Genomic DNA, 71,996 nt, shown 5'->3' with positions numbered 1-71,996 from the left:
ATAAATTAGGAGCTTGGGATTAACAGATACACACTACTATACATAAAATAGATAAACAACAAGGTTCTACTATATAGCACATGGAACTCTATTCAGTATCTTGAAATAACCTATAATAGTAAAGAATCTGAAAAAGAATATACATATGTATGTGTATGCATATGTGTGTGTGCATATATATATATATATATATGTAAAACTGAATCACTTTGCTGTATACCAGAAACTAACACAACATTGTATATCAACTGTACATCAATCAATCAATAAATAAGAGGCAGTGCAGAATAGCGGTTAAGAACACATGTCCTAGGGGACTTCCCTGGTGGCACAGTGGTTAAGAATCTATCTGCCTGCTGGATTTCCCTGGTGGCGCAGTGGTTAAGAAGCCGCCTGCCAACGCAGGGGACACAGGTTCGAGCCCTGGTCCAGGAAGATCCCACATGCTGCGGACCAACTAAGCCTGTGCGCTGCAACTGCTGAGCCTGCGCTCTAAAGCCTGCATGCCACAACTACTGAAGCCCACATGCCTAGAGCCCATGCTCTGCAACGAGAAGCTACCGCAGCGAGAAGCCCACGCACAGCAATGAAGAGTAGCCCCTGCTCACTGTACTAGAGAAAGCCTGTGCGCAGCAACGAAGACCTGACACAGCCCAAAATAAATAAATTAATTTTAAAAATTAAAAAAAGAATCTGCCTGCCAATGCAGGGGACACAGGTTTGAGCCCTGGTCAGGGAAGTCCCACATGCCATGGAGCAACTAAGCCTGTGTGCCACAACTACTGAGCCTGCGCTCTAGAGCCCATGAGCCACAACCACTGAAGCCTGCACGCCCTAGAGCCCACACTCCGTAACAAGAGAAGCCATTGCAATGAGAAGCCCACATACCTCAACAAAGAGTAGCCCCCATTCACCACAACTAGAGAAAGCCTGCACACAGCAATGAAGACCCAGTGCAGCCAAAAAAAATAAATTAAAAAAAATTACTAAAAAAAAAAAAGAACACATGTCCCAGACTGCCTTGGTTAGTTAATATCCTGGCTCCAGCACTTTCCAACTGTGTGACCTTTGTTAAATTACTCAAGCTCTCATTTCCTTCATTTCAGCATTTATAAATTGAAGGTAGTAGCACCTACTTCATTAGTTATTATGATGATTAAATAGGTTAATATTTGTAAGAGCTTAAACTTGCCCACAATGCTGTAAGTGTTAGCTAATATTATTTGAGCAAAGTCCCCAACTTGAAAGTCAGAGAACAAAACAAACTGTAAACACAACTCAAAGGAAATAGAGACCAAACAAATGGAACACAAGAAAACTTCCCCCAAAACTGCATTTTACATTCTCAGAAAAATAAGATACTGCACTCATTAAACAGGAGGAGACTACAACAACAGGACCAATTTAGAGTAAAATATTAAGATAACTAACATTTTAAATTCATATACGAAAGATAAAGTTGAGAAAATTACCCCAGAAAGTAGAACAAAAAGCAGAGATGGAAAATAGAAGAGAGAATGAAATAAAATTAGACGTGCATTAGGTCCCACAGCTGAACAACAGAAGATCCAATTCAGGAGAGAGGAGGAAAACAATGGAAGAGAAGAAATTATCAAAGATCTAATACAAAAAAACTTTCTCAGACCTAAAAGGCTTAGTTTCCTGTAGGGGGCAATTCTGTGCTCAACACGCTGAGAGGGAAAAAAAGGAGAAAAAAAAAAAAACTCACATAAGAGCAGATCACAGTAAAATTTCAAAATTTCAGAGAAAGAAAGAGATCTTAGAGCACTTAGCACACTTTCTTGTTTATTATTTTGTCTGTTTTATGTGAGGGCAGGGACTATGCCCACCCTCCTCACTGAAATATCCAGAGCCAAATGCAGTGCCCGGAGAAGAGTAGGTACGTAATATTCATTGAATCAATCTTGCATAATTTTTAAAAATACACCAATCTCTCCACTCACCCTCGGAAACCCCTCGTTACTGATGGCAGGCATTTCAGGGCTGGGAAAGTCACTCATTGATTAGACTGCTGAATCCCAAAAGGAACACCCAACATTTTTTTTAGATTGTCATTATGCTTGAAAGGAAAGGCCTCAGGGTTTGGGGTCTAAAAGCGCTAAAGCCGAACGCGGCTCTTACAAGCTTGTGTGAACTGGGATTACTCAACCCGTTCAACAAAAACTTACTGACCACCAGCCATGGGGCCGGGGTGCATGTGGGGAAGGGGTACTTTGGTGATAAGTACAAGAGTCCTATCCCTCCAAGAGTTCGTGGTTGAATAGGGAGACCAACAAGGAGAAAAAAAATTACCACAGCCTCCCGATGCGTCGTTCCCCACCCTCTCGAGCCCATTTTCCACAGAGCTTCAAAGTATCGTTTCAAAATGAACACCGGCTTAAATCACTTGCCTGCTTAGAGTGCTTCCATGGCGCTTTTGTGAACTCAGGATATAAAGTCACCGAGTTCTGTAATGCCTCAGTCAACCCTGCCGCGCACATCTCACGTGGCTCCTCTTCACCATGGCGGCCTCTCAGATCTATCGGCGTCTGCAACTAGTCAGGTCGCCCAGCCGGGATCTGATTGGTGAGCGTGGAGGAAGGACTGAGCATGCGCGACCTAGCCCCTCCTCCCACCCCTCATTTCAGAGCCTGGGGGTTGCAGAAAGCTGGCTTTTTTGCAACCGCTCACTCCCCATCCTGCAGAGGTTTAATTGACATTCAATAAACTGCAAGTGGGCAATCTGATGAGGTGGTTTTTTTTTGCGATACGCGGGCCTCTCACTGTTGTGGCCTCTCCCGCCGCGGAGCACAGGCTCCGGACACGCAGGCTCAGCGGCCATGGCTCACGGGCCCAGTCACTCCGCGGCACGTGGGATCCTCGCGGACCGGGGCACGAACCCGCGCCGCCTGCATCAGCAGGCGGACTCTCAACCACTGCACCACCAGGGAAGCCCATGATGGGTTTTGACGTAAGTATACACGTTACCCCATCACTACAGTCAAGACAATGAACATATCCATCACCCTCAAAAGTTTCCTCCTGCCTCTCGGTAATCCTACCTCTTGTCTCTCCTTGCCTTCCCCTCCTGCAACCACTGACCTTTCTGTCATCAAAGATTAGTTTTCATTTTCTCGTATTTTATATAACTGGAATAAATTCTTTTTTTTTTTTTGGCTGCTTCTTTCACCATAATTATTTTCAGATTCACCCATGTAGTTGTGTGTATCAAGAGTTCATTGCAGGCTTCCCTGGTGAGGCAGTGGTTAGGAATCCGCCTGCCAATGCAGGGGACACGGGTTCGAGCCCTGGTCCAGGAGGATCCCACATGCCGCGGAGCAACTGAGCCCGTGCGCCACAACCGCTGAGCCTGCACGCCACACCTACTGAAGCCTGCAAGCCTAGAGCCCGCGCTCCGCAGCAGGAGAGGCCACGGCAGTGAGAAGCCCGCGCACCGCAACGAAGTGTAGCCCCTGCTCACTGCAACTGGAGAGGGCCCATGCACAGGAACGAGGACCCAATGCAGCCAAAAATAAATAAATAGTTAGATAAATAAATAAAATTTTTTAAAAAAGAGTTCATTGCTTTTCAATGCTGTATAGTATTCCATTATGTGGATATATGACCATTTGTTTATTCATTCTCATGTTGGTGGGCATTTGCGTTGTTTTCAGTTTGAGACCATTACAAATAAAACTGCTACAAACATTTGTCTACAAGTCTTTGGGACAGTTGCTTGGGTAAACACCTAGGAGTCAAATGACTGGGATTTAGGGTAGGTGCATAACTTTAAAAGAACTTAAAGAACTTTTTAAAAAGTAGCCAACCTGCTTTCCAAAGTGACTGCCTCACTTTACATTCTCAAACGTGTTATGAGAATTCCAGTTGCTCCACATCCTCTTGAACAGTTGGTACCCACAGTCTTTTTAATTTTAGTCGTTCCAGTGGGAGTACGGTGGTATCTCATTGTGGTTTCAATTTACACTTTCCTAATGACAAATAATGTTTATTTGTCATTTGCATATTTTCTTTTCTTTTTTAAAAAAAATTATTTATTTATTTGGCTGCGCCGGGTCTTAGTTGCGGCACAGCATTTGGGATCTAGTTCCCTGACCAGGGATCGAACCCAGGGCCCCTGCACTGGGAGCGCTGAGTCTTAACCGCTGGACCACCAGGGAGATCCTCATTTGTATATTTTCTTAGGTGAAGTGTCTGTTCAAATCTGTCAATCATTTTTAATTGGGTTATTTGTCTTCTTAAGTTGTAGGAATTCTTCATATATTCTAGATAAAGTCCTTTATCAGATATACATTTTGCAAATATTTTCTTTTAGGTTATGGCTTGCCTGTTCATTTTCATATGAAGAGCAAGATGTTCAATTTTCATGAAATCCAATTTATTAATTTTTTTTTGTAGTTGATGCTTTTTGTGTTATGTTTTAAAAATCTGGGTCACTGAGATTTTCTTCCATGTTTTCTTCTAGAAATTTTACAGTTTTAGCTTTTACGTTTAGTTCTATCATCCTTTTTGAGCTACTTTTTATATATGGTGAAAGGTAAAGGTCAGGTTCATCGGTTCATCTTTTTTTTGCACAAGTCTATCCAGGTGTTGAAAAGATTCCTCCAGTTAACGTGCCCTGGAACTTGTGTTGAAAATCAATTATCCATTTATGCACGGGTCTATTTCTGGACACTTTATTCTGTTCCATACATCTATCTTGATGCCAACTGTCTTGATTATTGTAGCTTTATAATAGGTCTTGAATCAGGTAGTGTATTCGTTACCTATTGCTGCATAACAAATTATCACAAATTTGGAGGCTTAAAACAATATACGTTTATTATCTCACAGTTGCTGTGGGTTAAGGATCCAGGCATGTCTTAGATCATCTGCTTAGCATCTCACAGGCTATAGTCAAAATGTGGGCTGGGCTGGGTTCTCATCTGGAGGCTTGACTAGGAAAAAAAATCCACTTTCCAGCTCCTGTGTTTGTCATTTGGTTCACTGCAACTGTATAACCAAGAGCTTTTGTTTTTGTTGACTGGTGGCTGGAGGCCAACCTCAGGTCCTAGAGGCCGCTCACATCACAACTCCTTGCCACATTGGCATCCCCAGCACAGCCAAAAGGGAGAGAGAGAGAGAGACGGGGTGGGGGGTGGTGGGGGGGAGGACTTTCTAGTGAGTCTGCTAGCAAACAGAATCGTATATAAATTAAGGTAATCACAAAAATCACATCCCATCACGTTTGCCGTATTTTATTGGTTACAAGCAAGTCACAGGCCCTGTCCACACTCAAGAGGGGATGGATTATACAAGTGCCTTAACACCAGGATGTGAGGACCATAGGGCCGTCTTAGACTACATCCTCCACAGATAAGTTCCAAATATGTTTTTCTTTTCAAAGTTGTTTTTGGCTACTCTAGGTCCTTTGAATTTCCAAATAAATTTTAGAATTAGCAATAAATTTCTACCAAAAAAGCTTGCTGAAGTTTTTATTGGAATTTATTTATAGATCAATTTGGGTACAAATAACACCATAACACTATCAAGTCTTCTGATCCATGATCATATTGCATCTCTTCATTTATGTAGGTCTTTAATTTCTATCAGCAATGTTTTCTAGTTTTCAATGTACAGATCTTGCACATTTTTTTCAAATTGGTTCCTAAACACTTTTTATTTTTGATGCTATTTAAATGGGATTTAATTTTTTTTCCATTTTATTCTAAATTGCTTAATCAGTAAATTTGGAAAAGTAGACTCTTCCCTTTGTGGAAAACCAAGGTTTTCCTGTGCTTACTATGACTAGGAAGGCAAGAATGTTAAGTAAAGGGGAATGTTACACTCCCATTTGCCCTCACTTCTAAGCAAGTCCTCTTATCTAAGTCTTATCAGCAATAAAACTGACATCTCGCTCTTCGTCCAACTATCTGATATCTATGGCTATTTTTCAGTTGGTTCTGAACTGTTGTAGGGAAGGGGGTATGATTTATTAATCCCCTAAAACCTCAACATCTCCTCAGTCAGACTGGTGAGGTTCCTTGCTTCCTGTGTTCATGACAACTTCCTGACATTCCCTCCCATGTGTACCTGCTTGCACTTCCTGTGATGCATGTGGCAATACTTAGCTGCTCTCCTTTGTTGATATAGCCTTTTCCATCCTCCTCCTCCTCCTCCCTCTAAATATGCAAAAGTCTCAAAAGCATGAAGAAAAACCCATACTTATCTTTAGCCCCAATGCTTAACATAATGTTAAGCAGGCAAAAGGTATTCAATAAATGCTTGCCTAATGAATTATGACCACAAAATGACATGACTTCAGTCTTGAAAAAGGGTAACTGTTTGTTATGTAATAGTTAATGAAATAACAGAACACAAAATCCTGTACGCATTAAGATTACAACAATATAAAACTATGTGCATTGAAAGGTGATATGTAAAATAAATTGCCATGGTGTTTGGTATCTTTTTAACAAGAATTTTCTTAACTTTTCACTATTGCTGATGTCTGAATTGCCTCCCCCGACACACACACATGTGGGTTTGGGGTGGGGGTTAATGTCACATGGGACACCGAAACTCTGAGGGCAACCAAGTGAAGGAAGTTAGAGAAAGCAGGATTAAACACGAGAGAAACCAAGTCCAAATGCCAACCAAGTCCAGGGGCCGGGAGCAGGGTCAAAGAAAGAGATCACAGAGACTGGAGTTCAGAATTAGAAGACACAGGATCACTGGTGAGCAAAGTTTAGGGTGGAGGGGAGTTCAAGCATGACTTCCTTAAATATCTGTGGGAGTCTATGGATTTCATTTGTTTCACTTATGATTTTTAAAATTTTTGCTATTTTAATATTTTCTTTTAATTTAAGTTGTTCCTATTGTTATAGTCTCCTCTTGTTTAATGAATGCAGTATCTTCTTTTATCTTTCCGAGAATATAAAATACAATTTGGGGGACTTCTCATGGCGCAGTGGTTAAGACTCTGAGCTCCCAATGCAGGGGGCGCAGATTCGATGCCTGGCCAGGGAACTAGATCCCACATGCATGCCGCAACTAAGAGTTCACATGCCACAACTAAGGAGCTGGCGAGCCACAACTATGGAGCCCACAAGCCACAACTAAGACCTGGAGCAACCAAATAAGTAAATAAATAAAATAAATATTAAGGGACTTCCCTGGTGGTGCAGTGGATAAGAATCTGCCTGCCAATGCAGGGGACACGGGTTCGAGTCCTGGTCTGGGAAGATCCCCCGTGCTGCGGAGCAACTAAGCCCGTGCGCCACAACTACTGAGCCTGCGCTCCAGAGTCCATGTGCCACAACTACTGAGCCTGCATGCCGCAACTACTGAAGCCCACGTACCTAGAACCCGTGCTCCGCAACAAGAGAAGCCACTACAAGGAGAAGCCCACACACTGCAACAATCGCTGCAACTAGAGAAAGCCTGCGCACAGCAACGGAGACCCAATGCAGCCAAATGAATAAATAACTAAAATTTAAAATCTTAAAATAAATAAATATTTTTTAAAAGACCCAATACAGCCAAATAAATTTTAAAAATTAGAAAAAAAGGGCTTCCCTGGTAGCTCAGTGGTTGAGAGTCCACCTGCCGATGCAGGGGACATGGGTTCGTGCCCTGCTCTGGGAGGATCCCACATGCCGTGGAGCAGCTAGGACCGTGAGCCATGGCTGCTGAGCCTGCACGTCCGGAGCCTGTGCTCCACAATGGGAGAGGCCCGCGTATCGCAAAAAAAAAAAAAAAAAAAAAATTGGGGGAGGACGTTTTCTTGTGCTCCCTTTGCATGGTCTCTATTTTCTTTGAGTTATGTTTACTGTTTGTTTTGTTCTCTGACTTTTGTGTTGGGGAATTTCCTCAAATAATGATATTAGCTAACATTTATTGAGCATCTACTATATGCCAGACACTGCGTGCTGGTTTCACAAAGATGAATAAGACAAAGTTCTAAGCCGGATAAATACAAAGATTCCTAGGCCTATTAAAGTGTTGAAAATCAAAAACAAAGAGAAGATAGTAAGAGCAGCCTGTACTGGTCAGGGTTCCCCAGAGAAACAGAACGAATAGGATATAGACGTAGCTATAGTTAGATATATAGATATATATACTGATGGCTTCCAAATCCCTTTCTCCAGTCCATATATACCACCCTCAAATTAAATCCATCCAAAATTGAACTCACCACATCCTTACTTCCCACAAATCACAAATCTGCTTCTTCTGTGTTCATTTTCTCAGTGGCACTATTACCTACCCAGCTACCCAAGCCAGAAACCTGAGAGCCCTCCTAATGAGTCTACTTCCTTCCCGGTACTTTCTATATCCACTTTCCCCAAGTTCTGGTTCTTCTAAATTCTGAATATCTCGTGTTCATTTGTTCTCTCCAATTGCACTCTCACTGCTCAAGTTCAAGCCTCATCATCTTTAGCTTGAGCTACCACAGTAAAACTCTCAGAACTTCAGCTTCAAACTACCCACAACACTACTGACAGCCTAAGTAACACAAATCAGACTGTGCTATTGTACCTGTGGACAAACTCTAAACTCCTTAGAATGCCATGCAAGTCCTGTCCTGTCAGGAACTGGTGCTTGCCTCTGTGGTCCAGCCTTATCATTTTCACTTCCCTTATAATCCAAGAGTACTGAAATTACTTGTAATTCATCCCAACAAGTCATGATCTTTGTTTTCCCCTCCATGCCTTTGCCCATGAAAAGAATCCTTAGAATGCTTCTTCCACCTTGTTCATTTATAAAACTCTTATTTATTCTTTATAAGACATCCAGTCATTTCTTCTAAGAAGCCTTCCTTGATCTCCCCAAGCTGGGTTAGCGCCTCTCTAAGTGGTCCCATGGTTATGTGTATATATTTCTCATAATACTTAACCCTTAAAGCTACCTTGCTACATATGTGGCCCCCAAGTTTACAAGTGAACCTTTCAATGACCAGAACTAGTGTCTTTTATCTTTATATTTCTTAGCACATAATAGGAGCTCCAAAAATGTTTGTTAGACTAAAATAATTTCTTTCCTTCTCCAGTCAATTTGTAATATAGTTGCTAGTTTCCCCATCTGATTTTTTCCCTCTTCTCCTTAATGATTTGCCAATAGCTTCTGGAGAATAAAGTCAACATAGAGGAAATCAGAGCCAAGAGATAAAGAGACAGAAGAGGAACATGCCTTGTCTGTGACTTGCCTACTTGCTAGCCGCTCCCTGACAGAGGAGTCATTATGTGACACATCCCCCAGGGACTGATTCATGGATGGACATGAACAGGACACAAATGGAGGGGGAAGAAGTGGGAGGAAGGCCATTTGGACTCACTTGAAACACACAAAATAATGGGGTTCCCATAAGAAAGAGGGATTCTATCACCCAAAGAAGTAATAAAGGAAAGAATTGGAGTAGATAAAAATTATAGCTAATCTACTGTAAGGGAACAGTGTGTCTAGAATCCCCTTGTTCCCCACTTATCCACCTGGCAAAGTCTGACTCATGCTTCATGATCTATCCCAAAATTCATGACTCTGTAGTCTTTCCTGACTCCCCATGACAAAAGTTGTTGTTTCCCTTTTTAAGTTCCTATAATTTCATGCTCAGTAGCAGGTATAATGAAGTTAGATAGGCCTGGCTTCAATTCTAACTTTGACTCCTCATCTTTAAAACAGGGATACCACCATCAACCTCAAAGGACTGTGGCTGTGATTAAAGATGTCAGTATAAAGTGACTGCATATATTAGGCACTCAGATGTTAATCTTGCTCCCTCCTCCTCCCCACCTTATGCCGCATTAGAATGAATTCTTTGGAGAATTAATTTTTTACTCTTCTATATTCCCAGCACCTAGGCAGAGCTTGGCATATATTGGGTTCATGATAAATGTTTGATAATAGACAAATATGGAGAGGGGGATACTGTACTGATGGAAAAAACAATTACCTGTAGTAAAGTTGGCTGTATGTAGGACTTGCTCCTCTGGTAAACTATAAATTCCCTGAGTATAAGGGCCACATTGAGCAAATCTCTGCATTATCCTTGCCATGACTTAACAAAAGGGCTTTGCTGATAAGAATCAAAAGACTTGAGATTGGATAGCCCCAGGATGGGTGAATTTGGGCGGCTCTTTCTCTGAAGAAGTCAGTCTTATAAAGTACGTAGCTATACTGCCCTCTGAAGACTACAGATTTTTCTCAGAACATCACTGAAATAGATCTCCCTATTAAGAGTTATACCCAGAACTCTGCTGAAGCTTTAAGTTTTCACATGTGAAATGTTGCAAGAAGCTCTTCTAAATTTCCCGAATAACAATTTCTAAAAATAGGGAGACCCAGGAGTTAAAAACACAAAGTTTTCTCATTGTTCTTCTTTCTCAAATTTCTTATACTGAGGAAACTGTTTTTAAAAAGTAAGCATGGGGAATTCCCCGGCGGTCCAGTGGTTAGGACTCTGTGCTTTCACTGCCGAAGGTGTGGGTTCAATTCCTGGTTGAGAAACAAAGATCCCACAAGCTGCGCGGTGTGGCCAAAAAAAAAAAAAGTAACCATGTGTATTGCTATTACAGTATACGCTATATTTATTAGACAATTGACAAGGAAAACAATGTTTGGCACAAGAATGCCAATTTATTCTTTTATGGACACATGAACACAAAATATCCCTGCAGGCCAAAAAAAATTGCAAAATTTAAACAACCATCATCTTATCTCAACTCGGGAATACCACCCCTCCCTTAAAAGTTTAGAAAGTACCTCGTATTGCTAGAGACATACATCCAGTCCAAATTTAATAAAATACATTTTAGAACATCACAGGCCTAACAATATAGAAAGAAAAATGACACCATTAGTCAAATGAACAAATGCAAACATTTTTCAGCTACTAGACATAGAAAGAGCATGAATATGTCAATAGCAAGGGGTAAGAAAATGGTTAATCGATAACAAGATCTTCCCTTTAATTTTTTTTTTTTTTTTTTTTTTGTGGTACGCGGGCCTCCCACCGCTGCGGCCCCTCCCGTAGCAGAGCACAGGCTCCGGACGCACAGGCCCAGCCTCTCCGCAGCATGCAGGATCCCCCCGGACTGGGGCACGAACCTGCGTCCCCTGCATCGGCAGGCGGACCCTCAACCACTGCGCCACCAGGGAAGCCCTTCCCTTTAATTTTACAAGGAAAAATCCTTGGAGTTGAAGCAGTATTGATACAATGCCCTCAGCCTCCACTTTCTTAAAATGAAAGCAGAGCTACCACCTTGCTATTGAGCAAGAAAATCTTACAGCACATCCACAAAGGGTTGCTAGGGCAGGGCGGAGAGGGTGAGCCTGGTTAAACAGTGGATTACCCTTTCCCACAGGAAGGGTAGGTAGCTGAGCCAGGTAGGTAAGCTCTGATATAGGCTGGGCACCAGATCCTAAAATACAGACCATATAGAATATGTCTGCTTGTAAATCATCACCTTTGGAAGCAGCAAATAGAATTTACAGTAAGAATGAATATGTTCTGCCTGCCCAGACTGCTGGGCAGCTAGTTCACTCTACAGCTAACAACAACAACAAAACATAATTGGTTCAACATTTGGATCTTCACCACTCTTTTAATGTCCCCGTGCCTTATCCCAAAACTGTTAACTCTTTAGCATTGCTACATTTAAATCTTTCACACCACATGACAGTGCCTGAACAGGCTGCATTAAAAAAAAACCAAACAGCCTACACCTACTTCTAGAGAATGCACACCTCCCATTGATTGACACATGCATAATGATTCCATCAGTCCCAAGGGGTTAACGTGTTCAAATTGTCAAGCCAAATTAAAACTATGCATTCAGACCTGCTTGCAATAAGTATTGCTGCAACTCGGATTCTGCAGTAATTATCTCTTAAAGATCCACCACTCAGCAAGTTTTTTCCAACAATCCTAATTCTTCTATATTTCTTTCCTTTTGTCCAAAACGGCAGCATTACACCCTCAAAGGTACTGTTTTCCTACAAAAATAGGCCTCCCGGCTTTTCCTCCACCACTACACTGATTTGCCCCAGTGTACTAGGACTGACTGACGTCTTACAAACTACAGTTCAAGGTCGAGTGTATAGCCCATCTGCAAGCACGTCAGGGCTTCCTGGCACTCCGCCTTGCTCCCTGCTCCATACATGCCAGGAGATGGTGAGAAGTGACGCTTCTTCTGTGCATTATTAACAAGCAAGTCCGAGGCACTCAAGTGCAGATGGGGTGCCCACTGGCCAGCCAGCCAGCCACCAAGAGTTCTTCACATCCTGGACTCCAGCAAGTCATCCTTTTCCTAGAGAAAACTTCCGTTTTTCCTCCTCTTGTATCCAGGGTGGCCAAGCTGAAGGGTATTTTCTGTGCTCTCCCTGAACAAGTGTGAATAAAAAGCAGCAGCCAGACCCTCACCAACGTGTCCTGATTTGTAGTGTCCAAGTGAGGTATTTGCAAAAAAGGAAAATCTTAAGAAATTAACATCTGCCGTCTTCTTCACTCCTGCCTATGCTGTGCCTCAATTACAGAGCTTGCTTTCATCCCACTCTGTGAAGAGAACAAGGACGTCTGCACTTGTATCTTAATGAGCTTTAGGACTCCATATACATTATAAAACTCTCAGAGACCAGTCTCAGCAAACACTGGTGGCGCTGCTGATCAACAGCACATGGAAATGTAAACTTTAATGTATTTACAAGCTTGTTTAAAAGACTGAAGAAAAACAGTGCTTTATATTGCTGGGATTTTGAGAAGGCTAGTTTAAGAGATTTGGACCAGCTAATGAGTTCAAGCAACATCCTTCACCGTTAGATCCAGTGTTTCCCCCACCAGCAGTTTCCAGACAGAGGTGGCAAAACCGTTTTACCACACTGCATCTCTCTCTTCCCCCAGCACCTTCCTCAGCCATATGGAGTGGATCTGGGCCTTTTATCCCTCCTTTCAGCTCTCACTCCTGAGGTTCCAGGACAGAGAATTCCAAGTCAGTAAAATTTGGGCTGGGAAACACTGGCTGGAACTATCAATACTCTATGTAACTGTTGTCCATTCACAAAGTATTATCTACACTAAATACAAAATACCTTTTCCCCCACATTTTAACTGATGCTTGCTTTAGATCAACTCCCTTTGTTTAGACAAGAAAGGAATCCTGTCTCCCTGTGAACGGAATCCAGAATCTATTAAGAAAAATCAACCTTTTCTATGCAGTTTTAGTTTAATAAAAGGAAGGAAACCCCACCAAGTACATTTCAGGTTGAAAGAGAAGCAAAAAATTTGCACTACAAGTAATTGTGTGAGTAACCTTGATTCCCAGGGAATAAAGTTTTAAATGCTGGTACATTTTTGCAAGTTGCAGCATCACTCAAGGTACCTTAAGGACTGGCAAAGCCTATTCAATAAGGAAGCATCCTGGTTCTAGCTTATTTTAAAACAAAGTGACAGGACACCAACTGTGACTATAAAACAGATAAAAAGAATTCTTTAAAAAGGCATGGAAATATATGTCTTTTCTGACCAGTTTCAGAAATTGCCAGATTATGATCTATAAGAAATAGCTGATAAAAATCATACCGAAATCTCATCTAAAAAACTACACTGTCAGGGGGAGGAAGAGGAGGGACTTTAAAAAATGTTTATTGCCAAAGTTAACTTGCTATGAGAAAAGTTTAAAAATCATTTAGATCTAACAGACCACACAGCAGCATAAAATGGGCACTTTTGAAAACTCTGAAAAATACTAAAAGCTAATTTTTTTCAAAGAGGGGGAAACATGAGTACTTTTATCATGGCAGTGTTATCTGTCACCATGACATGCATTACATGTGTTACACATTCACAAAAGTCAACCAAATAAGAGAACTGCCTGTCTGAATCTGCAGCCAAATATAGTGCAATTGCCTGGCAGCCTGTACTTGCACCAGCACAAGTCTGTAGAGATCAATAGATAAAGTAGTAAAACTAATAAAACTCTGTAAAACTTTCAAAAATTAATGCTCGTTAAAGGCATTTACAGTGGCGAAGTCAGAAATCTCCATTAAAAAGCCTATGGACCCACACAATTAAATAGTTACACTGAACTGAAGTAGATTGTTTGGTTTTTCTCTCCCATTTATGCATATACCCCACTCGACGAATACAGAAAAAAGGAATAAGCTTCTCTTGTAAGACTAGAGGGATGCGGTGAACACCACAGCTAGCAAAATAGCCCATAGAAACCTTTCTCATAAAGTCCTTTAGAAAGTTCAGGCTGAGTAGCCTTTGCATGATGAGGTAAAAATTCAGTCCAGTGCATCAGAAAAGATAATCAGTGAGTATCTATTACTTTTAAAAAATGGCTCAATTTTGTTGATGCATCAGACAGTGCTGCGAAGTATAGATTCAGTGCAACTATTCTGAGTTGCTGGTAGAAGACCACCTGAAGTCAACTTGGCTCTCTCTAGAGGCAGTAGGCGTTTGAAACATTTTGAGCCTGCATGGGGTGCCAAACCAGTTGAGTTCTTTTTCTGAGACTCTCAGGCAAAATACATCGTGTGCTGGGTATCATGGTGGATCTGCACAGCTTTAGCCAAGGCCTGAGGATCTCGGCCATTGCTCTGTCCTGACACATGACTGCCTTCCGCACTGTAAAGAAAAGAAAGCAAAAAAACCAAGAGTAACAAAAGACCACTTCAAACTCCACATGTTTCAAATAGCATGAATAGTACTAGATTCAAGATCTTGGGCTCAAGGTGTGGCTCCTTAAATAATTTGTAACATCTCTCTAAACATCAGTTTGCTCAACTGAAAATGCAATACAACTTATTTAATGGCTGTTGCAATTAATTAGAATAATGTCTGCAAAGACCCAAATCTTCAGCAGTGCCTACACAAGGACTTCCATTGTCTGTTATGTCCGGTTAATGCCTACTTGTCCTTTAGGCTTCAGTGAAATGTCATTTCCCCCAAAGAAATCTTCCCTGATTCTGAAGTTCAGGTCAGAGCCACCTGGAATATACTTGCACAGAATCCTCTACTTTTATTTTATTTGAAAGATTATTATTTGGATAATTATGTATTTCCCTACTGGGATGTAACCTCCAAGAAAGCAGCAACTTTGTCTGTCTTACTCATCACTAAATCCTTAGTGCCTGCCACATAGCATTGCCTCAATAACCATTTGTTGAATGGATGAATGAATGAATAAATGAATGTGCTTAGCACAGTGCTGGAACGTAACAGATACTCAGCAAATGTTACTATGCCACCAGCCTTTCTTGTCTTCCCCTCACTAGCTATACGACCCCGGACAAGTAACAACTCCTCTGAACTTGATCTTTTAGGATAACAGTAACAACTTCTGAACATACCTTTTAAGGACACCATGTGATAAAAGGCTTAGTAAATGGGAAATCACCATCCCTCTTCTGACTTCTCTACTTAAATTATTATTACCCTTATCATCTAGGTTCAAAATCTTAGTCATTTTTTACTTCATCCTCTTCTCTGTCACTCACATCCAATTAACTGTTGAGTAATATCTATTTTATCCCAGGATTAGCCTTTTATGTTAAACAAAGGTAATCTTGCTCTAACATATTCTTCCAGCTTCATGCCTGCTATTCCCCTTTCAAATGCTCCAACCAAAGAAAACTTGCTATTGTTCAAACATGTCACTTGTCTTCTCTTCTTTGTGTCCATTATTCCCTCTGCCTGGAAAATTCTTTTCTCTTCTTTGTAGAGCCAAATCCTAGCCATCCAGCTATGAAATCTCTAACAGACTTTCCTCTGATGTCCAATTGCACTTTCATCTATACTGCTATGGGCTAATTGTCAGTTTTATGTTTGCCTGTATTGTATCCCATACTGAAGCATAAAATCCCAGGAAACATGTCTTCCTCAACTTACAGTTTTTAGTACCTAGTACAGTGTTGGGCACACAGGCAATACCTAGTAAATGTGTTGAATGAATATGTATATTACAGAATGGAAGGTACAAAGCCACAGCTGGGCATTTTCCATAATAGCGTACTTTCAACCCGTACAGAAATAGACTTGCAGTGGAATGTCTACTATTTAGCAGCTGAATTCGGACTTGGGGAAGAGCCCAGAAACCGCTACACTTCACAGATGGTCATTTGGGGAAAAAAAATTAATGCAGAAAGCTTGTTTAGTTATTTAATAGTAGCTCAATATCAGGTCAATATGTCTGATTCTCCTGAGATCATTATTTGGGGGTGAGAATGGGCTGGTACCCCACCTGTTCCCGACACAAACCCAGGTTCCCTCTGATACATTCTCCAAGACTGTTCTGAAAGTAAAGTGAACTGGTCAGGACTTCCCCCTTGCATGAAGTAGAATCCACAGGCCTGTGACTGCTCTGACTGGAGCCAGGGCACTGGGCTGGACACCTTTTGAGGCTGCTTAGGACCTGAGCAGAACTGAAATGCATTTGGCTCTATAGGAAATCCACAGGCAGTTTCAAATGAGACTGCTTTTTGGGGCAGACTTTAGACACATCATACAAGTATGAACAAGCCTGGGCAATTTTTGGACCAAAAGTCACATTATCAGCTCTTAAAGGCACATGTAATTTTATTTGCTCCTTGAAATGTAAACCCTAAAAGGAAGTTTAACTCTTCCTAAAAGTTTTCTATAGTAGCTCATTTTTTTTAATATGCTAACACAGACAGAAAGATTTTATTTGCCTGAGAAACTTGCCTGTCATGATCTTTATCCACCAGATGATACCTTGCCCTGAATGCTACAAGGCGGGCATAATAGGCAGGGGCTGGAATAGAGACTGAGCGTGTGCACCGCACGTAGGTATGACATAGCTGGTAAGTTAGTAGCTGGAGCTCATCTGCGGTGAAGCAGTTGTCATCCCACAAGACCTGGTAATGTGAAGGACGGCTGGTTCCCTGGAGAAAGAGTTTTATGATTAATGTCTCTGACATGGGTTGACTACCTGAGAGAATTGAAACCTACTTAAATTCAGAAATATTCCTGCCTAGCACACCTACAAGCAGATACCTAGACCAAAAGATAACAGTTCTAGGATACAAGCATTAACAAAGTTATGTACAGTGTTTAACAACAAGTCTACTCAAGCTAGTTGCTGAATTTGCAAACACCTCCCTGTCAAATCAAAGACCTGGACTAGCTTCCAAATTACCTGAATTCCTGCATGACTACAGAGGTAAAAGTCAAACTCAGATGGATGTGTGATGGTGCTATCCACGGTAGTGCCTGCTGGTACATTGCCACTTTTCCCCACCTAAAAAAAAAAAAAAAAAAAAAAAGTATAATTAGTCATCAAAGTGCTAAATTGAGCTCAAGCCATTAGTAACAAGTTAGTATACTGCTCTTAAGTGAACTCTTGAAAATCAGTTTAATTCAAGATGTTGAATTTTCTGTAACTTTCCATTAGCCCAACTATTTCAACCTTAGATATTTTCTCAAATATACTCCACTGTTTCTCTAAGGGAATCCAGACAAAGAATTATTTTACCTGTGGCTTTGGGCTACATTATTGTCATCTATTTTACAGATGACACTTTGGTGTGTTCACAGAGGGGGAAAAAAGACATTTAAGATGGATAAGCTTCCTGAGGGAAAAAAAAATCAGTTTTATTCCTTATTTGGAGTAAAAAAAAAAAAAAACCTACAACTTTCAGTAAAAGTTAAGATGAAGGAATCTGTGAACTGGTTCACCAGGTTCAACAAAATTAATACTTTTACAGGATCAATAAAAGAATTCACTGGCACATGCATTATCAGGAAGAGTGCATTGAAATGAGAATTAGGAAAACCACAGTTTCAGTTCTAAGCCCAGCCTTGCAACTACATACCTTGAACAAAGCATAATATCTTTGGGCCTCAATCTAATCACCCATAAAATTAGGTGATGATCTCTGATACTTTTAAAATTCTAAAATTCTTCTATAGCCAAATTCTAAAATCAAACTTTTAGAAAAGCAGAGAGGAGAACTTCAAGAAAAGGAATTAAATCTTGCGATTTGGTCAGTTTTCATCCACTTCTGCTGTACACATGGGTTCCACACGAGGTAGTACATTTAGCATATTGGCACAAATTTGATGGGAATTTATTTGGCTCCATTCTAACTATTGTTAACTTCAGCTGAAGATCATGCACCAATGCATATAATAATAACATACATGAGTATAGAAAAGTCTCATTCCATGAAATTCATATGTGACCTTGGGGACCTAGCTGGACAAGAGGAAATGTAACTGAGCTACAATCATTCTAGTATTGTTTCCCAAAGTGTATGCTTTAGAGATATTAGTTCTGCAGGATGTGTTTAGGTGTTTTATGGTCAAATAAATTTGAGTGATACAGGGTTAAACCACAGTTGAAAGGCTTTTCTTTTGTATGACTTCTCAGAACTTTTATCTAGTAATGTATAATCTTTAAGAGGGAGATGGAGTATACAGCATTTCCCAAACTTATTTGACCATAGAATCCCTTTTTAAAAATCTCTTGGGGGCTTCCCTGGTGGCGCACTGGTTGAGAGTCCGCCTGCCAACGCAGGGGACATGGGTTTGTGCCCTGGTCCGGGAGGATCCCACATGCCACGGAGCGGCTGGGCCCGTGAGCCATGGCCGCTGAGCCTGCACGTCTGGAGGCTGTGCTCCGTAACGGGAGAGGCCACAACAGTGAGAGGCCCGCGTACTGAAAAAAAAAAAAAAATCTCTTGGAATCTACAGATGAGAACCTAAAGAGGTGCTGCCCTGGGGAAAAGGGGGTCCAGGCATGTTCATTTCAATAATTATTGCTTGAGCACCATGTGCAAGGCTCTGCAACAGACGCTGGGGATGAGAGACAGAGTCACAGAGAGAACTAAAGAACCTGCCCTCCTGCTCTTCATGAAAGTCACAGGCAATGAACTGCAATGCAATGTAATAAGGGCCTTATGGAAAGCACTGGGAAAAGCTGGTGGGAGGAAATGGTTGAGCCATGCCTTATAGGATAAGTACAGGTTGGATGGAGGGGATAGAATGAAAATGGAAACATTCCAATACCCCTTACAGTCAGGAATGGATAAACAAACTGTGGTTCATCTATATCACAAAATACTACTCAGCAATAAAAAAGGAACAAACTACTGATACATAAAATAACGTGGATGAATCTCAAATGCATTATGCTAAGTAAAAGAAGCCAGACCAAAGGCTATGACTTCTTTTCATATGACATACTGGGAAAAACAAAACTATAGGGATGGAATATACATCAGTGGTTGTCAGGGGCTGTAGGTAAGGGAAAGGGCTGACTACAAAAGGGCATAAGAGAGTCTTTATGTGTGACAGAATCATTCTATATATTAAGGTGGTAGTTTTACACAACTGTATGCATTTTTTAAAACACGCAGAACAGTATGCTAAAAATAGTGAATTTTACTGGGTCTATATTATATCTCATTATAAAAATAATGGGGAAAAAAAGGTGGGATGGATGTGGTCATTCCAGGGATAAAAATACACAATGTATATGGGAAATGGAAATAGCCACATTGCTAATGGAAAGTGTATGGGGGCATGGTGAAAGATCAAACTAAATGTGTTTTGGCTACCGTGGGAAAACACTGAGCACCATAAGAAAGCATCTGGTAGGCAATAGGGGTAACATGAAGATTTTTGAGCAGTGGAGTGGCAGGATAAGATCTGTATTTTAAAAACCTAGCCCTGACAGTAGGTGGAGGATATATTTGTGAAGGAGGAATGGAGACAGGGAGACTGCTAGGAGTCTCCTGCAATACTGAAGAGTTCTGCCTAGGGCAGACGGAACACACAAGAGGAAGAGTTGAGCCAAGAGATTTCAGGGCAGAACACAGAGAATTGTTTGACCCACTGAACATGGGAAGCGGGGACAGGAATAGAGGAGAAGAATTTAAAGACAACTCTGAAGTTTCTCACTTGGCTGACTAATATATAGTGATGCCAAGCAATAGAAGAATAGTAAAATTGGGGGAGGAATAGCTTTTAGATGCGGAGAAAACAATAAGGAGAAGGTTTAGATGTGCTTTGCTTGAAATGCCTGTGGTAGATTGTATCACTGGTGCCAAATATTCCCATGCCCCTCCCTGGGGGAGGATTATACATCCCTACCCAGTTAACTCAGAAGTGGCCATGTAACTTCCTTTGGCTAATAAAATGTGGTGTGAAATGTGCTACTTCTGGGCAGAAGCTTTAACAGCCAGCATATGGCTTGTCATGTATCTTTTTTCCCCTCTACTACAATGACTGGTGAAGTTCCAGACAGATGCTTCTCTGTCAGCCTAGGTTCCAAAGGGAGGACAGCGAGGTCCCAGCTGTAGCAGTGCCACAGTGAATGTGTAATGTGAACAAGAAATAAATCTTAGTAAGCCACTAAGGCTTTGGAGTCTTTTGTTACCACAGCACAGCCTAGCCTATCTTGACTGATACAATGCCTACAGAGCATCTAAGTAAACTGGTAGACAGAAATGCAGATCAGGAGCTGCACAGAAAATCTGGGGCTGGAAATACAGATTTAGGAATCTATAAGCAAATAAGTGAATCCGGAAAAGTAGGTGAGACTAAGGGAGTTGAAATTGAGAAGAGGAGAGAAATATGAAATGCCAGGAAGCATCAATGTTTAATGGACAGAGGAAGAAGAGGAGTCAAAGAAAGCCTAATTACAGAGGTGGGTAGTGAGCCTGGAAAATCATATTGCTAAGGCCAAAGAAGGCAAACATCCATAAGTGCTTCAAAGAGGTCAGTGTGGGAACTTGACAAGATATCGCTGGATTCAAAATGAGCAAGTCATTGAGAGAACGACCTCAGTGGAGTCAGTGAAATAAAAGTCAGGCAACAGAGAACTGAAGTATTATGTGAGAAGACACAAAAAGAAAATCAAGTTTTTTTTTCCTATAAGTTTGGTCATGAAAGGAAGGAAAGAAAAAATGGCAGATAGATTGAGGGAGAAGGGAAGTTTTGAGGGAGACTGAGGAAGAGTTGAGAAACTATAAAAGGTGAGGAGAGGGAGGCAATGGCATGGGAAAAACTGAAATTTTGAAAAAAATGGATAATTAATGAAGTGAGGCTCTACAGAAGGCAGAAAGCATTAAAAACAAAAGCATAGGTGGAGGGAAAGAAAACATAGGTGGAGAGATTAGCCTCTGAGATTCAAGGAAGAAAATAAGAAAACACAGATTTAGCTAAATTTGAAAGTAAAGGGGAGGAAGCCGAGAAAATTCATGCCTTCTCAATTTTGTTTTCTGGAGGAAATAGAAGGTTATTCTATTGTTGGCAATGTAAATTGTTGGCAACGAATGCTTCATGGATGGGGTTGGGGACTTGAGAAGAGTATAAAGGTTTAGAACAGATGTTATGCGGAATACGATAAATGAAAAGAAATTGCAGCATCAAAGGCCTGGCTGAGATTTGCTGTCAAGAACTTGTATTATGGTTCATTATTAAATAAATGACTTTTTTCCTCAGCAACCTCAGTCAGCCCAAGACTAGAAGCAAAAGAAATGGGCAAGTACACTAATTCAGAGTCGGAGACTGGCAAGAGGCATGTTTAGAGAATTGAAGATGTTGGTGTCAGGGGTGCAAAGTAGACCAAGGATTGGGACTGTCCATCTTCAAAGGTCAGGAGTGACACTGGATGGTCAAGAACAAAGCTATGAGATAGCTTGGGGGTTTAGAAAGATAGTCCAGGTCCTAAAGTTACATGAATAGCAAGTCAACAGTGGGATGGAGTGTGACTATGCAATTAAGGAGGGGATGGCAGGATGTTTTGTGCCCAGAGCTCGGTCAAGAGCTCAGAGAATTTGAATTAGCAGAATTTAAGAAGTATTACCAAGTCAGAGTTTGGCAATTTGGAAGACAGTATTTTGAATCTGAGCTGATTGGTGGACCTGTGGCCCAAGGGTAAAACCTTAGTTCTCTAATGATTCAGAAAACAAGAAGAAACAGCTCAGCCTTGGATTAGAGACAGAAACTAAGCATGTGGGACTTCCCTGGTGGTGCAGTGGTTAAGAATCCGCCTGCCAATGCAGGGGACACAGGTTTGAGCCCTAGTCCAGGAAGATCCCACATGCCGCAGAGCAACTAAGCCTGTGCACCACAACTACTGAGCCCGCGTGCCACAACTACTGAAGCCCACGCGCCTAGACCTCGTGTTCTGCAACAAGAGAAGCCACTGCAATGAGAAGCCCGCGCACTGCAACGAAGAGTATCCCCCGCTCGCCGCAACTAGAGAAAACCCGCGTGCAGCAACAAAGACCCAACGCAGCCAAAAATTAATTAATTAATTAATTAATTAATTAAAAAGAAAAATCTAATCCTTAAAAAAATAAACCAAACTAAACGTGTACTAGAAAACAGTGGGAGTGACCCACAAGACAACAAGATCAGGAAACAGAAAGAACTGGTCTCTCTGGGAGTGGATCAGGGACGGCCTGAAAAAGTTGAAGTAATGTCATAGAAAAGATCATAGAAGTAAAGTCATCCAACTCTGTGTACCTAAAATTTACCTAGTTTACACATTAATGTCAGATTATAAATAGGTTACACAAAATGCCTTTTATCAAATGCTAGAAATTGTACCCCAAATTAACATTCATTTACTAAGTTAATCCTTAACAACAACCCTGTGAGATAGGTATTGTTCTTATCACACTTTACAGTTAGAACATTACGGCTTAGAGAAGTTAACCTGTCCATGGTCAGTGAATGTGACATCACAAGCATTCAAAGTGTGTACCCTAAGAATCCCCTGCACTGATGTAAAATCATTTGGAAGAGAAATTCTTCTTTATACCCTAGAACCATGCCTTAGGCGCTGGTAGCAAAAAACAGCAAATGGCAATAAAGTCCAAGTAGTAAACCTTCCCTTTGGAGGTTTCCTGTATCACCATAGTGTACATGGCTTTTATTAACTTCTCCCTCTAAAAACTCTAGAAACCAGTATTGCTGTAACATAAGAGAAATATTCAGTCTTGAAACCTGTATCATTCAAAATTGCTCATCTAAGCTCAATTGGAGTTAGTATGCTTATTAAATTATTATTAGGCACTTCTGTTTTAAAAAAAAAAACTATATGTGTGCCTACTCAAAAACACATTCACAGGACTCCCCTGGTGGTCCAGTCAGGAAGACTCTGCGATCCCAATGCAGGGGGGCTGGGTTCAATTCCTGGACAGGGAACTAGATCCTGCATGAGTGTGCAACTGAGAGTTCCCATGCTGCAACTAAGAGTCCGCACGCTGCAATGAAGATCCTGCATGCCGCAACAAAGACCCGGCACAGCCAAAATAAATAAATATTTTTAAAAAACCAAAAACATATTCACTTGCATCAGATAATAAAGCTTATCCTATGTGTTCTTACCCTCTCTGTTTTATCTGCACAGAAGAGTCGTGTGTGATGTCTTTTCTGCACCACAATATAGGTTATTCCCGGCCGGTAATCTTCTTCCAAACTAATACATGCCTTTCGAATTGCTATTAGTTCTGGCCAAGCTACCTAGGAGTTAGAAATAAAATGATGTTTAATTGAGAACTTGCCTATCTCTCAGGCATCTCTCAGATCTGATTTACTTGGAGTGGCAGATGGGAGGAAACTCCATCAGATACCTAGAAGCCCCAGAAGGCAACTATGGGATTAAGAGAGTACCTGTTTCATCTGTCCCTCGGATACCCCTCCACGGTAATAGATGATCCGAGTGGGTTTGAAGCGTGTGGATTTGTAGAACTGGATCAGCAGCTCTCGAACCATGTTAGTAAGGTCCTGGATTACCTCCTGACTATAGAGGAGCTCCTGGGAGATCTCCTGGCGGGACGTCTGCACCCGAACAGTGGCACAGTACCGGCTGGGGTGGCCGTCCATACTGCCAACGACAGCAGCAATGGAAGGCTTCTTCCCATCCCCTGCTGGGGGGTGCGTGACATCCGCTCCCAGGAAGATGACAGGCTGCTGGAACACCGAGGGCCTGCTCAGATTTAAGGAGACACTGCCACTCAGACATATGGATGAAAATGTTTTTGTTTAGCAAGATCACCAGACATAATCACAGGCATAATCTTATGAGAATAAAGACGTGCCCATTGGGAGAGAACTCTAATGCCCACTGAGTATCTGTGCCACCCAGTACAATATATTTGAACTGACTAAAGAAGCCAACATGGTTCTTCTGCAATAGTAGGAAGGGTAGAGTCAAGAAGAGGCCCCAACCCAAATTTAGCAAAATCTCTATGTGTAAAGGGAAAACTTTCCCAGAACAGGCTTTCTTGGGATCCTGGGATTTCTACAATGGATACTGAACTGCACAATGTACATGGAACTGGGACAAACCCCCCAATATATGAGACTTAGGGAAGAGAATAAAGTCTATCTATCTCCTTCCCTATTTTATTTTCTCCATATATTTATCACTTTTACCACATATCTTACTTATTTATTTTATTTATTGTATACACACACACACATGAATGTAAGCTCCATGAAGGCAGGAATTTTGTTTTGCTTTGTCTTGTTCACTGCTGTATCCCTAGTGCCTAAAACACTGCCTTGCTCACAGTTGGCACTCAACTAATATTTGCTAAAATAATGAATTCATTTATTTGGCACTAATTTATCTATGGAATTAAGGAGAAAAATATCATGCATGTATTACTTCTCTGGTAAATTCTTAAAGGTAGGATTTGGGACTGTGAATATTGATTTTTAAAGTATATCTAGGAGGCATCCCAAATCTGAGAATCTCATGTAATAGGTACTAAAGATGAGGTTCCATGTGGGCAGAGACTGGGTTGTATTTCTCTATATATATCATCATACAACATGGGTTTGGCATAGTAGGGTATAAGAGCAAATGTATATACATAAGATACATACACAGAACATAATAACAGCTTACATATATTATGTACCAACCACTGTGCTAAGTACTTCACACGTATGAATTCATTTAGTCCTCACAACAATTCTATGAGGGTAGTACAATTATTATCTCAGATTTCCAGGTTTAAAAAATGAGATATAAGAGGATAAGGAACTTCCTCAAGATTACACAGTTAGGAAGTGATAAAGCTGGAATCCAAACCCAGGAAGCCTGACAAAAAGGTCTGTACTCTATGCCACTATGTTACATTGTTTGGGGTAAAATTAAATCATGCTTTAGGTTAACTTCCCCCATGGTCTGCATACCTCATCTACCAATGTCGCAGGAAGTATTTATTTACCTAGAAGTTTCATTCAAGGACAAAAATGAGAACTGTGATACAACTGTATAAGAGTAAGGCACTCAAATTCACCTTCTTCTTAAGTATGAAAATGACTAATATCACAGACAAAATTTAACTTCCCAAATCACTTCCACATACAGGATTTCACATAAAAACATCGTAGAGTAGACAAGTCAGATACTATCTCAACAGACAAGGAAACTACAAGTTAACAAGGAGCCGCCCAATCTACGAAATGGGCAAAGGACTGAACAGGCCCATCACAAAAGAGGATGTTCACTTGGCCAATAAGCATATGAAAATGTGCTTAACATGATTAGTCATCAGAGGATTGCAAATTAAAACCATCATGAGATACTATTACTCCCGACCAAAATGGATAAAATTAAAAGGACTGATACCACCAAGTGCTGGCAAGAAAATGAGCAACTAGAACTCTCAGTGGAAATATAAATTGGTACAACCACTTTGGAAAACTACAGTAGTCCCCCCTTATCTGCAGAGGATGTGTTCCAAGATGCCCAGTGGATGTACCAAATCCTATATCTACTGGTTTTCTTTCCTATACTAATGGATGGGTAGCATAAACAGCTTAAATACACTGGACAAAGGGATAATTCATGTCCAGGGCTGGATGGAGAGGGAGAGTTCGAGATTTCATCGGGCTACGCAGAATGGCACGCAATTAAAAACCTATGAATTGGGACTTCCCTGGTGGTGCAGTGGTTAAGAATCCACCTGCCAGTGCAGGGGACACGGGTTTGAACCCTGGTCCGGGAAGATCCCACATGCCACGGAGCAACCAAGCCCATGTGCCACAACTACTGAGCCTGCTCTCTAGAGCCCACGAGCCACAACTACGGAGCCCACATGCCACAACTACTGAGCCTGCGTGCCACAACTACTGAAGCCCGTGTGCCACAACTACTGAAGCTTGTGCACCTAGACCTTGTGTTCCACAACAAGAGAAGCCATCGCAATGAGAAGCCCGCACACCACAATGAAGAGTAGCCCCTGCTCGCTGCAACTAGAGAAAGCCCATGCACAGCAACGAAGACCCAACTCAGCCATAAATTAATTAATTAATTAATTAATTAATTAAAACTGAAGAATTGTTTATTTATGGAATTTTTCCACTTAATATTTTCGGACAGAGGTTGACTGCAGGTAACTGAAACCAGGGAAAGTGAAACTGCAGATAAGGGGGGACTACTGCATTTGATAGTATCTATCAATGCTAAATACATATATTTTCTATAAGTCAGCAATTCCACTCTTGCAAGAGTAACAGTACTTAATTCCACCAAAAATGTAGAAGACTTGTATAATAAATGTATAAGAATATCTAAAATTTTGTAGTATAATCATAAAATGAAATAATACACAACAAAAAAGAATAAACTTCTACTTAAAACAGCAACATGAATGAATCTTCTTTCAGCAAAAGAAGACAGACACAAAATAGTATATACTGTATGGTTCCATTTATATGAAGTTCAAAAACAGGCAAAACTGGGGAATTCCCTGGCGGGCCAGTGGTTAGGACTCTGAGCTTTCACTGCCAAGGGCGCAGGTTCAATCCCTGGTCGGGGGAACTAAGATCCCACAAGCCACGGGGTGTGGCCAGAAGAAAAACAGGCAAAACTAATCTATGATGCTGGAAGTCAGAACAGTCAGAACCTTTGGGGGTTATCTATTGGGAAGGGCCACGAGGAAGCCTGATGAGGTGCTGGATGTGTTCTATATTTAACCTGGGTGGTGGTTACATGAGTGCATACATATGTAAGAAAAAGTAACCAAGATGTATATTTGAGATTTGTGTGCTTTATCATAAATCATGTAAGTTAGAGCTTAAGAAACAAATGGAAAAAGAGTTCAGGATCTTACCTTTGATGAGGTACAAGCACGTTGTTAATTCCTCCGAGCTTTGCATTTATCTTCAGGCAAAGGTTGGAAAGGGTTTGAGGTGAGGTCTTCACTACATTTTTTACCTGGACACACTGTGTAGCCATACCCAGGAGGGTATCTCCAACACGTTTCACCTCCGCTACAAAAATAAGTTTATTAATTAATTTAAAAATGTTGATATATTCTCCTGATTACTAAAAGTAGAGGGAAACACCCCCCCACACACATTAACATTTACAGAGTGCCTACTATATACTGTACATTGTGCTAGATGCTTTTCATGTGTGGTCCTTTCATCTGCTAAACCCCCAGGGCAATTTTTTTGAGTTTGGAAGACTCTCTCCCTATCCTTTTCTTCCCTCCTGCAGGCTTTGAAGCTAGTCCACTTCCTTTATTCTACCACACAGCCTGCCACCACTCACCACTCACTCAAGTCCCTTGAGGTTCCTTTTCCCACAGGACTGGTCTGGCAAAGAAATCAATCTCCCCAGCTCCTCCCTCTCAGTACACACACCAGCCCTTTGAATTCTAAGGGATTTTTTTTCCTTCCTTCCCCTCCTCCCCCAAACACTACAGATAAAGAGAAGCTAACAAAAGAAACAAATATAGAGAGGGTTGAAGGCATTTTATAAAGTTCAAATGGTTAGTCTACATAGTTTCCAAATCCTTTACTTAGATGATAAGCCAAAAGAACTTTGTATCATTCTTTTTTTTTTTTAATTATTTCAAAATCATTGTGTGGTTTGTATCATTCTTCTTATAAGAGATACAAACTAAGCAGCTCCTATTCTGGAAGTGGTAGGCTCCCCCCACTCTGATATTCCTAAATGCTTTTCACCAGACATTCCAGTTCTCCCTGTTTTGGGGACTATGGTAAAATGGCACTACCCTCATTACCACTGCATTTCCTGCCCACCATCCCACTTCCCCCACATAGGTTGGGTGGGCCATATAGCTGGTTGTGACCAAGAAATTGCAGAAGTTAAGAACCCTCCAGGCTCTCTTTTCTCTCTGCCATGGAGCCAGCAACATTCCAAATAATGACTGGGTTCCAGAGTGAAAATGATATGATGACATGGTCTACCCTCAATGGACACATAGCAAAAGCAAAAAATAAAACTTTGTTGCTTTGAGCCACTGAGAGTTTGGGATTGTTTGTGACTGCAGCATAACCTAGTTTATCCTGACTGCTACAACTACTACTTGAAATCATCCCTCATTCAACATTAAAGGGGTCCATACCATATACTGGTGTCTTCCCAGGCAAGATAACCACTATTAGCTGTAGGCCCACATATGTCATTTTCAGGTGTTTAAACATGGGCTCCACGCTGTCTGCACCTTGTGCATACTTGCAAAAACATGGCTGACCCTGGATGGGCATTCCTGCATCCTTAGAGATTTTACGGAGCTGGTCAGTGAAACTCCTGTTAAAATAGAACCGGTGGCACAGTGCTTTCATTTCAGGGCGCATTCTTAGCATTTATTTCCCTCTAAGATATTTCTTTCAGTTCTGTAAATTCTTAGCCAAATTTAGAAACAAATAAACAAACAAACAAAAAAACCCCATCTTTAACTGGTTGCCAAAAATAGCCTGGAAGTTGTATCACTGTAATTATAATGCAGAAGACTCTGTATTATTAAACTATCAGATTATCATTTTGAATTTTTAAATAATTGTGCCTCAGCTGGGCCTCAGGGCCTAGAATAGCATTCCTGTTCAAAGATTTTTTAAACATTAAAGTCAGTAATTCCAGACTGAAGAAAAAAGCAAGGTCAAAATTTCAGGTAACGTGTATTTTGGTAAGCCAGGTACAAGAATAGTTGGGTAAGCTTGTGTTCAACTGAGAACACAGAAACACACTGTCACAAAATCACCATATTTAGGATGACATTCAAACTTGTAATAGATGTGATTCAATAACAATGTCAAAAGAAATCATCACTTTAAGAAAAAGCAAAACTCATGGTCAAGTTTTAATTTTGGATTTGTAGAAAGCTTTCAGAATGATTTGTTTTCTGCATTTGCCAATGTTTTGTAGGATTCCTTTCTTTTCACCCCAGTTCCCTTTTCCTGTCGTGATTTTTCCACCCTTTTCACTAACTTCCTGTATATAGATAACTGCATCTGTAAGATGTGAACCAATGATCCTAGTCAGTGACCCTCAGTAAAACAAGCTCTCTAGTACACTGTAATGATTAAAAATGAACTAGTTTTTATTTTATCTTAGCTGAAAAGATACAATTAACCCCAAAGGAAGCTTCTCTAAGAACTCAAGAATTTGCCAATCGGCACTGCTTCAGCCTTGTTAGTCACAAATTTCTGCTCTAAATGTAGGAAGCTGAGTCAGATTCTTAATGTAATTCCCAAGTCTGCAATTTACTATAAGAACAAGGTCTTTTTCCTATAGCCAGATGGTGTCACTATAGGAGTCTGGGATTCAGTGCCAGTGTACACAGCACATTCACATAAAGATGATATTTTCATATCTGGAAGGGATATTACTAAGCTGAAAATATGAAGATACTCACTTTAGTAAATCTTCCCTACATTGTTTCTGAGGCGCAAAACAAGCAACTGCCCAAACTTTAATTTCAATGCCAGCATAAAACTGCTTTCCTCGCATGTCCCAGACACCCTGGTTGGGTGTGGCTACCGTTTTATTCTTTAAAAAAAAAAAAACACAAAAAAAGAAACAAAAGAAAAGAGAAAAGACATTACAATCTAAGGCCATTTTAAAGTTGATGAGGGGATAAACAAAACTCTATTTGATATTAGCCAAAAGACAAAAAGCAGTAATGAGCAAAGCTATGAGTAAATTCAGTGTGGTGTAGTGGAAAAACCCTGGATTCATCCCTTTTGATTGGTTGTTGGAAGAAGCTTGCTGAATAAAATGAAAAGCTTACCCGGCCTCCGTATTGCAGCATTGGTGCCGGAAGTACCCTGCCTGTGAGCTCAGTCATTTCATTGTGGACAACAATACCAAATTCTTTAAGATATGGATCAGGTCCGCCCACCATGCTGTTACTCTTCACCTAAAGAACAGGAAAGCCTGCATATATAAAAACCAAAGAATAACTGTGTCCCATCAGGCATTTTCTATTGTTTGTTGTTTTTGTTTTTGTTTTTTGTTTTTTTCCCATCTGAAAGCTAGCTTATCTTAAAGACCATGCCTTACTGACCAGTCTACTGATTTCTTCTTGTCTGTCAGGAGCAGATCTTGCTGTGGCTTTGATCATCGTGGAAGTCTGATTGTCTGTGAGCTTCTTTATACATCGTTGTCCTGCCACTATATTACAAACCTACCAAGAGGCAAAGAGGAATTAGTTTGTGTAATGGGCTTCTGTATCTTAAGCCTTTGCTGAACTGTACCTTACATCTTCCATTTCCAAAAAAATGAAAATTCTGTTATATGGTGAAGCTATCTGTCCAAAGTATTTTAGAGATTAATATTAAATTCTATCACTAGTTTAGAACATTTCTTTTTTAAAAAACACATTCAAGAGATTGGCAGATTAGCAAAAGAAAATTTAGTTTAGCTTACCTCAAGTGGCAAGTATGTATGCTTTTGTTCTTGTCCCACCTGGAGACAGGGAAGATGGGGGTATTTCAGTTGCAGACTATACTTTTGCTTAAAATATTGAGCTACTGTACATTCCATTGCTTGCCCATTTTCTAGCTGTAAGGGAAAACTACAAAAGAGAATGTCTTTTTAGAAATTTCTTCAAGTTCTTTTTTTTTTTTTTTCAAATAAGCAAACAAACAAAAGCCTACTAACATTTTCTACCTTGACCAGTCACTTAAAAAAAAAGGTCAATCTTTATTTGGCCATTTTCACTTAAGCCATTTTAGGGTTTAATCAGGATAGCGATTTTGTTGGAATTTTACATGTCTGTTTGTTGAAGCTAAGATGAGAAAATTTTTAATTAAAATGGAAAAAGAATTTAAATCAAGAAGAAGCCGCAGAACCAGAAAATACACAGACTTACTAGAGAGGTCAGTTAACACCTACAGATACAAATACAATCTCTTGCTGGCTTCTTAGAGATGAGTAAATTCAAATAAGGTCCTGGGTCATCCACAGATGATAACATAAGATAACTTTTGATAAAATGAATGTAGCACAGTTACTGGGGCCACATCTTCAGATCCCCAAACCAGGACAAACATATGTGGATTTGGAGGCCACAAGACCAGATACATGAACTTGAGACTGTGTCAAGATATTTGGTATAAACCGGGGAGCATGATTTAAGAGACTCTCCTGATTTCGCTCTTCCAGTGGACAAATTATCTCAAACACTTGGCACAATAATTACTTTAATCTTGCTTTCTTAGCTGTTAATGGCCCACAAAGTAATAATGCAGTGAGGATCACCTGTGTGATATTTAAATCTATGTGCTTTTAATTTTCATGCAAAGGTTATATAGTTCTATAAGTATAGTTATTCTTACAGGGTACTGTGAAGTAATTAAATAATGAGAAAGATAGTTCTTTTTGAAACAAATGCTACAATTCTCAATAGTGACTTCATTTTTTTCCTTAGAGAATGAAGTCAATGGTATAACATGAAGAATATATGGAACATCACTTTACAACTCAAGAAATTCATGTGATGTGTACATGAGTTCATACTGAAGAATTTATTCAAATCAGATTGAATTTATATACTACATTTATTCAGCGGCCACCCCAAAATTTCAGTTATCTAGAACAAAGCCCTCCAGGTGATTTTGATGTACACTTGTTTGAAAAAGTCTTCTGAGTGAGGAAAATAATGTAAAGTTAATATAGTTAAGTTTATGCTCTTTACTTAGAAAAGCCAATATTCATATTTATGTCAGACATGAGTTTAATGATCTTGATTACAAGAATAAAACTTACATATATGGTAATTTAAAAAGCACTTTAATATATATTTTCTCATTAGGTATAGCTCACAGTGGACTAGAAGTTGGGTGATTAGAAAACTGAGATTGCGTAAGCATAAATGAATGTGCTGCTGGAGGCATACCATACACACTGACAGCTGGAAGAAGTGACAGCTAGCTAGAAAAGGGGGGAGAAAAATCCACATAAAGCACAAAGCAATATGTATCTTCCCATGACAGCTTTTATGACTTACAGGCCTTAATAGATCCTTCAGGCCATGCATTGAGAATTACAACACTATAATAAATGATGTTCATAATGATGACTCTGCATCATTATATAAAAGTTGATCTATGTTTAGCATACTCTGTTTAAGAGGTGAAATGACTTCCCTGGTGGCGCAGTGGATAAGACTCTGTGCTCCCAATGCAGGGGGCTCGGGTTCGATCCTTGGTTAGGGAACTAGATCCCACATGCATGCCACAACTAAGAGTTCACAGGCCACAACTAAGGTGCCCATGTGCCGCAACTAAAGAAGCCGGAGAGCTGCAGCTAAGACCCGGTGCAACCAAATAGAGAAATAAATATTTTTTAAAAAAGAGAAAGAAAAACTGGCTGGATCATAATTACATTTACAAAAAAAAAAGAGGTGAAATGAATTAAAGGCATGAAATATGTTTTATAAATATTTCTATCAAAAATATTTAAAACATTTTCTTTTTAATTTTTTTTAATTTTTTTTATTAGTTTCTGCTTTATAACAAAGTGAATCAGTTATACATATACATCTGTTCCCATATCTCTTCCCTCTTGCGTCTCCCTCCCTCCCACCCTCCCTATCTCACCCCTCCAGGCGGTCACAAAGCACTGAGCTGATCTCCCTGTGCTATGCGGCTGCTTTCTATTTTATTTAGTTTTAGTTTTAGTTTTTATTATTTTGACCGCGCTGTGTGTGGCATGTGGCATGCAGGATCTTAGTTCCTTGACCAGAGATCGAACCTGAGCTCCCTGCAGTGGAAGCGTGGAGTCTTAACCAATGGACCACCAGGGAAGTCCCTTAAAACATTTTTAAAGCTTCGGTGCTTTAACGTGAAGATCTAGGTGATTTTTTAAATTACAATATGAGATACCAATTTCTCAAATTATTATAGTAGCTTCCTTTGTTACAAAAAATATAATGGTACAATTTTAGATGTGGTTAACATACGTCTGATGACTGGCTGGCCGTCTAGTCACATTACACACTCGATATTTTCGTTTCATCTGTCCACAGTGGGTCACCTCAACTTTAAGACCTGAAGTCAAAACAGTCAAAAGAGCAGTATTAATTAAAATCACAGTGACAAGAAAATACTCGAAGGTTGTCTTCAGAAAGGCATAGCATTGTACAGGACAAAACTTGCAAGGATATGGGAACAATTTCATCATGCACAGGCAAAAAAGCCTCAGCCAAGCAGAAAAAATTAGAACCCAGCTGACTTAAGACTTGCAACCTACTTTGATGTATTACTTCATTCAGTAAGTATCTATCAAGCATCAACTATGTTTTGGTGCTTATTCTTGGGTCTGGAGATAGCCCTAATGAAGCTTATGGTATAAAGAGAGAAGACAGCTAACAACAGGTAAAGAAGCAAAGAAATTCTGAGAATAAATGAACTTGTGTTATTTTATTAAAATGGAAGTTTTCAAGTAAGTAAAAGTAACAGTTACTAAGTTCCTGACATGTGCCAGGTACTGTGCTACTGTATAAAGAAGCTTTATACACTTAGTTGCATTTAATTCTCACAACAATCTTACAAGATACACATTATCTTTATCTTAGACACGAATAAACTAAGGCTCACAGTGGTTAAATAACTTGCCCAAAGTCCCAATGATAGAACTGGCAGGAATGGGATGGAAGCCCAGGTGTGTCTGACTGCAAGACTGTGCTCCTTGCACCATGCTGAGCTGCCTCTGCAAGACCACAGTAATGCAAATACCTACCTCTGATTTCTTTGGTAAACTTGACACGCTGGGAGTCTGTTAGAGGTTTGGTCTGTTCATTGATGTTTTGAATGTCTAAAACCTCACACATGAACTCAATGATAGGCTGAGCCCGGTAGAAAGCAGTTGCAGATACTAACAAACAGAGAAGGATACTTAGCTTCAGGGAAAGAGAAAAGACCAAAAAACCAGCCAAAAGAGTAAAGGGTAAAGAGAGTTCCATCTTACCATCAATATTCAGCATCATATTCCACATGGCAGGTCTCACAGACTGATGAAAGCCAAACCAAACCTCCCTGCCCCCTCCCAGAGGGTGGTAGTAACCTTCAGGAGGTGAGAAAAAGGAGCGACCCACTGGAGTGTACCTGAAGAAACAAGCGTTTGCATGTTTCACAGTAAAAACTTGAAGGAGTCTTTCATTTCACTCTCAATTTTATAAACTGAAACCAAGTTTGAACTATGACTTGTGCAGAAACCTTTCAATGTCTCCAATGCAACCTAGCAAAAAAAGTCTGACATTTGTGGCAAAGAATTCAAACTAACCTCATGGAGGGAAGGTGTCTTGTGATAACATCAAGTGCTTGAACTGAGTCATCTGGGACTTCATTCAAGTGCCCGGCCAAAGCTTCTAAAAGCAACTGAAGGCTCACAACTGATACCCACTGAACAGACACTTTAAAGGTCTGGTCTTTACCCTCACCTGGAAGGGTCACTTCCATATCAACCTAAGGAAAAATACATAAAATACATACACATACATATTTACAAAGGCTGAGACATCCCAGGAATATTCATATAGTATATGAATAAGGATGTTTAACACTTTCTATAATTGCAAAACACTGGAAACAACCTATGTTCCATCAGTAGGGGAATAATTTAATATTGAATATTATGTAATAGTTAAAAATAAGGTAGATGCTACAACATGGATGAACCTTGAAAACATTATGCTAAGTGAAATAAATAGCCAGACATAAAATGACAAATACTATATAATTCCACTTATATGAGGTACCTAGAATAGTTAAATTCATAAATACAGAAAGTAGAATAGTGGTTACCAGGGATAGGGGAGGAGAAAATGGGGAGTTACTGTTTAATGAGCACAGAGTTTGAGTTTGGGATGATGAAAAGTTCTAGAGATGGCTAGTGGTCACAGTTGCATAACAGTGTGAATATATTTAATGCCACTGAATTGTACACTTAAAAACGGTTAAAATAGTAAATTTTATGTTATATATATTTTACCACAATAAAAAAATTGAATTAAAAAAATAAGCTAGATTTAAATGTACAGAAATGGAAAGATCTCCCAGACATATTGTTAAATGAAAAAATAAATCATAGAACAATATCAAACAAATAAGAATATATATAGGGACTTCCCTGGTGGTGCAGTGGTTAAGAATCCGCCTGCCAATGCAGGGGACACAGGTTCGAACCCTGGTCCGGGAAGATCCCACATGCCACGGAGCAACTAAGCCCATGCACCACAACTACTGAGCCTGCACTCTAGAGCCCGCAAGCCACAACTACTGAGCCCAAGTGCCACAACTACTGAAGCCCACGTGCCTAGAGCCCATGCTCCGCAACAAGAGAAGCCACCACAATGAGAAGCCCGCGCACCGAAATGAAGAGTAGCCCCCGCTCACTCCAACTAGAGAAAGCCCACGCGCAGCCAAAAATATAAATAAATAAATTTATTTAAAAAAAAAAAAAAGAGGGCTTCCCTGGTGGCGCAGTGGTTGAGAGTCCGCCTGCCGATGCAGGGGACACAGGTTCGTGCCCCAGTCCGGGAAGATCCCACATGCCGCGGAGCAGCTGGGCCCGTGAGCCATGGCCGCTGAGCCTGCGCGTCCGGAGCCTGTGCTCCGCAACGGGAGAGGCCACAACAGTGAGAGGCCCGCATACCGCAAAAAAAAAAAAAAAAAAAGAATATATATAAATATGCATAAATAGCTAAGGCCAAAAAAAGTATGAAAGGATATATACTGAACTATTATAGTAGTTTCCTCTGAAAGTGAAAATGGGATTGAGGGTACAGGCAGGTTGGGAGGCAGGAAACCATAGCATTTCTAGATTGTCTGAATAAGGTTATAATGAGTATATATTTAATGTATTGCTTTTAAAATTTTAAAACAAATGTCTTAAGTTATTGTGGTGTTAAAAGTATTTTCGGGCTTCCCTGGTGGCGCAGTTGTTAAGAATCCGCCTGCCAATGCAGGGGACACGGGTTCGAACCCTGGTCCGGGAAGATCCCACATGCCGCGGAGCAACTAAGCCCGTGGGCCACAACTACTAGAGTCCACGCAACTAGAGCCCATGCTCCGCAACAAGAGAAGCCACCGCAATGAGAAGCCTGCGTACCACAACGAAAAGTAGCGCCCCCTCTCTGCAACTAGAGAAAGACCACAAGCAGCAACGAAGACCCAATGCAGCCAAAAATAAATAAATAATTTTTTTAGAAAAAGTATTTTCATAAGTGGGTGTTATAAAATATTCTACAATTTATAAAAATTCCACTCTTCAGATTCAGGTGGCACTTTAACACTGTGAGAAATCTGGAATATATGTAAAGATGACATAATCAACCTAAATTCTAATGCTCAATTATTGGTAAACTAAGGGACAAGAGAATATGGACAGAATAACAAATCTATCATCAGCATGAGAAGCAACTTTAAGCGTTGAATTGTGATTAGAAAGGGAAACACTGTTGTCCTACGTAATTACTACTAAATGACATAAGTCTAATCGATATTTCTTGCTGTTAACACTTACCCTCTCCCGTCCAATTGGCAGTGGATGTGCTGTGTACATGTTTCTTTTGCCATCATAGCCAGGCTGCCGATCACCAAATACCTGCATCTTGAAGTGCCGCACCATTGTATCTACTACGTCCCTTAACAGTAATGGAGATAGTGTAGGTTAGCTCTGAGAAGCGGTGGTGAACAGTAAGGAAACTATCACCATACCTTAATCATCTAAATTCAGTTCAAAACTCCTTGGAAAAAGTAAGAGTTAAAGTTACAACTGACTCAAGTAATTAGAAAAATAGTTAACTAAAGAAAAGTAGGCAAGTGAACAAAAGCAATCATGAGATGACAACAAAAAGGAGGGAATAAAAGGAAAAAGAGAATAAACTTTATAGCATCCTCTCAAATTCTTGCTTTCCAAAATCCTCTCCTATGATAAATAGAGCCTTATAAGAATAACCTGTCTTAGGTATCTAAGTTTGGCATGTTCATAACTGAACAATGATAAGTGTGTTATCAAATAAGCATCCTTATTCAAGTATACTGGTTTTGGAAAAGAGAGTGAGCAGAATTCAGAAATCTGGGGATCAATAAATCTAAGATGCATCAAAATCAAAGGACTAAGTCAACCCCTTTGATAATGCTAGAAATTTATTATTCTTCATACTGTCTTGTTATATTCCAAACTGCTTCCAAGCAGTATAGGAAAGCGAATGTCGTAAAATATCCTCATTCTGTAAAGATTACCAATGTAGTTTCTTTCTGTTTAGAAAGAAAGCCTTTCTCTCAATAGAGCATGAATAGCTTTATTTAAATGTTTCTGCATATATGCCGGATCACACTGTATGCAGGCTCTGAAACAAATGCAGCTGTGGGGGAACCAGAGTCTACAGTTCAAGATGGACAGATCTGGGTCTGTGCGATTTTGGAATGCTAGCATCAATGAAAAGTCAGGTGCTATGTCTTACCAACATTAGTGAGCCCCATGTAGGGGAACTGTACCTTAAAATACATCACAACTAGCTACGGCATTAATATTACTACAAATGAAATCTGTGGGAAAATCGTATGTTTTCAAACCAAATCATGCAGCTGAAAAAAACTGATGGAGAAATATAGTCTCATACATTCCCAATTTTAAAAAGCTGACTTAAGAACAGTATATTTGGGGCTTCCCTGGTGGCGCATTGGTTGAGAATCTGCCTGCCAATGCAGGGGATACGGGTTCGAGCCCTGGTCTGGGAAGATCCCACATGCCACGGAGCAACTGGGCCCGTGAGCCACAACTACTGAGCCTGCGCGTCTGGAGGCTGTGCTCCGCAACAAGAGAGGCTGTGACAGTGAGAGGCCCGTGCACCACGATGAAGAGTGGCCCGCACTCGCCGCCAACTAGAGAAAGCCCTCGCACAGAAACGAAGACCCAACACAGCCAAAAATAATAAATAAATAAATAAATAAATAAATAAAAATTTAATAAATAAATACAGGCTGTTGTTAACTGACAAGAGCCTTGTGCTTATTTATTAAAAAAAAAAAAAAGAACAGTATATTTTCAGACTGGAAGGGTAATTTCTTATCTTAGTTTCTTAAAATGTAACCATAAAGTTTTACAGTAAAAAACATATTTTCACCTCTATTCTCATTTAACCTTCAAAACAACCTTGTGAGACAAGCAGGGCAATAATTATTGTCCTCATATTAAAGAGAAAAAATAAAAATTCAGAATGGGCAAGTAAACTGCCCCTGGTCACACAATGACTAAGTGGCAGAGCTGTATGACGTTGGACAAGTTACTGAATCTCTCACATCTGTTTCTTCATTTGTAAAATTATGGTAATCATAACACCCACCAAAAAAGTTGTATTAAGTGAATAAACAGACATAGAATATTTAGAACAGTGCTTGTCATGCAAGAAGCCTACTACTTGCAGGACATTTGGTCCTGTCCAAAACATTCATAAGACATTTGGTCCATCCTAAAAGGTCCTTGATATTTGGTCATATTTGGTCCTGTCCAAAATGTCCATGGAGACATTTGGTCCACACCAAAAGGTCCTTGATATTCACTTCTGGCCAAAACAAAAATTTGGCATGGGCCAAATACGCTCATGGACGTTTTGAATAGGATCAAATTTCAGGGACCTTTTGACATAGACCAAATGTCTTATGGATGTTTTGGACAAGACTAAATGGCTGCTAACTAGCCTACTTACTCTGGGATGCTCAAGTATAACACTCCAGAAATCTTCCTCTCTCCTGAGTCATCAAATTTTTCCACTCTACTGAATTACTGCCTTCAGCATATAAATATGCTATAATTTCTTCATCTTAAAAAATATTGAAATTTCCTGATCCCACTTCCTCTTTGTCTGAACATTCCATTTCTCTGCTCCCCATTGCATCAAAATCCCTTGACAGAGCTGTCTCTAATTGCTCTTCTCCTTTCTCTCTTCAATCTTCTCTAGTGAGGCTTTTCCTCCACCAAAGCTACTCTTATCAAGGTCCCCAGTGAGCTCCACATTGCGAAATTCAATGCTCCTCAAACATTAGACGATCAATTCTTTCAGCTTAAAACATCTTCTTGGGCTTCCCTGGTGGCGCAGTGGTTGAGAGTCTGCCTGCTGATGCAGGGGACACGGGTTCATGCCCCGGTCCGGGAAGATCCCACATGCCGCGGAGCGGCTGGGCCCGTGAGCCATGGCCGCTGAGCCTGCGCGTCCGGAGCCTGTGCTCCGCAACAGGAGAGGCCACAGCAGTGAGAGGCCCGCGTACCGCAAAAAAAAAAAAAAACCTCTTCTTCCCTTGCCTCCTCACTCTGCCCTGGTTATCTCTCATCCCAGTGGCCTCTCCATGCCAGTCTCCTTGCTGATTCTTCCTCATCTCCCCATTTGTAAGTATTGAGTTACCTCAGGACTCAGTCTTGAAATCTTATTTTCTTTAACCACACTCACTTCCTACATGATCTCACCCAGTCTCATGGCTTTACCACCAATATGCTGATGACTTTCAAATGTTTGTCTTCAGCCTGGACCTTTCTGCTGAGTCCAACCTCATGTATCCAACTTCCTGCTCAACATCTTCACTGGGATGTCCAATAGACATCTCAATCCTAACATGGCCAAAAAACAGATCTCCTGATCTGTCAACCCTGTTGGTCTCTCCCATAGTTTTCCCCGTCCCGATAAATGGCAACTCCATCTTTCCATCCACTCAGGACAAAAACCCTGGAATCAATGATGATTCATTTCTTTCATACCTCCTGTTCAACCCATCAACAAATCTTGCTGACACTACCTTTAAAATATTTGTAGTCTCTGACCAGTTTTTATCACTATCACTTTTACTACCCAAGTTCAAGCCACCATCATTTTTCACCTGAATCATTACACATGCCTCCTAATTGATTTCCCTGCTTTTCACCCTTACCTGCTAGGGTTCGTTTTCAACACAGCAGCCAAAATGATCCATTGAAAACCTAAGTTAGTCATATCAAATGTCTACTCAAAACCCATCTAATCAGAGTAAACACTAAAGTTCTATGACCGCCTACAAGACTCTGCATGATAGGGCCCTTTGGAGTTTCTCTATCACTCTCCCCCTCACTCACTCCAGCAATACAGGCTTTATCTGCTATTCCTTGAATATACCATGCAAGCTGCTGCCTCTGCCTGGGACTCTTATCATGTAGATATCCCTCACCTCCTCTAGGTTTCTCCTCAAATGTCACTTTTCAGTGAGCTCTTCCCTAACTATACTATTAAAATATAACATATATATGTGTCTGCCTGTACCCATATATATACACACACATGCATTCACACAAACATCTTACATAATATATATGTAACATATATACAAAATATATATGTATTTACAATATACATAAATACTATATATACTATATGTATGTGTGTGTGTGTATATATATATATATATATATATATATATGTAAAATCAGTGGCCCATCCTCCATCCATATCTTCCATCCCTATCTTCCATCCCTGTTTTATTTTTCTTCACAGCAGTTATCATCAACTAACAAATAATATGTTTTGTTTGCTTATTCATTTATTTTTGGACTTTTCCCCCATTAGAATATAAGTTCCTCAAGGGTAGGAACTTTTGCCTGTTTGTTCATGTTGTATTCCCAGAACATAGAACAATACCTGATACACAACGAGCACCCAACAGAGTATATGTCAAATGGATCCATATTAGCCATTGCCACCGCTTCTGTTATTATTGATTTCAGTTATACAACAGCCAAACAGTTAAGAGCTTGCATGAGTTTGAACTATACCAGAAAGCCAAATAATTGATCTATAATGAGAAAAAAAGAACCAAGCCACAAAGACATACTTCGCTTTACAGCAAAAGCATACTTGGAAAGGCAAAAACTATAATATTAAGGACTGCCTGAATATCACAGCGTGAAAACAGAGAAAAGGAAAGTGGGTGATCTCAGCACGCTGTAAAAATATCTGCTATAGGGCTATATTCACTATTGGTAAATTCCTGTCATACAGACCACAATGCTTAAATCATCTTATCTAGACCCCTCTTGGATAATGCTAGAATTAAACAGAGCTTCTGAGTTTACGTTCTTCAATACCCCAAGATGATTCTTCTGTCTTTACACTTATACTTTTCTCATGTCCAATACCAACACATGATAATAAAATTTGAATGTCAGGCTTCCCTGGTGGCGCAGTGGTTGAGAGTCCGCCTGCCGATGCAGGGGACACGGGTTCGTGCCCCGGTTTGGGAAGATCCCACATGCCGCGGAGCGGCTGGGCCCGTGAGCCATGGCCGCTGAGCCTGCGCGTCCGGAGCCTGTGCTCCGCGACGGGAGAGGCCACAACAGTGAGAGGCCCACGTACTGTAAAAAAAAAAAAATTTTGAATTTCCACATAGTTCTATTTTCCATAGACACCAGTGGCTTCACCTATTTTTATAAATTTCTGCTACCTTTGGACAGTGAAAGAGTGAACTTTCTTCTTCATTCATTAAGTATTTACTGAACAATGATGTATCTTGCATTCTGCTAGAATCTGTGGAGGACAACCAAGTATGAGACAGCAAACCTGCTATCAAGAAACTTAACATCTAGGGCTTCCCTGGTGGCGCAGTGGTTGAGAGTCCGCCTGCCGATGCAGGGGACACGGGTTCATGCCCCGGTCCGGGAAGATCCCACGTGCCGTGGAGCGGCTGGGCCCGTGAGCCATGGCCGCTGAGCCTGCGCGTCCGGAGCCTGTGCTCCACGGCGGGAGAGGCCACAACAGTGAGAGGCCCGCGTATCGCAAAAAAAAAAAAAAAAAAAGAAACTTAACATCTTAGAGAAAAAAAAAAAGCCTACATGTTATAAGAGTTTAGAGAACAATACAATTCATGATAAACAAATTACATGTATTTAAATGTAGAAGAAGCCTACTCTTTCTAATCCTTACCTGTTGACTCTACGAGGCCGTTTTTCTGGTTTAATATCCACGTCATAGTGATACACATCTATTTTAGGAATCTGAACCTGAAAATGATTGGCTAACAGTCGAATTGGTTTTCCAACAGTTCCAAGGCCAGGACGACGAGGTGGCTGAAACAGGCTGGTTGGAGGCCCTGAAGAGAATGAAAGATATTTGATGTGTTATTTGTTTGTGAACGATAATATTCCCCTCATGATCATGATGATAATAGCTACAATTGGAAATTCCCTGGTGGTCCAGTGGTTAGGACTCTGCACTCTCACTACCAAGAACCCGGGTTCAATCCTTGGTCCAGGAACTAAATTCCCACAAGCCACGTGGCACAACCAAAACAAAACAAAAATAGCTACAATTATTGAGATCTTATTATTCACTGAACATACTCTGATATACAAAGATCAAAAGTTTTTTGACCTAAGACTCTCTAGATTTCTAAATATTTTGCCATGTTGCTATTATTCTGAATATGGGGTTTGTCAACATTAGACACAGTATGATGAACCCTCAGAGGCAATCTACTGTCTAAAACCTTTTATCAGCATCAGTAGATCTACAACTAGGCTTACAAAATTATATGCATTTTAAAATAAAACCATCTCGGACTTCCCTGGTGGCGTGGTGATTAAGAATCTGCCTGCCAATGCAGGGGACACGGGTTGGAGCCCTGGTCCGGGAAGATCCCACATGCAGTGGAGCAGCTAAGCCCGTGCACCACAACTGAGCCTGCACTCTAGAGCCCACATGCCACAACTACTGAAGCCCGCATGCCTAGAGCCCGTGCTCTGAAACAAGAGAAGCCATCTCAATAAGAAGCCTGCCCACTGCAATGAAGAGTAGCCCCCGCTCACCACAACTAGAGAAAGCCCGTGCGCAGCAATGAAGACTCAACGCAGCCAAAAATAAATAAATAAATTTGTTAAATAAATAAATAAATAAAACCATCTCTAAACTCTGGGGGTCATCACCAGTTCAGGCTGAAGATGATCCATTAATCCTCCATAAATTAGCCTGCATTATTATAGTTTGTACAGACTGTAGGAGATTAAACAGCAGCTATATTTATCAATTTAATTGCTAACTTACATAGTGAAACAACACCAATAATGCTAGACTTTCTTGCTTATAACGTGAAAATTTAAAAATCTGGACAGTCTGATATTTCCTGATCACAAGATCTAGTTCATTTCTTCAACAAACATTTATTCATTTATTATATGTCGAACATGTACTGTGGACTCAGGAAAAAGACAGAGCCTCTGCTTTCAAGGAACTTACAATCTAGACCAGTGGTTCTCAACCTGGGGTAGCTTTTGTTCCCCAGTAAACATTTGGCAAATGCCTGGAGACGTTTTGGGTTGTCACAAATTGGGGCTTGATACTGACATGTAGTGAGTAGGGGCCAGGGATACAGCTAAACATCCTACAATGCACAGGTCAGGCCCCCAAAACAAAGAAGTATTCAGTCCAAAGTATCAAACAGTACTGAGGTTGGGACTTCCCTGGTGGCACAGTGGTTAAGAATCTGCCTGCCAATGCCTGGGACATGGGTTTGATCCCTGGGCCGGGAAGATCCCACATGCCTTGGAGCAACTAAGCCCATGCGCCACAACTACTGAGCCCGTGTGCCACAACTACTGAAGCCTGTGCGCCTAGAACCCATGTTTTGCCACAAGAGAAGCCACCGCAATAAGAAGCACGCGCACCGCAACGAAGAGTAGCCCCTGCTTGCCACAACTAGAGAAAGCCCGTGTGCAGCAATGAAGACCCAACGCAGCCAAAAATAAATAAATTTTAAAAAATGAAATTAAAAAAAAAAAAGCAGTACTGAGGCTGAGAAACCTTGGTCTAGATACGGTAGTCATTCCAAATTATTCCATTGATGGTTCACAAGATATTCCATAAAAAAAAGGATTCCATAAGCTAAAGAAACTGCATATTCCCTCCCCTGCTTAAAATTCCAATGTATATTATCATGTTAAATTCTCTAAGAAGTCATGTAATAAATAAACTGTTAAACTTTAACTCATCATTTACCTAACTTGTTTTTCCCTAGAACACACCCCCCCACACACACACTCTTTCTCTCTCTGTTTTTATTTATTCTTTTAGATTTTTTTTTGATGTGGGCCATTTTTTAAATATAAATTATTTTATTTTATTTATTTATTCGTGGCTGTGTTGGGTCTTCATTGCTGTGCACAGGTTTTCTCTAGTTGCAGCAGGCAGGGGCTACTCTTCGTTGTGGTACACAGGCTTCTCATTGCGGCGGCTTCTCTTGTTGCGGATCACGGGCTCTAGGTGCGCGGGCTTCAGTAGTTGTGGCTTGCGAGCTCTAGAGCGCAGGCTCAGTAGTTGTGGCGCATGGGCTTAGTTGCTCCGTGGCATGTGGGATCTTCCTCGACCAGGGCTCAAACCCGTGTCCCCTGCATTGGCAGGTGGATTCTTAACCACTGCGCCACCAGGGAAGCCCCTGACGTGGGCCACTTTTTAAGTCTTTATTGAATTTGTTACAATATTGCTTCTGTTTTATGTTTTGGTTTTTTGGCCGCTAGGCATGTGGGAGCTCTGACCAGGGATAAAACCCGCACCCCTTGCACTGGAAGGCGAAGTCTTAACCACTGGACCACCAGGGAAGTCCCTCTGTTTTTAAAATCAAACATCTATCAATACGCAGTAGATAAGGATTTAGGGAAACACAGCCTGGGAAATATCTGTCTACAGAAAATCTTACTCCTTTTTGATTATAATGTCAAATGGACACTCGCCTAAAAAATTAACATCTTTTCTTCTATGAATAGTGAGCTGTGTTTACAAAGGAAAGTTACAACAGGTTTTCTTGTTGCAATGGTATTTCACCAAGAACAAAGACAATTCACTAAGGAGAGAAAACTTTGAAGCAAGAAGCTGTTCTGGTCCAACGTCACTTAGGAAAATCAAAGCAAACACTTTAATGAAATTTGTGTTGACAGATCACCACATACTAATTCTTAAAGTACTGAAAATCTTTTCACGTATTAAATTCACTGCTCCTTCTTCCCCTAAATTATACTCATCCTTCAAAACTCAGGTTGAGTGCAACCTCCTTGGAAAGCCTTTCCAGAATCTCCCAGGCTGGAGGATGCATCTTCTGTGTTCCCAAGAACTTCTGTATAAGGGAGCATTTAGGACAAGTACCTAGAAACAACTTGTTAAATTACTGTCTCCTTCACTAGACTGTAAACTCTTAGAAGAAATGGACTTCCAGTTCGTTGTTATCTCAATACCTAATTCAATGACGAGCACATTGTAGGAATTCAGTAAATGTTGAACGGTACCAATAATCCCTGTAGCAGATCCAGGTAGAAACTAAACAGAAACCTAGTCATTTCTAAAACAAAAGAATTGATGATTATCTTTTCATTAAAACAAAAAAGCACTTAATTTATACTAAGAATATTATTATTCCTTGGAGTTCAGTTCCACTTCTGGTGAACAAGGGGATCTACTCTTGGTGTGATACAGCATTTATAAACAAGGTAAGAAGTAGATAATAAATAATATCAGAGGTAGACAGGCATACTGAATTAACCCAATTAAATCACATTTAAAAAGTCAGCCCTGCATATTCCAAGATATGCTTAAGCAATCTTTGTATCGCAAATCCAGCTTTATGACAGAAATTTGCAAACAGAAATTTGGGTCAAGTGACTTGCCCAAGGACGTATGACTAGACTAGGTCTCCTTACTCCCAGTTCAGGGAGATTTCTTCTCCAATTTACTTCACAATCCTAGGGCATCTATACCTCTCTAAAGTACTTAATGCCCTTTAAAGAGGCAGAGGCAGAAGAAATGAAGGAAAGGGATTAAGAAGTGGAGAAAAGCAGAGTGTGTGTCTTTTCCATGGCAAGAGAGAAAAGTTAGAAGGTGAGTGATCATTCCTTTTAATAAGCTTAGAAGACTTATTTAGAAAGATATATTCTAAAATTGTTCATCCCCAAAGCTGGTTTCTTTGAATTTATCAAACGACTTATGAAGAAATAAATCACAGTGGCTAAGGCTCTGGAATCAAACTGCCTGAGTTTCAGTCCTGGTTTTATCACTCCCTAACTGCATGACCTAGGGCCAGTTTCTTAGCCAATCTGTGCATCAGTTTCCTTATCTATAAAATGGAGGAGGTATAATAATAGCAGCATCCATCTCATAAGGCTACTGTGAGGATCTCATGAGACAATGTATATAAAAGGCTTAACACGGTGCCTCACAATGGTAAGCACTCGATACATGTTAGCTATTATGACTGAGCTTGCATAAATGTTATAGTTATTGCCCAAAGGTCTTCATGTGGAGAGCATCTTCAAAATTTAGTGACAAAGTCAGAGAATGACATCTTCCAAAAAGGTAACAAATATGACTCAACACAGATTAGATGAAGTCAGCTTAATAGAAGAGGAGGGCATTAGACTAGGAGTCAGGTGACCCAGACTCATCCTCACCACTCAGCCTTGAGACCTTGATAAAGTCACTTAAGCTCTCTGAATCTCTTTTCTCATCTGTAAAATGGGGATCATACCTGCCTTGCCTACCTCACAGAGAATTAAATGAGCTAACAGCTAAGAAAGCACTTTCCAAACTGTAACGCACTGTAAAAATCAATATTACTATTAATATAAGCAAAATAAATGGTAATATAATTAAATATATTTATTTCCAAGTTATTGTTGTCAGAAATCGAAATTGGGTGAGGGAGAGCAGAGCAAGACTAAACATGCTTCAGTGATTGTTCAAGCCAGGAGGGAACAGAGCACTAGATCCATGCGCTTTAACAAAGAAGCAGAAAAGCTTCTCCAGGTTCTTAGCCTGGATGAAATATCCCACAAGACTATCAACTCCCTTTGCTCTAATTCCATGCTCAGCAAGCAGCTTCTTGTTATTCATTGGGTTTCCAAGGTACTGTGACACCAAAAAAGGAGCTTGCTAGACAGCAGGCAAGAAAATATTCCAGTCAACGGAAAAGATCTACGTGACATTGTGGCTTATTCATTAGTGTCTTATAAATGTGGTTAGTGAGAATTAATTTTCTTCAATCCTGGGTGAAATGATAAGTCCTGCAAAATCTAAAATCAAACCAAAAAGAGAGTCCCTGGGATGTTCCTAACACTGCCAGGTTGATCTTTTCCATGAAATTTGGTTTGTATACACAGTTACAAAGTCTCTTTCAATATCAGCTCATAAATGCAACAGTTGTTTCAATTATGACTTTCTAGCAGGGGAGGGAGGGAAGAAACATTTGTTGAGTATCTCCAATGCATTACTATCTACAACAAGAGTTCCCACATACGTTACCTTATTTCATTCTCACAACAATCTTGCAGCACATACTTATTATTACCCTTATTTTATTGATGCGGAAATGAAAGTTCAAAGGAATTAAGTAATTTGCCCAAGGTTATACAACTATTAAATTACTAGATTGGATTTGAACAGAAGTCTGTTACATTCCTAAAGACCTGATCATGCCTTTAGCCGGGGGACATAGCTGAACTAACCCTGTGTAATACACTGAGGTTTATCAAATAATATTAATGTGACAAAACCAATTTATTTTTAAAAGGCATATGAAATTTGACTACGAAGTCCTTTAAAAAATACTCTAAGGGGCTTCCCTGGTGGCGCAGTGGTTAAGAATCCGCCTGCCAATGCAGGGGACACGGGTTTGAGTCCTGGTACGGGAAGATCCTACATACCTCGGAGCAACTAAGCCCGTGCGCCACAACTACTGAGCCTGTGCTCTAGAGCCCGCGAGCCACAACTACTGAAGCCCGAGTGCCTAGAGCCCATGCTCCGCAACAAGAGAAGCCACCGCAACAAGAAGCCCATGCACCGCAACAAGAAGCCCACGCACCGCAACGAAGAGTAGCCCCTGCTCGTTGCAACTAGAGAAAGCCATGCACAGCAACGAAGAACCAAAGCAGCCAAAATAAATTAATTAAAAAGAACCCCAAAACTCTAGGGACTTCCTGGGCGGTCCAGTGGTTAAGACTTCGTCTTCCAGTGCAGGGGGTGGGGGGTTGGATCCCTGGTCCAGGAACTAAGATCCCACATGCCTCGTGGCCAAAAAAAACAAAACATAAAACAGAAGTAATACTGTAATAAATTCAATAAAGACTTTAAAAAAATACTCTAAGCAGCAAATTAAAGTGGAGTTGAATCATTCAGCTATGTAAACAAGTTTCAAGTAAACAAACTTGCAAAGTTTCCAAACTCAAATGGTAGACTGAGTTTTCTATGCACTAGAAAAATGAAATGCTCTACAACTAAGACTACTATGTAGATAAGGTATGATATTAAAGTTAATTCTAACACAGCACCTAAACCCTGCCCTACTTAGCCAAGACATCAGAAACTTGTTGGGGTTCCAGGTGGGAGCAGCAGACTCCAATCTGCAGGGCATTTGTTACAACTTGGAATGGTTCTTCTTGTTTGGGCAGAGTCGGGGAGATAACCAGAGGCCATTCATAATACAGTTTCCAAAGCACTTTCTCCTTCATTTGATCCTCACAACTACTTCTAACCCAATTAGAAGATACTCAGAGTATTAAAGCCGGAGCTGCAGCCTCTGGCTGGTAACTCGCCTGTCACTGAGGAGCTACGACAGACCACTCTGGGTCTCTTGCACAGACTGACAGGTAGACAGAGGCAGAAGACCACATTCCTCGAGACTTCAGGGCCTTTGAGAAAGGGTGGACACTTTGCCCCTTGGCCTTCGGGGTTAATGAGAAGTGTTTAGGGGAAGTTCTCTTTCTTCCTTATCTGAGGGCTCTGGACTGTCTGTCAGTGCCAAGAAAAATAGGGGTGCGGCCTCAAGCCAATAATACCCCTGGTAGTAGATGGTGCAGTCCTTCCCAGTCCGGTCCGGTCAGGGCCAGGCCTCCGCTGCGCGCCTGGCACAGATCGCGTCCCTTCTGAAGCCCAAACTGGCCTCTCCTCCACCCTGGAGCACAGACCACCTCCCTGAGGTTGGGTCAGGTCTCCCTGAGACCTGGGGACGCGGGTCACCTTCCTCCGTGACCTCGCTCCTTCCTTAGACCTCGAGAACTGGCTCAGCTCTCCAGGCTGGGGCGCGGAATCCGCCCCCGCCGAGGCCAGGGTCAGCTCCCTCTGCCTTGTGCAATGGGGTCCCCCTCCCCCAGGCCTGACGGCCTAACCCAGGTACGCACAAGCCGATGGGGGCCACGGGGAGCTGCCAGCCCGCCCGCCCGCCCGCCCACCCGTCCCCGGGTCCGGTCCTGGTCCCGGCCCGAGCGTCCTCCTCACCGGGTCCCAGCGCCTCCATGGCGGCGGCGGGGGCCGCCTCGCTGCGGTCCCCGGCGCCTCCCGCTCCGGGCCCCGCCGCCGCCGCCGCCGCCGCCGCCGCGTAACGCTTGATCTCCGGAATATTGGCGCTATGGGGGCGCCGCGGAGACGCGGGCGCTGAGCAAGGGGCGGCGGCGGCGCCCGGCCCGGGGACAGGGACCCGGCTCCCGCGGCTCTTCCGGCCTCAGCGACAACAAAAACAATCCCCGCCGCCGCCGCCAGCGGGAGCGGGAGCGGGAGCGGGAGCCAGCGCGCGCGCCCGTCGGGCGGGGAGAGGGCGTGGGGCGCGCGCAGCCAGGGGTCCCGGCTCATGGAGGGGGCGTGCGCAGCCCCGGAAGCCGGGTGCACCCGGCCCGGCGTGGGGCAGAGGCGGGATGGGGCGGGGGTGGGCGCGCGCGCCCTGAGGGGACAGCGCCCAGAGGACGTGTCGGGGGCGCGCCCGCCCGCCCGCACTGCCCTGTAGCCCAGGGAGGCCTTCCCCGGCGAAGGGCTCTGGGGGGCCTACATGCTGTCCTCCCAGAGAATCCCAACACACAAGTGCCCGGAGAAAGATCGGGATTGCAGACCCCGCTGATCCAGACACAGCTCTCCACTTCCGCCCGTGGAAAGTGTCCTGAGATTCACGTCGGACACCTCTCCTCCTTCCTCCCACCTCAGACCACTTCTTTCTCCTCTGTCTCCTCTTTCTCCACTGTCCTGGGACTGAGAACACCGGGGTCACCACGGACGCAGCATTTTCCTTCCACTTCTTCATCCAAGACTGTACACCCAGGTGCTCTTCCCAGCCCATGCAGCCGAAAGCACCACGGGAATGGACTATGATGAATGATGTGTTCTCTCGCTGTCTATGACTTCTGCTCAGCAAGTCACCAGTCACTTCAAAGAGAAAAGTTTTGCTTTCTTGGATGACTTCACTGGAGCAGCCAAGAGCCAAAGGAGCAACACCCCACTCCAGGGTGGTGCAGTCAGCCCAGTAGACCCAGCATCCTTGGGGCTTTCAGTTGGGACTTTGAGTTCGAGAACATAGGCCAAGAAGGAGTTTCTAGTCTTCAGAATGAGGCAGCTCTGTGCCCACTAATTAAAAAGGGACAATGTGTATATGTTGTACTCGTTTGCTAGAGCTGCCATTACAGAGTACCACAGATTGAGTGGTTTAAACAACAGAAATTAATTTTATTACAGTTATGGAGGATAAACATCCAAGATCAAGGATTGGTTTCTTCTGAGATCTCTCTCTTTTGCTTGGAGATGGCATCTTCTCCCTGTGTCTTCTCACGGTTTTTCCTCTGTACACATCTGTGTCCAAATGTCCTCTTCTTTTTTTTTTTTTTTTTTTTTTTTTTGCGGTACGCCGGCCTCTCACTGTTGTGGCCTCTCCCGTTGCGGAGCACAGGCTCCGGATGCACAGGCTCAGAGGCCATGGCGCACGGGCCCAGCCGCTCCGCGGCACGCGGGATCCTCCCGGACCGGGGCACGAACTCGCGTCCCCTGCATCGGCAGGCGGACTCCCAACCACTGCGCCACCAGGGAAGCTCCAAATGTCCTCTTTTTTTTTTTTTTTGCGGTACGCGGGCCTCTCACTGCTGTGGCCTCTCCCGTTGTGGAGCGCAGGCCCAGCGGCCATGGCTCACGGACCCAGCCGCTCCGCGGCATGTGGGATCCTCCCGGACCGGGGCACGAACCCGCGTCCCCTGCATCGGCAGGCGGACTCTCAACCACTGCGCCACCAGGGAAGCCCCAAATGTCCTCTTCTTATAGGGACACTAGTCATCCTGGATTAAGGCCCACCTTACAGACTTCATTTTAATTTAATTGCCTCTGTAAAGACCCTCTCTCCAAATACAGTGAATTCTGAAGTAATGAGGCTTAGGATTTCAAGGTGTGAATTTTGAGGGGACACAATTCAGCCCATAACACGTGTAGTACGATAGTTATTTGAGCACCTACAATGTGCAGCCATAGAACCAAGTAATTTTTGTATGATAAAAATGATTTAGGGCTTCCCTGGTGGTGCAGTGGTTGAGAGTCCGCCTGCCGATGCAGGCGACACGGGTTTGTGCCCCGGTCTGGGAAGATCCCACATGCCGTGGAGCGGCTGGGCCTGTGAGTCATGGCCGCTGAGCCTGCGCGTCCGGAGCCTGTGCTCTGCAACAGGAGAGGCCACACCAGTGGGAGGCCCGCGTACCACAAAAAAAAAAAAAAAAAGAACAGATTGGTTGACAGTTAAGAGGATAAGGAAAACCAACTAAAGGCCAAGTTTTTTTTTTAATATTTTATAAATTTATTTATTTTTGGCTGTGTTGGGTCTTTGTTGCTGCGCGCGGGCTTTCTCCAGCTGCGGCGAGCAATGGCTACTCTTCGTTGTGGTGCGTGGGCTTCTCATTGCGGTGGCTTCTCTTGTTGCGGAGCAGGGGCTCTAGGAGCGCGGGCTTCAGTGGTTGTGGTGCTCAGGCTTAGTTGCCCTGCGGCATGTGGGATCTTCCCGGGCCAGATCCCGACCCGTGTCCCCTGCATTGGCAGGTGGAGTCCTAACCACTGTGCCACCAGGGAAGCCCCCAAAGGTCAAGTTTTGAGTTAAGCCTAGTAGCCACCTCCCTTCTCCACTCCAGGCTAAATTCTTCCCATTCACACAGTGCTGGTGGCTTCCAGCCTGGTTTGAGGCTGACTTTCCCCCTCTCACTTTCTAACAGATTCCCCCCCATATTTTATTTGGTACACTGAGCAGAAACCATAGCCTGTTTCCTGTACTGAAAATAGCCTTAGAAACCTGAGTATGAAATGTATTTAGGGCATAGTCATGACTGCAACGCCTCAATTCCTCAGTCTCTCACCCCTGCCATTCTCGACTGCTCTGATGATCTACATTCTTCCAAAACTCACTCCCACTCAGGCACCCACTGCCCCGTTTCCGACTGAGCCCTTCTGAGCCCTCCCAAACCAATGTTCTACAGTCAATAAACTCTCCTAAACCTCAGTCTGTTCGACAAGCTCTCCTTCCACTTCCTGCTGTGTCTGAGAGGAAGCTCTGCCCCAGCATACCACTTCCCCCTCAGCTCTCTCTGATGGTGTCTGTTCATTTTCCCACACCCCACACATCTACAGGACAGGGTGGGGAATGGGCAGAGAATTGGCAATCTATTTGCACCCCCATGACACCAAACCTTGAATTCTCATTCTGATGTTAAAACTACTTGCCCGGGCTTCCCTGGTGGCGCAGTGGTTGAGAGTCCGCCTGCCGATGCAGGGGACGTGCGTTCGTGCCCCGGTCTGGGAAGATCCCACATGCCGCGGAGCGGCTGGGCCCGTAAGCCATGGCCGCTGAGCCTGCGCGTCCGGAGCCTGTGCTCCGCAACAGGAGACGCCACAACAGTGAGAGGCCCACGTACAGCAACAACAACAACAAAAAAACTACTTGCCCTCTCGCCAGACTGCCACAGGGCCTCCCTTGGTGGTATAATTAACTCAGCTCCTGGTCTTCTGTCTCAGTTCAGGCCTGGCTCCCATTACATTATGAATCCTTGAAAGCAGGGCTTATGGCTTATTCAGGAATTCAGGTTTGTGTTTCTGTTGTCTAACATGTTACTTGGCACCAAATGCTTACTCAGGGAAATGTATGGAATGAATGAATGAATGAATGAATGAGCAATTAATGTGTAAACCATGGGAACTAGAAATGGTCCAGTGGAGGGGCCTAGGTAAAAAACTCTGGGTGAATCCCCAGCTTCTCCAGAGTGCAGACTTTCTAATCAGGTGGTCCTGGGTTCAAATCCCAGTTCCACAACATACTAGCTCTAAGGACCTGGGACAAATCCCTTCACCTACTGCTCAAGGATGTTGTGAGGAGGAAGTTAAACCATATATGTGCATGTTCCTGCGTGTCTGGCACAGAGTAAGTGCCCAATAGTAAACAATTCTCCTCCCTTCCCTCCTTTCCCCCAGCTAAAACCTGCTCCCCTGCTGCTGTCTTGCTGTCCTTTGAGAGACAGTGAGCTCATGATCTCGGCTTAGTCCAAGAGAGGGAAGCAGAGTTGTCAGGGACCAAGCATGTTTACACAGCCTTTGTCTGAGCCACCTGAGGACAGGGACTTGGCACACTCATCTGAGGGTGAGAGCCAGAACACGCTCAGTCAAGGTTTATGAATGGAACTGGACTTTTTGAATGTGTCAATGCTCCCCTGAGACCTGATTGTGCCAGAGGGTGCTAGTGGACCTTGTGCAAGATGGCAGGGCTCCAGCCACCCATGCTGCTTGTGACACTCCAACCCTTGTGTGGGCTGCTGGTCTCTGTTAGTGGTTTTTTTTTGTTTTGTTTTGTTTTGTTTTTTGCGGTACACGGGCCTCTCACTGTTGTGGCCTCTCCCGCTGCGGAGCACAGGCTCCGGACACGCAGGCTCAGCGGCCATGGCTCACGGGCCCAGCCACTCCGCGGCATGTGGGATCTTCCCAGACCAGGGCACAAACCCGTGTCCCCTGCATCGGCAGGTGGACTCTCAACCACTGCGCCACCAGGGAAGCCCCTCTGTTGGTGTTTTGACTTCCCAGCCTGTCCTAATACAATCTTTCCACAAGTCTGGAGCTTAGAAGTCGAGGATGAACTTCTTTGCAGTCGATCAGCTGGGCTAGGGACTTAAACTCTTCTTTAGCTGGGGACCCCCTTATTCAAACAAAAATCTTAAGTGGGAGCTGAAGTGGAGCCACTCTGTCTGAGGAAAGAGACCTGCATTGCACACTACTGAACTAGACTAGCTTGCCAAGAGACACCACCTGGCATCCCAACGGAATTTCTGCCCCCCTCCTCCTACTCCATCAGCAGCCTTGCTCCTTTACAATTTTTTAAAATAAATTTATTCATTTATTTTTGGCTGCGTTGGGTCTTCGTTGCTGCGCGCGGGCTTTCTCTAGTTGCAGCGAGTGGGGGCTACTCTTCGTTGTGGTGTGCGAGCTTCTCATTGCAGTAGCTTCTCTTGCTGCAGAGCACAGGTTCTAGGTGCACGGGCTTCATTAGTTGTGGCACATGGGCTCAGTAGCTGTGGCGCATGGGCTGAGTTGCTCCATGGCATGTGGGATCCTCCCGGACTAGGGCTTGAACCCATGTCCCCTGCATTGGCAAGAGGATTCTTAACCACTGCGCCACCAGGGAAGTCCCAAGAAGGCATTCTTAACAAGACATAAAATTTAGAAACCACAAAGAAAAATACTGATAGATTTAATTACAAGAAAAATTAAAACTTCTCACAAAAACCACCATAAAATTAAATATAAAGAGTTCCTATAGGGCTTCCCTGGTGGCGCAGTTGTTAAGAAGACCTAACACAGCCAAAAATAAATAAATAAATAAACAAACATATATAAAAAAAGACTTCCTACAAATTCATAAGTAGAAAAATTGTCAATTCACAGAAAAAAATATAAATGCTAACAAACATGAAAAGGTGTGCAATCATTAACAATCAGAAAAGCAAAGTACAAAAATGAGCTATTTTAAAAATTCATTGCTTGAAAAATATTTTTAAATTGAGTAAATCCAGATGGTAAAGGTGAGGGAAATTAATACTCTCACACAGTATTGGTGGGATTATAAATTGGGAAAACTTTTTTTGAAAATAGTCTGTCAGTGTCTATCAAAAATTTAATTGTGGGCTTCCCTGGTGGCGCAGTGGTTGAGAATCCGTCTGCCGATGCAGGGGACATGGGTTCGTGCCCCGGTTCGGGAAGATCCCACATGCCGCGGAGCGGCTGGGTCCGTGAGCCATGGCCGCTGAGCCTGCGTGTCCGGAGCCTGTGCTCCGCAACGGGAGAGGCCACAACAGTGAGAGGCCCACGTACCGCCAAAAAAAAAAAAAAAAATTTAATTGTGCCTCCCTTCAAACCCTTAATTCCATTCTTGGTCTCTGTCTTAAGAAACTTGAACTTCTGTACACACGTAACATATAACAAGGACGTTTGTTCATTATAGCATTGATTGCAATAGGAAAAAAATAGAAATGACCTTAACATTCATCAGAAAGGAATGGTTTAAAAAGTAGATTACATTCATATTATGGAATAATAAGTAAAATGTATGTATTAAATGTATGAGATGCTTCTATATGTACTGACATGGAAGGATCCCTAAAATACACTGTTAAACTGAAAAAAAAATTCAGTACAATAGAATAAGATGCACAGTGATCTCACTGAAATTGTGTATTAAGGAGATAAAATGTATAGTTCTCTTTAGGCTGCCTCCCAATTCCCTCATTAGAGGTGACTACTATTAATATTTTATATGTATAATCCCTAATTTTTTTCTGTGCATTTATAGTTACATATATATAAGTCCATACCATATGATCTCATACACAGACATGCACAGAGGAGAGACTATGTAAATTGATACAGGGAAAACACCATGTAAAGATGGAGGATTGGAGTGTTGCATCCACAAGCTAAGGAACACCAAAGATTGCCCACAAACCACCTGAAGCTAGGATGAGGCAATGATGGATTTCCCCTACAGGTTTCAGAGGGAGCATAGCCCTGCCAATACCTTGATTTTTGGACATCTATCCTCTAGAACTGCAAGATGATAAATTTCTATTGTTTTAATCACCCAGTTTTTGGTATTTTGTTATAGCTGCCCTAGGAAACTAAAATAGGGAGTAAAGGTGGAAATAGGGAGACCAAGAAGTGAGCTATTGCAATGATCCAGGTGAATGTTGATGGTGGCTTGAGTCAAGGTGGTAGCTGTGAATGCTGGATATGTTTTGAAGACAGACTTTGCTGATGGACCGAGTATGAGGTATAAAAAAAAAAAAAAAGGAGAGGCATTAAGGATAATTCTAAAGTTTCAGTGCTGTTAGTGCCCCAGGTGTCTGCATCTTTGTGCCTGAGGCCTTTCCCAGAAGTGCAAAAGGAAAGCCAATCTAACAATTCCTACCTTAGACTGGAAGTGCTGGGAAATTAACCCCACCTAGGGGAAGCCCTCAACCAGTGATTCTCAGGAGTTGGTGTATAAATATCCCAGCTCCTTTGCCCCTCAGATGGGATAATTTTGACATGTGTGTTTTACACTATTTCTCACAAGATTAAGCTCCAGTCAATCAGTGGTAGCTGGCTTACCAACACATTTTTATTGGCTGCCTTCTCTTTCATGTATCTCTCCTACTGGTGACCCTTGTTTCTCTAAAATAAATTATTTGCACTTGAATCTTTATCTCAGAGTCTGCTTTTGGAGAAACCCAGACTAATACACAAGATTTTCAGCTTGAGCAACTGGGAAGATATTTATTCATATTTATTAATTAATAAATTGACATTTATGAAGATGGAGAAGACTTTGACAGGTGAAGATTCTTGGAGGGGGGAAGATCAGTAAAACATTTTGAACCCAATAGTTTTGAGGTGCTTGTTAGGTCACCAAATGGAGAGGTTGAATAGGCTTAGAGATATACAGTCTGGAGTCAGGAGAGAGATTGGTCTAGAGATATACATTTGGGAGTCAACAACATAGAGATAATATTTAAAGAAAGCCATGAGTCTGGATGAAATCACTAAAGGAGTTAGTGTAGCTGGAGAAGAAAAGAGGTCCCAGGGTTAGTAGGGTTCTTGGCACTGTAACATTTAAATGTCAAGGAAATGAGGAAAATCCTGCGAAGCAGATTGAGAAGGAATGGCCAGTGAAGTTGGAGGAAAAGAAGAGTGTGTGAAATCCCAGAAACTAATGGAGGCAAGTATAATATCAGTCCCTTCTTTTTGTTTGTTTTAGTATCCTTCATTTATTTTGGAGGCTTTCCTCAAATATCTAGTGGTCATATTTTGTCTTTTCACATTGACGAGTCGGGTTTTAAAAGGTTGATTTGAATTCTGTATCCATGTATGGGTTTTGTCTTTTGGTGGCTTTTATAGTAGAAGCTGAAACTCTAGGTCATTTCTCTGAGGCTGTTCTGTTTCTCCAGGGAATTCCCCGTTTTCAAGCTGAGGGAGGGAATAGCCTAGTCACCAAATAAGGAGATTATGGGGTGGGGGAGGGAGTGAGAGTGGATAGAGAAGTGTGTGGCCTCTTCTCGGTATGTAGACTTCCAATGACTCTCCCTTTTTCTAGTAAGGTACCTCTCTGTTTCAATTACTGCACAGACTAAACCTCCAGATTCCTGCCAGGGAGGAGTAGTAGTCATCTGACAGGTGCAAGATTATAGAAGGGACCTGAAGGCTAATGGATCCTTACAAAGACTTTCATCCAATCCTCTTGTCTTGAACCCATTCTTCTCCCTGGTTCTTTCTTCCTGGGTTTCTGGGTCCAGCTATTTGAGTTTAGCTGGAGTTCTGTGGCAGGAAATGGCTTGCTTCTCATTAGCACCACCTCTGTAGACAGTTGGTATGTGGCTTTTTCAGCCCTGCTAATTTTTCCACTTGGATTTCCACCTTCTCATCCTCTCATGTCTCCTCTCCCACTCTCTTTATCCTTGTGGGTTTATTTTGGTCTTATTCACTTGCTTTCATTTTTGTGGGGCTCGAAGAACTAGAAGAGATAAACACATGTGTTCATTTTTCCTTCTCAACAACAGTATTTTTTTTTTTTTTTTTTTTTGCAGTACGCGGGCCTCTCACCGCTGCAGCCTCTCCCATTGCGGAGCACAGGCTCCGGACGCACAGGCTAAGCGGCCATGGCTCACGGGCGCAGCCGCTCCGCAGCACGCGGGATCCCCCCCGGACCGGCGCACAAACCCGCGTCCCCTGCATCGGCAGGTGGACTCCCAACCACTGCGCCACCAGGGGAGCTCTCAACAACAGTATTTTGAGGTCATCAAATGTAAAGCAATTTTCTAGTGTCTGGGGCCAGAAATTCAAGAGAGATGTGAGTTCTTCCCTGGAGAAGCCACATTCCTTGAATTCTTGGTGTCTCTGGTCTTCCAGAGTATCTCTTATTTTCTTTTTCCCAGAGGCTAGAACTCGGCCAGAAGTATTTCTGCCTGGCCAATTCATCTATTTTCCAGTTACCTAACTGTGGAGGCATTTCCTACTTGCCAAGGAGCCAACTCAGGTTGACTCCTCCCTTTTGTCTATCCTTCTATGTCCATGATATCCACACAGGAGGAATATATATGCATAACTCTACTAAGTCCAGAAAGTAATGGAAAGTTATGAAAGGGAATCTCCAAGTTATATGGGGAAAATGTTTGGAAACTTCGGGCCGAGAGAATGTATATGGAGTGGGTGGGGGTGATTTAGACCATAAATTTTATTTTATATCACTATCCACACATCCCAGTGTTTCTGAATATGCCAAAGTTAATGCTAATAATAAATGGAAACATTTCTATAATGCTTGTTATAAGTCAGTACTATTCTAAATGTTGATCACTTAACTTGTAAAATAAATCATTATATATTAACTACATAATTGTCAACAGCCTATGAGGTAGATACTACCATTATCTCCAATTTACCACTAAAGAAACTAAAGTACACAGGAATTAAATACAAGGCTACGGTGAAGGAATTGAACCTAGGTGTTCAAACTCCAGAGTTCAGATGCTTAACCACTAGCCTATGCTGACTCTCTTCTTCGGGCTAGATCATATTTTGCTTCCTTTAACTCATTAGGTGAAAATTTTAGGATATCAAGTGTCAGAAACCAATCAAAGTTTTCCCATACCATTTATTTATTATTACATTTAACACCCAGACCACATCTTGATGGTATCCTCACTAATTTTGGCCTTCTGTTTTTAATTGGGATTCTTCAACCATCTGGATACTTCTGGCCCCCAGAAGTGGTATTGCTTCCCTATAGTTGGAGTCAGTGATGGAATGGATGTCTGCAACCTTACAACAGAGTCTCTGAGTACTTAAGCGCTTTGTCTGGGTTGCAGTTCCAACGAGAAGGGTCATTCTGATCATTTTTATTATTTTCCCAGGGGCAAGTTTGGGCTCATACTAAAATTCGATTACAGTTCCTTTTTTTCTTATTTGAGATATAAAAGGAAAAATCTTTTCTTCATCTATTTATGGATGCATGCATTGGAGGAGGAGGAAGGATGAGCTGGGGCACTGCAGGCTCAGCCAAGGATGCCACAGTCATTTTGCAAAAGCTGGAAGCAGAGCAGCAGGGTGGAAAGAGATATCCTGAGGGACAGAAAACCAGGCATGAGACTAAATATCCAGTAACTCCCAAAGCTAACATCTAAACTGTGAAGTAGAAAGAGATCTCCCGTGTTTCAGAAAGCTGGGAACTGGCTTAAAGCATAAAGAGTTTACTAAAATATTGCTGATACTCAAGAGTCCAAGTCTTGCTGAAGGGAAAGCCCTGATCCACCTTCAAAATATTTGAAAACAGTAGTGAACTGAATGTAATTAGAGCTGAAGCAAAGCTGAGATCCAGCTCAACTACAGGTTAGATTGACTAATTTCCCCATACTAGTGACCTGACAAAAAGGGGCTTGCCCTTTTTAATCTGTGTTGGTTTCTACAGTCCTTTTTCACAAAAACATATAATTAAAAGCTATCAGATACACAATGAAACAAAAACAAACAAAAAGACCCATGGTCAAGAGTGGAAATAGTGCTAGAAGCAGATGAAGTGATAGCTCAGATTTTAAATGATCAGACAAGGACTTTAAAATCGTTATAATAAATATGTAAATGTTCTAGTGGAAAGGTGGATAAAATGCATGAACAGATGGAGAATTTTAGTAGAGAAGTGTAAACTATAAAATAAGAATCAAATGGAAGTCCTAGAAATGAAAAATAAGATATAAGAAGTGAAGAATGCTTTTTGATGGGCTTAACAGCCAACTGAACACAGCAGAGGAAAGAATCAGATGCTTGAAGACAGGTCAGTATAAATTATCCAAAGTAAAATACAAACAGGAAAAAAAAAAAAGGAGCAAAAAGTATGGAACAGAGTGCCCAAAACCAGAGATAAAATGAAATGTTCTAACATATGTGTAATTGGAGTCTCAGACAAAGAGGGGAGAGAAAATCAACAACAACAAAAAAGTATTTGAGGAGATAATAGCTGAGATTTTTCTAAAATAGATGAGAGATAAAATGTACAGATCCAAGAAGTTTAGCAAATCCTAAGCAGAATAAATACACATAAAACCACACCTAGACATATCCTACTCAGATGACTGAAAACCAAAGATAAAGATAACATTTTAAAAGGAACCAGAGGGGGAAAAAGACATATTACATACAGGGGAGTAATGATGCAAAGAATGGATGACTTATCAGAAATGAAGGCCAGAAGGCAATGGGTGACATCTTTAAAGTACTAGAAACAAAAACCGTAAATATCCTTCAAAAAAGAAAATGAAATAAAAACATTTGCAGGTAGACAAAGCTGAGATAGTTTGTTTCAGACAGACCCGCATCATAAGAAATGCTAAAAGAATTTCTAGAAGCTGATAAAAATTCGGATCTGCAGGGAAAAATGAAGAGTACCAGAAATGGTAAATATATGGATAAATATAGAAGACCTTTTCAAAAATAATATCTAAGTTTATTTATATATAATGTATATATATATAATTTATATATATATATATAATGTGTGTATAATATATTGTGGGATGTATAAATATACAACAAGGACTCAAAGGGCAGAGGTGGGTAAATGAAATTATACTATTGTAAGATTTCTTACATTCTTCATAAAAGAGTACAATATCATTTGAAAGTTAGATTGTGTTAAGTAAAAAAATGCATGTTAAAAGAATTATAGCTAACAGTAGAGGAAATAAATGGGATAATAAATTCACCCAAGAGAAAGCAGGAAATGAGGAACAAGTGAGACCAAGAGAAAACAAATATCAAGATGAAAAACTCAAACCCAAGCACACTAACAATTATATTAAATGTAAATGGATCAAGCACTCCAATTAAAAATTTTTCCATATTGGAAAAAAAAAATAACAAGCAGGGAATTCCCTGGCGGTCCAGTGGTTAGGACTCCACGCTCTCACTGCAGAGGGCCCGGATTCAATCCCTGGTTGGAACTAAGGTCCCATAAACCGCGTGGCAAGGCCAAACAAACAAAAAACCAAGCAAGGATTTCTAAATAAAGGAGCTTTAAGAAGGGTATTTGTATTTGTTCATCTTTTTTCTCTTAATTCAAACATGCAGCTATCTTGTAAGGAATGGCAGAGGGGTTGTGATAGCCATACCTTGATCAATGGTCATAATGTATGTCTCATTTGCTTCCATGAGAAGAAAAAATTATAGCGTTGCTGTGCCGGACATTTCATTTGGTGATTTAGTCAATTGTTACTGGTAGTATCTGGCCTTATTGATCAAACACATATCCTTATATTGAGAACTTATATCTAACAGCCTCCTAAAAACTTGGCATTTCTAACAGAGTTGATATCTGACTTTTAATAAGATATCGAGGTCATGCTTCTGTAAATACAGAAAAGAAACATCCTGGAGCCATGGAAAGAACATTGGACTTGGAGTTAGAGGGACTAGATTCAAATCCTAGCTAGATTAAAATCCTAATCCTACATGTTAGTGAACTATGTGATCCTGGGTAATAAACCCTCTTTCCTTCTCTGGATCTTAGTTTCCATCTATAAAAATAAGGATAATAGGGCTTCCCTGGTGGCGCAGTGGTTGAGAGTCCGCCTGCCGATGCAGGGGACACGGGTTCGTGCCGCGGTCTGGGAAGATCCCACATGCCGCGGAGCGGCTGGGCCCGTGAGCCATGGCCGCTGAGCCTGCGCGTCCGGAGCCTGTGCTCCGCAACGGGAGAGGCCACAACAGTGAGAGGCCCGCGTACTGTAAAAAAATAAAATAAAATAAGGATAATAATAATACAGGCCTTATAGGTTTGTTGTGTTGATTAAACAATGTATAAGAAGGGTCTAGTCTAGTGCCTGACACATCAGTTCCGTCTAAAAAATAATAGTTGAATCTAATGTCACAGAATTTGGAAAGCTAGTGGTAGCTCAAAGGGGAGAAATTAAAGCATTAACAGACAGAAAGAGAATATTGAGACTAGAAGCTCTTTCAAAGCAGACGTCTTTAGTTCTTTACCATCTCTGTACTTTGAATAAGACTAAGTGTTCTGCTTATTTGAAAAGTTTGCTTACTTGAAATGATCCCGTCAAGCAAGAAGAGCAAGAGAATTCTAGCAGGTTATAGCCCCCATTTTTTTTTTTTTTTTTTTTGGCCACGCCGTGCAGCTTGTGAATCTTAGTTCCCCAACTGGGGACTGAGTGTGCACCCTCTGCAGTGAATGCCTGGAGTCCTAACCACTGGACCTCCAGGGAATTCCCAGCCCCAACTTTGCTTCTAATGTTTGGTGACAGGTAAGAGGTTAAGCCCTTGCTTTAGGCTTAGACTAGTCTTTCTGCAGCTGTTCCATCATTCCACTTTATGGTTTAATGGTGGTGAAAGGAATTAGCATTTATTTAATGCCTACCACATACCAATCAGTGAGTTAGGGGTCTTAACATATACCATCTCATTTTAATGGATTTTGTTTGGGGAAAATTGAACCTGAGAAAAAAGTGACTTCCCCACAGTTACATGGCTGATAAGTGGCAGAGCCAGCCTGTGAACAAAGAAAGATCTCTCTGATGCCAGTGTCTGGGCTTTTTCCATGACACCATGCTGCACCTCTGGCCCTTGCCTCACCTGGGCTATACAGCAACAATCTCTTCACTGGTGTTCCTGTATCCAGTGTTTCTCTTCCCAACCCATTCTCCGGATGGCAGCAAGCTGAACTTCCTAAAACACTGCATTGCCTTGACTCAACACTGGTTGGCTTCTCTTTGGTACTGTGGGTCCATATTGTTTGTTTGGCATTTAATGGTGTCAAGAATCAATTTGCTACGTGACCTTAGGTAAATCATCTTCTGTCACAAACTGACCCAAGCCACCTTGCTATATTATATTAATAAATATTTATTTACTAATTATTGAGTGGTGTTTTGTTGTTATTGCAGGGGTGAGAGGAAGATATCAGTAGCCTCCAACAGTGAGAGATGGGCTACAAGTTCTTTCTGGAAACCTTACCACAAAGTGGTGTGCTACAATGAAAGCAAGTCTCAGACTGAAATCTACTACATGCTCAACATATTTATTAACAAGCAGGCAAAACCAGTCATACAACTTGTAAGCTCAGTGAAGTCCCAGATCTTGATCCTTTTAGACACTTTGCCAACTACCTTGCCTGAAAAGTTAACTTTAACTAAATAAGACAATATTCTATTTAGCAGGATTCATCTAGCCTGCTAGTCAGAATCAGGTGACAGGATCTTCCACTAATGGGGAGAAAGATACTGAATAGGTCCCAGCTCATAACATCACTCTAAAGAACCTCGTTGCTGGGCTCACTAGATTCTTATATGTTTGTCAAGCAAGGGTGGAGGTACCTATATAATACAATGCTCCTAGCAAAATCACATATCTTGACACCATTTATTTCACCCATGAAAAAACATATCTAACATCTAACCCTATTTAATAGTCTTCTAATGCTGATTGAAGTTCTTAATGTAAACTGCTACTGGAATGTGGGATATTGATTAGAATTTCTCAGATACTAACTAACCACTCCTAGAGTGTTTATTTCTTATTAGGGTACTTCAGATGTTAACTAATAGCCTCCAAGCTTTACACTAAAACTAGTTAACACACACATATATAAAACTTTCTAGTCTGAAATATTTAAACATATATTAACATATTATATATCATATCTTTTATATGATATATTATAATATTTAATATAAGTAAATTACAGACAACATAACACCTTCACTGGGGTTCAGTTTGTTTATGTGAGGAAATAAGATGAGCTAACTTCTAAAGTTTCTTCCATGATTTTATAAGTGGATTTTAATGCAGTTAGAAGGATCTGGGTTAGAATCATGGAAAAACTTACTGACAGTTATCATCAAGCATGAAAACCTCTTTTCTAGAACACTTTCATATTTTCTTCAAAGAATTTATTTTTCTAAATAAATATCCTTAGCCCCAACCACACCTGTCATCCTCTAACCCTCTTTTTTATTAAAAAATTTTTTTTTGAATATTTATTTATTTATTTACTTAGGCTGCAAAAGGTCTTAATTGTGGCACGTGGGATCTTAGTTGCAGTGAGAACTTTAGTTGCGGCATGCATGTGGGATCTAGTTCCCAGACCAGGGATCGAACCCGGGCCCCCTGCATTGGGAGCACGGAGTCTCACCCACTTGGCCACTGGGGAAGTTCCTAACCCCCTTTTAAAAATAAACATTTTTTAAAATTATTGAGGTATAATTGACATATAACATTATATTAGTTTCAGGTGTACAACATAATGATTTGATATTTGTAAATATTGCAAAATGATCACCACAATGACTCTAGTTAACATGCATCACCACAAGTTACAATTTTTTTTCTTGTGATGAGAACTTTAAGATCTACTCTCTTAGAAACTTTTGGATATGCAATACAGTATTACTAACTACAGTTCCCATGCTGAACATTACATTCTCATGACTTATTTATTTTATAACTGGAATTTTGTACCTTTTGACCCCTTTCACCCATTTCACCTGCCCCCCACTCCCTGCCTCTGGCAACTACCAATCTGTTCTCTGTATCTATGAATTCGGTTTATTTTTTAGATTCCACATATTGGTGAGATCATGTGGTATTTGTATTTCTCTGTCTGACTTACTTCACTAGAATAATGCCCTCAAGGTCCATCTGTGTTGTCACAAATGCCAATACTTCATTCTTTTATATACATATAACATTTTCTTTACCCATTCACCCTTCGATGGATTTTTAGATTGTTTCCATATTTTGGCTATTGTAAATAATGCTGCAATGAACATGGGTGTGCATATATCTTTTTAAGTTAGTGTTTTTGTTTTCCTTGGGTAAATACCCAGAGGTGGAATTGATGGATCATATGGTAGTTCTATTTTTAACTTTTTGAGGAATCACCATACTGTTTTCCATAGTGGCTGCACCAATTTCCATTCCCACCAACAGTGTACAAGTGTTCCCTTTTCTCCACATCCTCGACAGCACTTGTTACCTCTTGTAGTTTGTGTTTTTTGGTTTCTTTGGCTCTTCATTGCTGCAGGCGGGCTTTCTCTAGTTGCGGTGAGTGGGACTACTCTTCATTGTGGTGTGCGGGCTTCTCATTGCCGTGGCTTCTCTTGTTGTGGAGCACGAGCTCAAGGCATGCAGGCTTCAGTAGTTGCAGCACTCGGGCTCAGTAGTTGTGGTGCACAGGCTTAGTTGCTCTCAGCATGTGGGATCTTCCCAGACCAGGGATTGAACCGTGTTCCCTGCATTGGCAGGCAGACTCTCAACCACTGCACCACCAGGGAAGTCCACATCTTGTCTTTTTGATAACAGGTGTGAGGTGTTATCTCATGGTGGTTTGATTTGCATTTTCCTGATGATTAGTGATATTGAGCACCTTTTCATGTACTTGTGGGCCATCTGTATGTCTTCTTTGGAAAAATATTCAGATCCTCTGCTCATTATTTAAAAATCAAATTGTTTTTGTTTTTGCTGTTGAGTTATATGAGTTCTTTATATTTTGGATATTAACCTTTTCTCAGATATATGATCTGCAAATATTTTTTCTCATTCAGTAGATTGTCTTTTCATTTTATTGGTGGTTTTCTTTGCTGTGCAGAGGCTTTTAGTTTGATGTAGTCTCACCTGTCTATTTTTACTTCTGTTGCCTTCACTTTTGGTGTCAACCCCCAAAAATTATCACCAAAATTGCTGTCAAGGAGCTTACCACCTATGTTTTCTTCTAGGAGGTTTAAGGTTTCAGGTCTTATGCTCAAGTTGTTGATTCATTTTGAGTTAATTTTTATGTATGGTGTAAGATAGCGGGCCAGTTTTGTTCTTTTGCATGTGGCTGTCCAATTTTCCCAACACCATTATTGAAGAGATGTCCTTTCCCCATTGTGTATTCATGACTCCTTTGTTGTAGATTAATTGACCATATATACATGGGTCTATTTCTGAGCTCTCTATTCTGTTCCATTGATCTATGTGTCTGCTTTTATGACAATATCATACAGTTTTGATTGTCATAGCTTTGTAATATAGTTTGAAATCAGAATGTGTGATGCCTTAAGCTTTTTCTTCTTTCTCAAGAGTGCTTTGGCTATTTGGGGTCCACCCTGTAACTCCTTATTATTCTTTATTTTTTCCAAAACCTTTATCACTATCTGATATTATATATTTATTTACTTATTTGTTATTGTCTATCTTCTGCTACAAGACTATAATCTCCCTAAGAGTAGAAACTTTGTTTCAAACTGTACTTTCTATGCCTGACCTGCAGAGAAGTCAGGCATAGAGGGTAGAAGTTTGTTTTATCTTTTGCTGCATAGCAAACCATACTAAAATGTAGTGGTTTGTTTATTTAAAGCCCATGATTCTGTAATTTGGCTAGATTTAGTTGGTCAGTTCTTCTTTTCATCTGACCTTTGGTAACTCACATGGCTGCATTCATCTGGAGGTTCAGTGGGACTGGATGGTCCAAGATGGTAAAATCTAGTAGTTAACTGTTGGCTGAAGTGCCTTGATTCTCCTCTATGTGGCACATCCAACAAGGTACCTTGTGTTTCTTAAATGATGGCAACAATGTTCTAAGATAATAGAAGTGAAAACTGCAAAGCTCGTTAAGGCTTAGCCTCAGAAGCTATCTATACAATGTTACTTTCACTAGATTCTGTTGATCAATGCAAGTAACAAGGACAGCCCAGATTCAAGAGATCAAAAATTAGATGAGAGGTGCAGCAAAATCACACTGAAATCACAAAGAGCTGTGATTATTCTAACAATCTATTACAAAGCTCAATAAAGGTTTGTGGGGCTTCCCTGGTGGTGCAGTGGTTGAGAGTCCGCCTGCCGATGCAGGGGACGCGGGTTCGTGCCCCGGTGCAGGAGGATCCCACATGCCATGGAGCGGCTGGGCCTATGAGCCATGGTTGCTAAGCCTGCACGTCCAGAGCCTGTGTTCCGCAACAGGAGAGGCCACAGCGGTGAGAGGCCCGCGTACCGCAAAAAAAAATAAAAATAAATAAAATATAAAGGTTTGTGAAGTGAATGAATGTATTATTATATCATGTCTCAAGTTCCATGCTTCATATTCAAGGTCTGCTGTGATCTTGCTTCCAGGGCTGTCAAGGAGCAGATCTTCCCCAAGCACTCATCAAATCTGCTCTATTATTTATTTATTTGTATGTGTGTTTTATCCTCACAGAAAGGACATTATCTTGTTCTCTTGGTATATCCCATGTATCTATCAGATATCCAGGCTCCAAGGAGACACTCTGTTGGTCTTTAGTGAGTTTAATTTAACTTAACAACCCTGACATCTTATCCCCTACCTTCCATTCCATCATCATGAAGTCACTAGTTGAACAATTCCCTGAAAATCTTATCATTATTCCAGTCTCCATGCCTTTACTCATTCCATTTTCCCCACCTAAAATACTCTCCTTCTTCCTCATTGCTTATTTCAGTGTTTCTCACTGACATTTAGCAACTTTGGCCCTACCCACTAAATTCCAGTAGAGGCAGGGTCATTATGACAACCATGATAAATCCCCTGGTTAAATATCACTAGTAGACTATCCTTTGGGCCTACAGTGGGAACAATATTGTTTTGTCTGTCCAGTACCACCTCCTGTCTTAGGAAGTGTTCCTTCCCCACTCCAACTACATCGTTTTTGAAGAAGTTACTCTATTCCTGTAAGTCTGTGCCCTTCTAGGTACAGCTGAACTATCTGGCATGTCTGAAGAAGGCCAGGCACAAGCCTACCCAATTTGTTGAAATTTAATAGGAATTAGGAGTGGAGCAGACCCCTTTTGTCCTTCTGTAATGGAATCCCCTTCCTCCAAACGTACATATATGGGTTGACCCCAAGTGCTGAGGATGCTAATATCTAAATAAACAATACTCACACCAAAAGCCATTAAGTTTCTATAAAGCTTAGGGTAGGGTTGGGTTGTGAAAAACACTTGGGTTTTTACAAAAACTGAAACAAAAAGCCTGGGCAGAAAACTGAATAAAGCAGGGCAGAGGAATTTCTCGTATACATTTTTCCTGGGTAGGTAGCTAGAAAGGAAAAGGGAATTGAAGAGAAAATATATGAATGGAGTACTAAAAGCTGCTGAATTAAGGTTTCGGATGCTGCACAGATAGAAGTTTGGAACTAGAAAGGAGATAAGGACCTGTGCCTGGGGAATACCTCTTCAGTCACCAGAAAAGCTAAGAGAGAGAGCTCCAATGTGGACAAGGGGCAGACAGGGGTGACCTGGGAAGGGGAAACCTTTTATTCTACATACTAACTTGTGCCAAGCTAAAGTGAGTCTGTACTTGAAATTAGTGACCTATATTCTCAATTTTGGTGACTGGCGCCCTAATTTGTCACTCAAGCAATCTAGAAACCTAAGAGTCACTAGTTTTACATTGACTCTATTGTCTCTTGCCCCTCAAGGTTAATCATCAACAAGCCCTGTCAGTTTTGCCTCTTTTTTTCCAATCCATCTCCTCCTCTCTATTGTTACTACCATTGACCTAGTTCAGGTCCCTATAATCTCCCACCTAGACAACTGGTCTTCCTGCCTGCAGTTTAATCCCCTTCCAATCCATCCTTCATATGCTGCCAGAATAATCTTTCTCAAGCACATATCTAACCATGTTGCCCTCCTTCTTAACAACACCCCCATCCACCAGCTGCCCAGTTCATACCGTCTAAAAACTAAACTCTAAGCATAGCACTCCAGAATTTTTGTGCCCTGTTTAACTTTCAGCCTTCATTCTGGCCATCCGTCCCCCTCCCCCAAAAACACACTTCTGTGCTCTAGACGCACTGACCTACTTTCAGTTCCCCAACACGACATGCTTTATCAAGCCCCTACACATACCTGGAATACCTTCTCCTCTTCATGCCAGCCTGGAGAATTCCAATCCATCTTTGAAACTCAGTTCAGGCATCATGTCCCCCTGAATTGCCCCAGGCAAAATCAGTTTCCGCTCCTTCAGGGCCCCCACAGCTGCTTGTATACTCTTCTTCCATTACACATGCCTAGTTACTTGCCTGTCTTCAACCAGCAATGGGAAACTCTCTGAGAACAAGACTATATTTTATTTATCTTCATATTCTCTGTGTCTAGCATAGGCTTAAATAGGGGCTCAAGGCTGTTGAAGGAATAGATGGATATTTGATACTTTTTGGTACTTTAGGTTACCAAAAGTTGCAGTAAAGGAGCTTCTGTGTACAAAATAGCTGATGGTGTGTGTGCTGTCATGCCTTGGAAAGAGGCCCTGGTATTGTTTGGGTTTTTTTTAGGTGTATTTTAATAATTCATTCGACAATGATTTATTAATCATCCACTATGTGTCAGGTCCTGTGCCATTTTTAAAGGTCAGTGGATACTGGACATCGAGCAAGAAAAATAGCCTTGGCCTTCAAGCAGGTACTCTCCAAGAGAAGTTTTACAACTATATGCAATTACAGTACAAAATTATTTTTGAAAGCAGATTCTGGGAGATGTAATTATTTTACCATTCCAAAGGAAAGTTTAAACAACTTGTTGAATAATTTTAAAATGAAGGGAAAAAAAAGGATAGAGTGGCTACAGGCTACAGGTAATAGATGGAATGACATGACCAATCCCTGCCACATGGTGGCAGTGCTTCTCCAGGGATGAGGATTTAGTGGCCTAGGACTTCAGAAAAGCATGTTCTCACACTAACTCCAGAGGAGGAAGAGTACTAAAAATTTAACATGGTAAACTCTCTCAATTTGCAGAAAAGATGAAGTAAAACATATAATTTAATCAACTTTCTCCCTCCAAACTTTCGTGGGCCTTTGAAATCTGCTTTTATTTGTTGGCCAGCAAGGAAATATGAATAGAACTTTGGACTGGGCTGAGCGTGTTAAATTACAAGGCTTATTTTTTCATAATTGCTTTCTTATATTGATTTTTTTGTGATATAATGATAGATTCTACTAGTGAAACAATTTCTCAAATTCTATGACCAAAATAAGTGTGTCAGTATTGTAAGGTATTTCCTGTAGAGTACCTAACTTCCAGGTGCTCTGCCAATCAAACCCATTTGAGAATCATGATCTAATCCAATGTTTTCTAATTACAAATAAAGAAAACAAGGCTCTGAGAAGCTAAATGACTTACTTAAGACCACAAAGCCATTTATGCGATAGGTTCAGGCTCATCCTTGCAAAGTGAACACTCCAGATCTTTCCCTCACTGCCATCTATCAACTTCATAAACAGAGCTTGTTGGATGATTAATCTTGAGAATCAAGAGACAGAGAGCAGTCAACGTGACTTCCAGACTTCTGAACTGGTAACTTGGATTACGGTGCTATATTCTCACCAAAACTGAGAATATAGATTGCTAATTTCAAATACAGGCTTGCTTTAGCTTGGCACAAGTTAATATATAGAATAAAAAGTTTCCCCTTCCTAGCTCACTCCTTCCACCTATTGTCCAAATCAGAGCTCTCTTAGTTTCTCAGGTGACTGAAGAAGTGCTCTCCACAGAAAGGAAAATGCTAATCGTTCTGAAAATGTTAATGTCAGGAGTGTCACCTCATTTATTCACTTCCCAGAGGGAATTCAAGAATAATATAGTTGTCAAGCGACTGAGTTAATTAGATTAACAAATATTGATTGATTTCTCTACCATGATCCAGGTATGTTCTAAGCCCTTGGTTCTCAAACTGTGATCGCCATACCAGCTGCTTTAGCATCACCTGGGAACTTGTTAGAAATGCAAATTCTTGGCCCTCACATCAGACATACTGAATCAGAAATTCTGGGAATGGGGTCCAAAAATCTGTTCTTACAAGCCCATCAGGTCATGCTGATGCATGCTCAAGTCTGAGAATGACTATTCTAGATCAGGAACATATGGTGTTAAAGAAAAAAAAAGTGCTTGTCATCTTGAAGCAACAATATACAAACACACAAAAATAAAACTTCAGGCAGAGGTAAGTGCTATCAGGGAAACCAGTACAGGGGATGGAGGGAGAATGTAGAGGGTGTGCAGGCAAGGTCCCTCTGAGGAGTATGAGCACTGGACTCAGACTGAGCAGGGTGTGAATATTGGCTCCACCAGTTACTAGCCTTTGAAAGGTTTAGTTTCCTCATCTGCTAAAATGGAGATAGTATTATTACCTTACAAAGTTACTCTAAAGATTAAATAAGATAATGCTTGCAAAATTCTTGTAACTGTTTCTGTCTCAAGGTAAGCCCCCAATAAATGTTACCCCTCCAAATATGAGGGAAAAGTGTGTAGATGTATATTTAGGAATCATCAATGTAAAAATTAATAGTAAAGTGCATGAAAAGGTGGATAGACTGAGATGTGAGAGAAGAGGATGGAAGATGGGATCTTGTTGGTGGGAGCAGACATGGGTTGAAAGGAGGTGAAGAAATGAAGATGAG

General features: G+C 41.4%; 1 protein-coding gene across 1 annotated transcript; it reads right to left on the bottom strand.

The window, feature by feature from the left end:
- Nucleotides 1-14,514: 14,514 nt before the first annotated feature.
- On the bottom strand, nt 14,515-49,534 carry LOC307048754 (protein argonaute-4-like; the record flags this gene model as incomplete). Its single annotated transcript, XM_079697952.1, is given in 19 exon segments — nt 14,515-14,623; nt 16,700-16,899; nt 17,154-17,255; nt 23,360-23,494; nt 23,645-23,960; nt 27,103-27,262; nt 28,366-28,550; nt 29,656-29,789; nt 30,031-30,159; nt 30,307-30,426; nt 30,669-30,816; nt 33,205-33,292; nt 33,984-34,118; nt 34,212-34,348; nt 34,527-34,708; nt 36,768-36,888; nt 42,190-42,355; nt 49,419-49,446; nt 49,448-49,534. Coding segments are annotated over 19 exon segments (2,682 nt in total).
- Between the last annotated feature and the right edge of the window lie 22,462 nt (nt 49,535-71,996).

The sequence above is a fragment of the Hyperoodon ampullatus genome (assembly GCF_949752795.1).
Source record: "Hyperoodon ampullatus genome assembly, chromosome: 2".
NCBI lineage: Eukaryota > Metazoa > Chordata > Mammalia > Artiodactyla > Ziphiidae > Hyperoodon > Hyperoodon ampullatus.
This window is presented reverse-complemented; position numbering and strand designations above follow the sequence as displayed.